This window comes from Zootoca vivipara, chromosome 6 (assembly GCF_963506605.1).
Source record: "Zootoca vivipara chromosome 6, rZooViv1.1, whole genome shotgun sequence".
NCBI lineage: Eukaryota > Metazoa > Chordata > Lepidosauria > Squamata > Lacertidae > Zootoca > Zootoca vivipara.
The window spans coordinates 61,823,128-61,884,075 of record NC_083281.1 but is presented as its reverse complement, the minus strand read 5'-3'; the positions used below and the strand labels follow the sequence as shown (position 1 = coordinate 61,884,075).

Sequence of the window (60,948 nt, the reverse complement as noted above, 5' to 3'; positions counted from 1 at the left end):
CTTCATGATGAGTACCGGCGCCTATTTTTCTAGGGGAAAAAAAAAAGCACTGGATATACATTATATTTCCCAAGCAGAAATACATTGGGGGGTTTGTTTGTTTGGTCTAAGAGCCAACAATGGCCTTCATAGCACCTGGATAACTTTCTCTGTAGCTTCACATGCTTCCTATGAATGTGTGGCTTTCACGTAGTTTCCTCCACATAGCCGGAATCTTCCTTTTCTTTCACAAAATGGTGGCACTTTCCTTCCAGCATCCTTTCTGACAAATATTGATATTTAAAACCCTATAATAAAACCTAGAACAAAAAAGTGCATGATAGCCTCCAACACTTCGTGTCCTGCAGAAAGAGTATGTTAGATCATCTGTCGTTGCCTGCACTTTTCAAAATGTTTGCTTAAGGATTGCCATAAACCACACACTATTGAACGGAGGATGCAATTTAAGTTGATTTAGACCAGGTCTTATCTGCCACCATATAATCATGATTCAGGGCATAGACTCATAGGGCACAAGGCAGAGAGAGAGAGAGAGAGAGAGAGAGAGAGAGAGAGAGAGAGAGAGAGAGAGAGAGAGAGAGAGAGAGAGAGAGAGAGAGAGAGAGAGAGAGAGCATGCAATAAAGACTAGGTCATTTCTACCTTCCAACCTTCTGATAGTAGTGGGGGAGGGAACAGTGGGAAAGTTAGGTAATGATTTGTCATCCTCAAGCCTGCCGTAGTTGTCAACCCTACCGTGCTGGAGATCCTCGCTGTGATTGACAGCAGGGTCGTGGGGGCCTCACTTGTCTCTGTTGACAGTAATAATGCGGATTTGTCAAAGCCTAATGGACATGGAGATGCCAGATTACGCCGAGTCCCTCGACTCCTCATACACCATGTTGGAGTTCGAAAACCTGAGGGTGCTGCCCACAAACTCATCAGGTGAGTGAGGAGATGCCTTCTGTTGCCTCTCCAATCGGCCTCTGCTTACCTTTGTTCAAATGTTGTCCTCTTTGGTGGACAAGAAGAAATGGGGTCGAAGGGTGGAGGGTGTCGCATTTGTGTGGGTGAACTCTTGGACTTCTGCATTGGGACGGGTCTTATGCTGCGGCCTTGAATTATATTGCCGATAAGGGACTTAGATTGAAAAGCATGTTATATTGTGATTGAGAAAATGGATTTCTAATCAATGGAAATTTCTTGGGAAAGGTGTATTCCACACCCCACACCTCTTATTATGACATCACAATGCTGCAAAATACTTAGTCAATAGCAAAGACTATTGTTTATTAAGCCTGGAAAAATCTACTTTCCGAATATTATGCCGATGATGTATTTATCAAGTAAATGACATTTTATACCACTGCCCACTTTGTTTGACAAGAAGTACCATTGATAAATGAGATGGTGGGGAGAGATTACGTATGAAATAGCTTGACCTCCTCCTCCTCCTTCCAAATCACTCTCATCTGAAGCTGATTTCTGGGGCACAGGGAGAGAGGTCATCAGAGTTTTGTTGGGCATGTTCATTGTGAATGTTCACTGAACTTCCATATATTTAGAATCTCATGTCATCTTGGTTCTGATTGTAGCTCTTGGAATTCTTGACCATTCAAACCCACTCTTTACACACGTTTCCCCCATCTACCAGCTGAGGAGAACATAACATTTTACATATCAGATGAAGTACAACATTTCATTTTCCAGAGGGGGAGCTGCATTTGTCTGCTGTAGCAAACGCAACAGAGAATGCTGTGCTACCTTAAAGATGAACACATTAATGACTGGATAAGCTTTTGCGGACTACAGTCAACCCCATCAGTCCATAAAACCTCACAACCATAATAAATGAGTTAGTCTTTAAGGGGAGACATGACATTTCAAGCATCCGATAAAATGAGCTCGAGTCTTGTGCTACAAGATTTCTATTAGTCTTTAAGGTGAAACACAGGTGTCTCCCTGTTCTTCTTAAACAATATGGTGACACCTTTCTGTGACTTTGACACAGAAGGCTTGTGGGTAGCCAGAAAGCTTGAGCTGATGTTTCCTTCAAATATGTTTTTCCCCCCCTTACAACCTGTGGCTCAAGTGTCACTGACTGGACAGGACATCATTCCTAGGAGTATTTCTTGTGGTTCCCCATGACCCCAAATTTCAGCCAGCCTCTGCTATGGACCGAGCCTTTAGTGTGGTAGACCCTGCCCTGTGGAACTCCTTGCCAGTAGAAGTTCAGCAAGTCCCTCCCTCCCTTCAGACATCTTTTGAAAACTGTTTAATTTAGAAAGGGCATTGCAACCTGATTTTTCTTTTAACTGATCAATATCTATTATTATTTATTGACATTTTATTAATGTTCTTAATGATGTGTTATGGATCTTTGGTTGGTATTTATCTCCATAGCTCCACCTTGCTATATATTTAGAAAAAGTTAGGATTCATAAATAAATTATATCTATACAATAGTGTAGAAACAACATGCTAGCTTTTCTGAAAGGTGAAGGCTGTTTCAAGTTGGCATTGTGGTATTTGCCTACTTGTTAATAAGTAAACCAACATAGTCAGGAACTTGCTGTTTTGAAATGAGCATGTTTGTCTTGGGTAAGCATCCTCATCAAAAATTTGTCCAAACAGCTTAAAAAAAGAAAACACCCCATTCCCTACAACCTAGCCAAAACGTTGAGACCGCGATATATCCCATTAGTAAAGTGATCCAAATAAAAGAGGTCTATCCAAGAGCTTTCACAAAGCTCTTACAATAGACAAACAGTCATCTTTTTAATGGTGTTTAGGGAAAATTAGGGGAAGTGTTTGCTCAAATTATGGAATTAGCAACTGGTTTAGAAGAAAGGAAAGGCTTTGTCTTCTTTTGTGTTCTCAGTCTCATTCTTATCCTGGGCTTTGGAGCTTTCACTAGTGCCCCCCCCCCAAACAAAAATGAAGTTTGGTAAAGTGATACTTCTCTGTTACAGTGGGGAAGGGGGAATATATTGATCCCTGAAAGGAAGTTTGTTGTTGTTTAGTCGTTTAATCGTGTCTGACTCTTCGTGACCCCATGGACCATAGCACGCCGGGCACTCCTGTCTTTCACTGCCTCCCGCAGTTTGGTCAGACTCATGTTCGTAGGTCCGAGAACACTGTCCAACCATCTCATCCTCTGTCATCCCCTTCTCCTTGTGCCCTCCATCTTTCCCAACATCAGGGTCTTTCCCAGGGAGTCTTCTCTTCTCATGAGGTAGCCTAAGCTTCAGGATCTGTCCTTCCAGTGAGCATTCAGGGCTGATTTCCTTCAGAATGGATAGGTTTGATCTTCTTGCAGTCCATGGGACTCTCAACAGTCTCCTCCAGCACCATAATTCAAAAGCATCAATTCTTCGGCGATCAGCCTTCTTGATGGAAGTTTACATTGAAACATGGAAACATGAAACATGGAAGTTTACATTGAAAGGAAGTTTACATTGAAACAAAATTAAGACTCTCAAAATGGTGGTGCATCATTGAAGGGGAGGAGATATTTTTGCTGGCACTGCTCCTGCTTATTCTCTAAAGGGTGGTTTGGCACAAAAACGCTGAGGCTGACTTTAAAGATGCAGAATAAAATTAAATCGAAATGTCTTTTAAAGCGTACAAAGATGGTGTTGACATGAGGTGGTGGTGGTAAGCTGCACTGCTTATCACCAGAGATATCACGAGCACTCTCTTGAGTAAGGTGTTCATGACATTGACGCAAGCACACCTAATAGGACTCTGCAAGTTTACTGGCTGGAAAACTGAGCTCCCCTCCCCGCCACCGATTGCAATTTATTGCAGCTTGAGCAACAGGGAAATGGGATATCCTTGAAGCAGAAACACTTTGCAGAAGGAAAACTTGGCGGATCTCATCTTGCATGATAAACAAGCAACATCTGTGCACTTGTTTCTTGAAAAGCTCATCGTTGGGTAGGGTTATAGATTTGCCCCATTGAATCATCTCGTTTTGTCAAAGTCAATGCAGTTTCCAATGCAGATTTCAGAGTTGAAAGAATGTAAGAATTGAAATCCAGTGATGAAACCTTGTGACTATCTTAATTTTGTAGTGATTTCCCGTAACCTTCAATAACCCCACTGGATTTCAGTGGCCTTTCTGTAGCCTTCCCTTGCCTTCCCAGTTGTTAAGATGATCTACTTCTGATGTGAAATTGGGGAAGAGCTCCATGGTAGAGCATCTGCCTTGCATGCAGATGGTCCCAGGTAACATCCCAGCATCTCCAGGCAGGCCTGGGGAAAGCTCCTGTCTGAAACCCTGGAAAGCCATCATCAGTCAGTGTAGCCCAGGGTTTCCCAAACATGGGTCTCCAGCTGTTTTGGACTACAATTCCTATCATCCCTGACCACTGGTCCTGCTAGCTAGGGATGGTGGGAATTGTAGTACAAAAGCAGCCAAGTTTAGGAATCCCTGGTGTAGACAATACTGAGCTAGATGGACCAATAGTCACTTGGTATAAGACAACTTCCTATGTTCCCATGTGAAGCCAGCATAAATTGACCTTACAAAGGACACCCATGTGGTTGCTTGGCGCCATTGCTACTCACTTCCAGGTGGACAACAAAGACAGTTTCATTTCAGTGGCATTTTTTTTTAAGACTGCCTTGGGAAGGGGATTTTATGCTGACCCTGTCTTTGTAATAATTTTAGTTTGTTTTATCTGGTATGATTGAAATTGTTCTTGCTTCATTTATTAGTACGCATGATTTGATTTTGATTTTTATTTTAAAGAAAATCCATCTTGAATACTTAGTGGGAAAGTGGGATATAAATTGTGGCAATAAAAGAAAGAAATATCTCTTTTTAGTAGATTTTGGAATTTTGAAGACTCACCAGAAGTGGATTGAACCAGAACAAGATGTATGGTTGTAATCTAGAATAATTTATGATCCTGTTTCTCATCCCTCCCCCCTCTCCCCTTTCCTTCCTTTTCAAACCAACTCTTACAAACTTGAGAAATATTCCCCACCATGCTACATCTGTTTATTTTTCTCTTAGGTACCATTTTAGCTGTCCTGGTCTTCTTAACCTACATTGTTTATGTTGGACTAACACCTGCCCCATGATACAATTCCTCATATTGTTGTTCCAATATTTGGCTGGTGTATCTCATTAATTGGAATTGCTTTGACAACTGGCTTGGAAAAGGAACTTCTCTTATGAAAATGTTTCATTGTTTGCCCTAATACTTTCCCCCATCCTAAAAGTTCAGCATGACCCTTTTCAAAAAATGTCACAGCTGCAATCTGGTCCATGGGTGGTGGCCAGGATGACCAAGTCAAACAAGGGAAGCTTATTATAGAGTAACATACAAGGCAATAGACTATATATCTGGATTCATGGAGAAGTGCACAGGGCATCGGGAGTAAAAATGGCTCTGCTCTTGAGGTGTGGCAGAACAGGCCTGATAACGTCAACCTATGCAACGTCTCAATGCCGTTTCAATGAGCCTCACCCCACTCGTTGGCAAGGAAATACCCATAATAAAATACATTGTTACATTGAGTAAGCTGCTATCACATTACCAAGTGCCACATGATGTTCGTTCTGCACTTGAAGGGAATCATAAGAACGTTAGAAGAGCTTTCTGGATCAGATCAAAACTCCATCTAGTGCAGCAATCTGTTCTCACAGTGGCCAACCAGATACTCTGTTGGGAAGCCTGTAAGCACTCTCTCCATCTGTGATTACCAGCAATGGGCAACAGCACCTACTCTTTGGAACGCCCTGCCCATTGATATTAGGCAGGTTGCCTTCACTGTATTGTTTAAAAACTTTTTTTTGTTTCACCAAGCTTGCAAAGGCATGCTATTTTAACATGCAATTTTTAGCAGGTAGTATGGCTGATTTTATTTGCATTTTGAGAATTGGTTCATGTCAGCTTGACTTTACTGCTTGCTTTTGCCAATATTTTAAATGGATACTTGTTATTGCTCTTTGTAAACCCCTTGAAGGTTTCCTGTCCAGTGAGCAGGATATACATTTTGTTCCATAAAATGTACAGAAGAAGAAAGCAGGGAGAAACTTGACACACAAGCTGCAATTCCACTGCTAGCTCTGTGGCATTAAAATAATAATTGAGATTCCGAGATGAAAACTAGGACTGATCCTTTGTTATATATAGAGAAGCTCTAGGCTGCTCTGAGCAGAAATCCACAGGGAAAACTATTTCCCATGTACACCTCTGGGCCACAATCAGCTTTGCCTGTTTAGTCCTGTTGCTTTTAAATAGTTAGGGGCCCTACAAAACCTATTTATTTACTACTTATTTGCCAAGGTGACTTCTTGTTGTTGCTGTTTGCATTTCTTCATTGCTTACTCCAAAAATGTCTGAAAGTGACTTAAAATTATAAAAGCATACCTGATACAGAATTTAAAAGACATCAGAGAGATGAAATAGCATCCATTGACTAAATCCTGCAACAACAAAAAGGGCAAAAATCTTACCCCACACTACTAAAAGAACACCACCAATGCAGCCTAAGGTACTGTCATTCCCACGTGACCCCAATTATCAGGCAATTAGTTGACTGAAGAGTAACATCTTTGCTTGCACTTAGAAGTTGAGAATGATGGCACCAGGCACTTCTCTCTACGCACACACATAATGAAAACACACAATAAAATAATTTCACCAGAACATTAAAATAAATTAAAGTGTACAATAAAACATGCCCATTAAAACAACACAACAATTTAGCTGATTAGGGAAATGTTTGTCTAAACAAGTGTGTCTTCAAGAGCCGGAGGAATGCCAATACTGATGGGGCATCTCGGATTTCAGCAGTGAGATCATTCTACTACGCTGGTTTCAACAATGAAAAAGCCTGCCTTCACGGTATCACAAGCTGATAGCCATCAGACCATGGTGACATTAACCAGGTTCCATTTATTGCCTGTAATGCCCTTACTGGCAAATAGAGTGAAATAAAGTATTTTGAGTAACATGACCCAGAGTTGTTTAGGACTTTATAAGTAAGAAGGAGTAACAAAGAAATAATTAAGTCTATCTTGTTGAGTGATAACCATAAATTTTACGTTTTCTGGTTTAAACACCAGCCCTTTGTTCTGCATGCACTGTATATATTGAAGATCAACAATGTGCTACGCACTTCCTCCACACATGATGCGGTTGTGAGGATACATTTTCTACCCCAAGACATTGCCATAAATTCCCAAACTGCACACAGTGCATCCATCACAGCCAGAATGTTTGTGGAACTTGGACCAAGTAGATTATTTTTCTGCCAGAGAATTCTCACCACAAATACATCTCAGAGCCACTCCCAGGAATTATTTTCATGCCCCAGAACAAGGCCATTTATTGTATTTAAATTAGGGTATGTTTAGAGGAGATCTAGAACCCAAGTTCTATTAAGAACATGGGCTTCAAGAATTATTTAAAGAATTATTTTTAGCCTGCAGAAGTTTATGGAGAGACATCATAGTAGTCTTCAAATCTCTGAGGACTGTCACACAGAAGATGGACAATACCTGGGCTACATCTGCACCATACATTTAAAGCACTATTTAAAGCACCCTTTAACAGTCGGCTGCAATTTTCAGATTTCTCTATCAAGAGTGATTGATTGTTAAACCACTCTGGAAACTACAGCTCTGCGAGGCGAAATAAGGGATCTCCTAACAATTCTCATCACATTTAACAAACGACAGCTCCCAGAATTCTTTGGGGGAAGCCACAACTTTTTAAAGTGGTATCATAGCGCTTTAAATCAGGCATCCCCAAACTTTGGCCCTCCAGATGTTTTGAACTACAATTTCCATCTTCCCCGACCACTGGTCCTGTTAAGCTAGGGATCATGGGAGTTGTAGGCCAAAACATCTGGAGGGCCGCAGTTTGGGGATGCCTGCTTTAAATGTAGGCTATGGTATGAATGTGGCCATATATTGCCTGCTTTCTTCCCACCCACCACCTGCTTTTAAAAAGCACTTCATCCCCCCTCCTTTTGACATCACCATAGCATCACTAAGCAAAGGCATTGAGGAGTATTTATGGCCAAATAAAATGCCATCACCATATATCCCAAGCTAACATTTACGTAGCTGAGTTAAACCAATGAGAGGTGGCAAGCATCAACAAAGGATTGCATTTTTTAAGGTTTCAGAAGGCAGAATTGGAGAGATGGCCCTGCGACACAAAATATTAATGCCAATGATGCTTACCTTGGTCAGGCACCTTTGTGGGACGGCACCAGGATCCAGTAAGCACTCTGGTGGCGAGGGGTTTTCCTGAGCCTGGGTGAACCCACTGGAGAGGAGAGTGCTGTTGTGTTCAGGTCTTGCTTGCAGCTTTCCTAGGGGCACCTGGTTGGCCACTGTGAGAACAGGATGCTGGACTAAATGCCTAATTGGCCTGGTCCAGCAGGACTCTTCTTATGCTATCTTTCCAAACACCTGAATGGCTAAACAAGGGAGGGACTTTTCAGTGCTCACACCTGAATTGTGGAATTAGCTTCCAGAGATACCCACCCAACTCCATCACAGTTGAGCTTTAGGCATCTGATTCAGAGAGCAGAGGAGTCAGTAGATGACCAGCCTCTTCATTGCTGGGTGGCTTGGCTGCTTTACTGATGCTGTAGTCCAGGCATCCCCAAACTTCGGCCCTCCAGATGTTTTGGACTTCAATTCCCATCTTCCCCGACCACTGGTCCTGTTAGCTAGGGATCATGGGAGTTGTAGGCCAAAACATCTGGAGGGCCGCAGTTTGGGGATGCCTGCTGTAGTCTCTTAAAATGGTATGTTGTCTTTTAATTCTGTTGGTTTTATGGCCACAAGCCACCTTGGTGAAGGTGAATATGAGAACGTCAGGTATAACTTATGGCTGTGCACAGCTCATCCATCAAGCCTGTGGTCTCAATTGGGGTGGGCAATCAGGCTACCTACCCCAATCCACCCCACCCCAGCCACCTACCCCTAATTAAGCATACAGCTGGGGGGGATGTTGCGACTCTCCCCTGACTGAGAATAGGGGGGTTGAACCTGGAGGGGGCGCTGTTTTGCAAGAGGCTTTCCTGCAGACAAGCTACTTGGGAAGGAATACCCGGCACTAGCTGTTGCACAGAGACACCAATCATGTGAGGTGCTGCTTCAGAGACGGTGTATCAGGCAGGGAGGAGAATCAGGTGGCATTGGGCTCCTATCTTCTCTTGGGAAGATGCAGCTGGTGGTCAGATAGGCCTTGGCCTCTTAGCGGAGGTTTCCTGTCCACCGTCTGCCTCTCATTCCTGCCTGATGCCAAGTTGGTTGCATGTTTTTTTAATGTGAAATGGCAGCTGCCTTGAATGAGAAAGCAGCATTGGTAAAATAAGGTGGTCTGGAAGGGCAGTTGCTGGAAGATCCCTGTGCAAGACAAGAAAATAGAAGTCCATTGGGATACTTCCATGTGTGCACAGTCTTGTTGCACCATCTTTTGCACGTAGCCTTGCACAACATTGCAGGATACTTGCTCACAGAAGATGCATTGCACATCAACACACAATGTTTTTCTGGTGGCTCTTGCACAACAGTTAAATTGAACAGCACCACTGCCAGAAACTTGTCCTTTATTGCATCTTTGGATCCAACTCTAAATAAATAATGCTTTCCCTCCCCCCAAAAGATTGTCAACTGATCCTGGGTCGGCTGCTTTATTTATCTGCTCTCTTGTGTGGTGCAGCTTGGTTTAGTAGCATGAACCACCTGAATCAATAGCTTTTTAATGCTCAAGAATCTGTTTTGTTTTGTTTTCTATTTCAATACCTATAAGGCAGCACCTCTTGCACTAGTACTGGTCTTGGCTTGTAGCATCATATTCCAGGACTGCATAGACCAGGCATAGGCAAACTCAGCCCTACAGATGTTTGGGGACTACAACTCCCATCATCCCTGACCACTGGTCCTGTTAGCTAGGGATTGTGGAAGCTGTAGTCCCAAAACATCTGGAGGGCTGAGTTTGCCTATGCCTGGCATAGACTGATTTTCAGGATCCTGATTGAACTAGCTTAGGAGTGGGCAGATCTTGCTTCCATGGCCAATTTCTGGTGGACCACCTAGTGTCAGCTGCTGGCTTTGCTAATTTAGACCAAATTCATATCATAGACATAAAGCACTGTGATAACACTTTAAATCAGGCATCCCCAAACTGCGGCCCTCCAGATGTTTTGGCCTACAACTCCCATGACCCCTAGCTAACAGGACCAGTGGTCAGGGATGATGGGAATTGTAGTCCAAAACATCTGGAGGGCCGAAGTTTGGGGATGCCTGCTTTAAATAGCCATGGCTTCCCCCAAGAATTCTGGGAGCTGTAGTTTGTGAAGGGTGCTGAGAAATGTTAGGAGACTCCTCTGTTCTCCTTACAAACCAATGATGCCCATAGTTCCTTCTGAAGAGTGATTGATTGTTATACCAATTTTTGAATTGTAGCTCAAGGTGGGTAAAATGTGAGTCTCCTAATAATTCTCAGCACCCTTAACAAATTCTACTCAAATAAGTAACAAATTCGACAGCTCCCAGATTTTTTGGGGGGAAACCATGACTGGTTAAAGTGGAATCATAGTGCTTTAAATGTATGCTGTTAATGTTGACTCATTTATTACACAGCAGCGGGCCATGTGGATTTTGATTTTAAAAATAAGGCAAGACCCAATACTCTATGGGTTGGGTTGGTTTTGTTCCTTTCCAGAGCTGGTCCAAGAGGAAAGATAGAGCTTACCTCCCCACCCATTCCATATATAAAAGCCAACCAGATTGGTGGTTGCACCAAACTTAGACATAGGTGGTGAGACACCACCCTCCACTCCACTAGAGGGCAGTAGATTAGTTTATAAGTTACTAGGCAGACCCAGCTGTATCTATTCTACTCCATACCTCTTACCTATGGTCACCTGTGGCAGCTGCCTCCCTCTGCCTCACAGTAGGACTGGACCTGTTCCTTCCACCCCCAGGACACCCACTTTATTGACCACTGGTGAACTCCCTTTTTTTGCAGATGCCATTGTTTCAGAGTCAGGGAGTGGCGGCCTGCTGGCAAATGGGATCAGCTCAATGTGTGCCATCTGTGGGGACCGTGCTACTGGGAAGCATTATGGAGCTTCCAGCTGTGATGGCTGCAAAGGGTTCTTCAGAAGGAGCGTCCGTAAGAATCACGTCTACTCGTGCAGGTAGCTCTGTTGTTTTGTAGGGTATCCTTGGACACTGACCAGCTTTTCCATAAGCTTTGAACATTATCACTGGCTTGAAGATGAATGCAAACTTGAAATTTTCTCTAGTTTGCACTGCCTGAAACAATGTGTGAACCATCCTTTGAAATTCACACATTTCCTAATTTTGCAGTGGAGTTCTCCATCCAAGGAGTTTGTACAAAAATGTGCATACTAGGGTAAAGTTTGCATATAAAGGCATGTTTCCATGAAAATAACACACAACAGTGCATTATATTTGGGGAAATTGCATGCAAAAACAAGCACATTTTAACCAAAACTGGATAGCTCAGTTGTTTAGAGTGTGGTGCTGGTAACAGCAAGGTTGCAGGTTTGATTCCCATAAGGGACTGGTGCATATTCCTGCATTGCAGGGGGTTGGACTAGATGATCCTTGGTGTCCCTACCAACTCTATGATTCTATGGTCAGGTTACGTTTGCACCAAATTTCTGATAAATTCTCATGAGGACTGTTTTAACTAAAATTCATAAATTGCTACAGTAGCTTGAAAAAATGAATTTAAGTGGGGGGGAATGAGAAATGGAGAAACAGACAGAATTGCCCATCTCTGTTGGCTGTCCATGAAGCTGCCCCAACACTTAGCTGAAGCTAAGCAAGTCTGGCCAGTGGCTGGATGGGTGGCCACCCAGAGACCACTTGTACTCCACCTTGGGTTCCATTATGGACAAACAGTGGGATATAAAATGTAAAATAAAATAAGAGTCTAAGACATTTCATTGCCTGAGGCAAAGAACAAGATAGCTCTCAACCCAACCACACTAACAGTTGACCCTTGCTTCAACCCCGGCAAAAGGACAGCGTACAAGGCAGCAGGATTTGGGATGGGCTGGTAACTCATTGTATCTGCTTTGCACCCCAAAACTCCCAGGTTTAATTCCCAGCATCTTCAGGCAGGGCTGGGAATGTCCACTCCCGTCTGAAACCCCAGAGAGCTGCTGCCACTCAGCGTAGACAATACTGAGCTAGATGGGCCAATGGTCCGACTTGGTATAAGCTTCCCCTCTTCCTCTGCTTAGCAGGGGAGTGTCCAGCCTTTAGCATTGCTCATTGCCACCTTCACCCTGGCACCTGCCGTCGAAGGCAGCTGGCTCACTCTGCCTAATGATAGGACTGGCCCTTCATACCACCAATGCTTGCCTCTTTCCCTTTCTAGATTTAGCAGGCAGTGCGTAATAGACAAGGACAAGAGGAACCAGTGCCGATACTGCCGCCTGAAGAAGTGTTTCCGGGCAGGAATGAAGAAGGAAGGTAAATGGTTTTAAACTATCCCCTGATCCAGACTCCCATATGCACTGCTGTGACGCTAGCCCTGCATTCAGTAGCCTGCTGCTAGCGTTGGGGGAGCTGATGAGTTGTGCCAAGTTCCACATCAGCAAATTCCTTTGCAGCACCGTCGATGAGGGTGCTGAATCACAATGGATGAATCCTGAATCATAAATAGGCAGAGCTGGATCATGTGGTTTGGAAGAGGGGGGGGAGGGTGGAATTTTTTTAGGACGTTGCCCAGGCAGTGCCATCCCACCCAAGACATTTTGCTTCCTGAAGCAGAGTTCAAATTTGTATTAGTAGTTTGATTTATTGCCTACTGTTCACTATGCAGTCTCAGGGCAGCTTTCAACCATTCAAAAATACATTAAAACCAGTTAAATACAAATTGCGATCATAAGAAGACGATGGGCCCTGAAAATATACCTTTCTAGTGTCAAAGGCCAGAGGTGCATCTTCAGTATTTGATGAAGACAGTATAGTGAAGGTGCCAGATGAAACACGGTGAAAAACAAGGATAGAAACCTCATCTAGCTTTAAATTTCCTAAGCTGCTTTGAGAGCTTTATGCAGGAAAAGGGGACTATTTTTAAAAAATAAAATAAGTAATTAGTCTATAAGCAGAGCACCAGATGTTGCAATCAGACCCTCATCGTTTACACAGGATCTGCATATCTAGCGAAAGTTTTGGGAAGTTACTGATTTGCTTCCTTTGCCATAAAAATGACCTCTACTGGGACATTTATCGATTTCCTGTGGGTTTTTTTTTATTTCCGCCCCTTGCCCTACCCTGATCCACCCCCTCTGCAGCAACCCAATCCGATTTCAGGGGAAATGAAGCCAATTGTTTGGTTGGTGTTGCACTAGGAAGTCAAACAGCAAACACAGTCCTGTTTGTTCAAGATTTTGGACATGGAAGGGACATTGAAGTTTCCCATCATTCGATTGCAGAATGCTCAGCAAAATTCAGATATAGCAAGGCTCCTGACAATAAATACCCAGTGATTTTCTACACCCTAAATCCTGGTCCAAAACACCAAGAAGGCATTGAGTTGGCAAAGGCCGAGTCAAAACTTGCTCTGTGATCATGCTGCATTTACAGTGATGCAGTTTCAGTAAGCCTTTGTATCTTTCTAGCCTTTCAGATAGGCTACTGGCCTCAGCTTAGGGATGGAGGAGGAGAAACTCAATTCAGTTTGCATTTATGGGGAAACCTTCCTAATTCACACTTTCCGTAATAATAGTACATGGTCTGAAATGCAGCCACCCTTCAAAATTCACACGTCTTTGAACTTTGCAATCTACTTCTCTAGTCAAGTAACAAATAGAAAAATGCACATACAGAGGCAAAGTGTTCACAGAAATGCATATACGGCATAAATGAAAACTGCATATAAAAATGCATTATGTAAGGGGAAATCGCTTTGTGTGTATATTAGGGAAAGCTGCATACAAAGGTGTGTGCATTAGGAGGAATTCACACTAAAATGCTGCTGAATTTTCACAAGGAAAATGTGGAGAACTGAACCTAAGGTTGGGAAACAGAAAAACTGAAATTCACAGGTTTGCCCATCCCTGTCTCAGTCTTAATGTTTCTTTTCATCAGAAATGCATTGCAATGCACTCACCGCCTAATAATGACTTACTTTTACAGTAGGTAAAATATTAACTGGATAGGTTTCTTTCAAGGAGCCTCCTGCGATAATGCCAAAAGCATCTTGAGAACGTCATGCTTTAGGCTGGGGGGTTGCTATCTGCCCTGAAGGGAAAATAGAAAAATATACACCATAAACCACACAAAAGATAAACTAGGAGCCACTTTGCTCTCCAAAGGGTGTGATTATGATAGGAGCATTAATACAACTCACTTCAACTGGATCCTGTATTCATTTGTGCTTGAAACAGTATGTGACACACCTGCTTTTTTATCTCTTGCGTGGATGACCTTTTGGCCTCACTTTGTCATAAAATAATTCTTCTTTCTGTTCTCATGGTATATATGCCTAGCTTATGCATCCATATACCTAAGTGGGTCCCACAAAAGCTTTCAACACAAAAATGTGTTTCAGTGTATCCGAAGAAGTGTGCATGCACACAAAAGCTCACACCAATGACAAACTTAGATGGTCTCTAAGGTGCTACTGGAAGGATTTTTTTTTATAATTTTTTCTTTCAAAAATGTGTCTGTTAGCCTTTAGGGTACTGCGGGAACACGCTGAGTCAGACCACTGGCTCATCCAGCTCAGTATTGTTGACACTTAATTTGTATCCTGGGCTTAGTGTAAATGAAAACAGATGCAACTTAAACCACACAATGAATATCAACAGCAGCACTGAAAACAAACCACACAGAGAGACAAAAATACAGCACCCACCCTCAGAAGACACTGCCGCAACAGCCAGTTGGTGGCCAAGGACTGTTAGATTAAAAAAAAATACATCTTTGCCTGCCGGCAAAAGGAAAGAAGAGAGGGGGCCATTCTAGCTTCCCATGGGAGGGAGGTCTACAATCTGGGAGCAGCCAGCAAGAAGGCCCTGTCTTGTGCGCTTACCAAATGTGCCTGTCATGGTGGCATAGAAAAGCCTCCCCAGAATATCTCAAAGCCCAGGCAGGCTCACATAGGGAGAGGTGGTCCTTCAGAAAGGAATATGAATTAAAAGGGTGTGAACATTTGCAAAGGATTCTAATCACGTCCCCACCAGAACACTTGCCTATGGGTTCTCCCTACCTGGCCTGACCAGTTCCCAAGATTCTTAGCATCTGCATTTGGTGCAAGTCCAGTAAGAAATGTAAACTTCAGAAATTCCAGTGCAAGTCAGCCCTCTTGCTTATTGACAGTCGGTTGTGTGGCCATTGGAAGTGATGCCTGCCTGACACAGTTGCTTCGTCTCTCTTGCAAAGCTGTACAGAATGAGCGTGACAGGATCAGCATCCGCCGGAGCAGTTACGAAGACAACGGAGCCTTGTCAATCACCATTCTGACCCAAGCAGAGGCGATGGCGCATCAGGTAGGAGGGGAACCTCCCCCCCCCACATTTCTTCTTACATCTTGTGGGCATTGGGAGTCTACTCCCCCTGACGTCCTTAACCATACTGAAGCCTGGCAATAGGGTATAATCTTCCACTGCACCTAAGGCAGCACAATGTGAGTCGGGTCACATCTAAAGGTGAACCTACCTAGTTCGTACTTTCCAAAACAATCTGCAAACTGAAACACAGCCATCTTATGAAATTTGTGTATTTCCATATTTTGCAGTGCAATTTGTCAAGCCAAGTAACGGGTTCAAAAATGCATACACTAGGGTGAAATGTGCAATAAAATGTGCATATAAGCAAAAAAGAAAAAAGAAAAGAAAAAGTGCATTGTGTTAAGGAGAATTGCATATATGCTCTGAAATGAATTTTTGTGAGAACTAGTTGTTGGGGAAATGTGGATGACTGAACTTAAGGCAGTCAAAATGAGAAACCAAAATGGACAAATTCATCCGCCCCCAAGCAACAGGCTAGTTTAGGAGGCCAAAGCAGGCCAGATACATGGCTATGAACTCATTAGCCTCCCTGAATGCCCACATTTCCTGAAATCCCCAACATCCTCAGCTGGGCCTTTCCCATTAGCTCAAATAGATGGGGAAGCTTCTGACTGTATGTTTGGAATCTGTTTATCATTTTTTGGCTGTAACATCCAGATCATTTTTTTCTATCCTTTTCTTTATTCCCTTTCCTTGTCCAACCACTCCCTACCACATGGAGCATCTTATCCAACAATGAACTCTGGAGAACTCTTAAGCTTGCCACATTTTGGCTACTTTTTGTTTTGTCCTAAAATAAAGGTATCAGCCAACTGTGTACTATGGAGTTAGTTTCTCTCTCTGTCTCTCTCTCTGAAGAAATTCTAAAGTGCCCCAAACAGGAATCAATAAATAAAATGCAAACCTCTTGCACAGAAGGACTACAGATTTCCAGAACTTGGAGGGTGAGTTTGGGCACAAGGCAAATTCATAATGTCAACATACACTGTTGATAGAATAGTTGTGATCTATTGCCACCTTCTGGACAAAAGGGTAACTTTCCATTTGGGCACAATAGACTCATCTATATGGAGGCGTGTTATATGGAGGCGTGGGAAAATGGGGAAGAAGGAGATGTAGGATTACCTAGTTAAAGGATGCCTGATTTTTTCTCTTATAGTATTCAGCTCTCCGTCCTGTGCACAGTGCTGATATTGCCATGAAGAAGATTGCGACAATCAATGATGTGTGTGAGTCGATGAAGCAGCAGCTCCTGGTCCTCGTTGAGTGGGCAAAATACATCCCAGCATTCTGTGAGCTTCCCTTGGATGATCAGGTGAAAAAAGCAACTTTTAGGGAGGAAGGAGGCATGTGTGGCTTCTGCAACCTGGATTCTTTGAATGTTATGCTTTCCTTCTGCAGACATGCGATGTGCAAAGGAGAAACCTCCTAACTCAAAAATCTGTACAGTTGTTTGTTTCACAACAGTTATGGATTGATTCAGTGATTTGGGAGAGAGAGAATAGAAAACCTGGGTGTAAAAGGTTAGCATTTTTCAAGCCAACACATCTACTGGATGGCAATTGTGACACAGAGCCTCAGATATCAATGAACTGGATGGGTAGGATTTCATGGAATGTTAGGGAACATTGCACTTGCTCAAAGAACAGGCATTTTCTGCTTCTGAGAGGGAAATGGAAGTTGTCAGTTTGGCTGAAATGAAAGCATTGCACAGACCCTAGAGACAGGAGTGGCTTTTGGGGGTTGGTCTAGGAAGAAGTCTTCAGTCCAAGAGAGAAGTAACCCCCATAAGCAAGCTATCCAAAAACAGGGTAGAATGGACTGAGAAAAAGGTACCTGAAGGGAAGGTGTTGATGGAAGAGAAGGGAACTTGGGTAATTGGACAGATGAGGCAACAAACTGGGGCAACAGGAGGCTCTGAAAAGACCTCACAGCACTTAAAGGAGGTGGGGAAGAACATAAGAAGAGCCTGCTTGATCAGGCCAATGGCACATCATGGATCAGGCCAATGGCACTGATGGTTGTAGGTAGGCAACACTGTAGGAACCTAGGGAGGCAATGAGCGTGAAGAAGCTGTAGGGAGGTTACTGGGGAACAGATTTCACATGTTGAGGCCAGCTTGGATGTAACAATCCTAGCTGCTACCCCAGTTTAGTAGGCTGGGGGGAAAGTATCAGGTCACTTCTACATTACCAAAACATATATTTTAACTTGGGTATGTTTTAAAGTATGGTTGTGAATTTTTCTCAGTTTTATTGTTTTATTTTTTGTAAATTGCTTTGAGGGCTCTTTTTTTAACAATTAAGTGGTGTATAAATTTTTATGAAACACACACACACACAGAGGGGGGGGGAAATGCACCATTTGTAAAGGAGACAAAAGGAGAGGACATGTTTGCATACAATTTGCAAATGCTCATTTCCTACCTATAGAGGCGCATTGAAAGATAATGGCTCTAATTCACACAGACCTGTGACCAGTGTGGAGAAGGCTGCGACCAGATGAGCCATTTGCCTAGTGCTCACTGTCAAGTCTCACCTGCTCTCCCTTCTTAGGGTCCTTTATTTTTAAACCAGGCTTAGGCCAGACAGCCCTTCAAACAGAGGCCACCTTCAAATAGGGACCGACCTCTGTAGAGTTGGACACATGGCCACCCTAGCCAGCCCTTCACACTCTTCTTTTGTGGCTTTGTGGCTTCAACCCTAGTTGATTTAAAACAAGAGTTCTCCCATATACTCCAATGGGCAACTCTCTGGTTTTATGTGCATTTAATTAACAATGATCTTAAACCTATGGTTTGTACTTGGTTTAAGGTCTTAGGATTTCCCCCCTAGTCCCAGTAAAGGGAAGAACGTATAGAGGCTGTAGGTAGGTAGAAAGGAAATTTATGGCAGCACCAGACATAAGGATGTGGGCTGATTTAGTTCATGTTTTGATCACTTCACCAGAACTAGGATCTGATCAAGATCCATTGTCGACCTGCATCAGTAAAGCAGACTACAGTTCAGTCAGTATGAAATTGTTCTTCCTTTTCTCTCTTTCTCTCTTGGGATTCACAGGTTGCCTTGCTAAGAGCCCATGCTGGTGAGCACTTACTGCTGGGAGCTGCAAAGCGTTCTATACCGTACACGGATTTTCTATTACTAGGTAAAATACCCATGCACTAGAACACACCTCATTGTCTAGTTTCCACAGAGTAACCAGATCTCTGTACTCTCTCTCTGTTTTCAAAACCACAGTGGTTCATTGTTATATTTTTGGTGTTCTAGAATAAGACAACTGGAAAGATTACCCCCAAAGACCATATTTGAACTGCTGACCTTCTGATCAGCAAAGCCCAAGAGGCTCAGTGGTTTAGACCACTGTGCCACCCACATCCCTCTAGTAAGTTAACAGTAATCTATAAACACCCCACCCTAAAATGTATCACCCTAACACAAGAAGATCCCTGCTGGATCCTGTTTCCCACAGAAGATAAGCCAGGTGTTTCTTTAAAGCTCACATGAAGCAGGGCAAGAGGTTCACTCTACCCACTGCACCTGGTGCTATTCAGAGGTAGACTGTAGCTGAACATGGATGTTCAATGATCAATAGCTGCTGATAGACCCATCCTTCACGATTTCATCTAGCCCCCTTATAACTCTACATAAGTTAGTCGCTCTTGTCACATCCTTTGGTGGCAAATCCAACAAATTATTTATTTATTTAGAACAATAAAGCATGCATGCATATATATATATAATTGATGGAATTTATGCAGTATGTGAAGAATTATTTTCTTCTGTCTCAATTTCACTGAGCCTTTATTATGAGAGAGGGGGGAATATCTCTTTGGTTCCCTCTCTCCACACTCTCCACATTAGACAGCTTTATAAACAGCCACCATATAATATCCCTTTTACACTGCAAATCTATACATGTCTACTCAGAAGCAAGCCCCAGGGAGTTCCATAGGACATACTCCCAGGAAAGTGGGCATAGGATTATTGCCTTAAAGTGTGATCTTATGCATCCATTGTCTACTCAGAAGTAAGCCCCCCTGAGTTCAATGAGGCTTCCTGCCAGGTAAGAGTACACAGGATTGCAACCTAAAAAGCCCAGAACACTCTAGCTTGGAGATGGGACCCTCAGATGCTAAACTCCAACTCCAAACTCCAAATGTTGGTTGGGGCTGATGGGAGGTGGAGTCTAAGGACATCTGAAGGTCTACAGCTTCCACATCACTCTTACATCCTTTCCCCAACAGAGAAGGGGGTCCACCCTTTTCATCCTTTACCACCAGGTTTTCAGACAAGGCAACCAGAGAACTGTGCCTTAACTTTGGTGAAGAGTCCCATTTTTAGAGTCCCAGAAGCTTGTTCATTCTTACTTGCGGGGCCAATTTGTTAAAAACAATAATTTTGAAACAGCACATCAATATTTGCCCTAAACGTTGGAGAAGACCTAGAGAGCTCAGTGGTAGAACATCTGCCTTCCATGTAGAAGGCCCCGGGTTCAATCTCTGGCATCTCCACATAGGGCTGGGAGAGAACTCCCTGTCTGAAATACTGGAGAGTCAGTGAAGCCCATACTGAGCAAGATGGCCAAGGATCTGACTCAGCGTATAGCAGCATCTTATGTTCCTCTTTGCATCAAGGTAAGATGCTTTTTCTCCGCCCCCCCTCCCTCTTTTCAGGAAACGACTTCATCATCCCAATGCACTGTCCAGAGCTTGAAATTGCCCGTGTAGCTACCAGAATTCTGGATGAGCTGGTGAAGCCCTTGCGAGAAATTCAGATTGATGAGAATGAATACGCTTGCCTGAAAGCCATTGTGTTCTTTGACCCAGGTGAGGTCCTCTCATGTGCTACTGTCCGTTAATCCTCAGAGGATGGTTCAGATTTCAGCAGAGAGGCTTCACTGCTTATCTCTGTCCATCCACTATGCTTCAGGTTCCTTCCTGGACCAATGGTAGCCCCTTCACCCTTTCTTCAGAACCCTCCCACAAACATCACTTTTCTTCAAGGCCTTTTGCTGAACCCCTTAATCCTCTAGGTATGCTGGAGGAATTTAGTTTTGGTGAATCTGAAAAGTGAACTGACCTGATCTACAGCTTCGGGGTTAATGTGTGGATCGGAATGCAATTTTCTTTTGGATTTTGCACTTCTCTGGATTTTACAACATGGTTCTTGACTTGTGCGATTTAGCATTTGTATTGTAGGAGAAAAGAGTGTTTAGAAGTGCATAGGTTGAAATAAAATATATTTTTGAAACAGCTATTTTTCAATAATGTATGTACTGTATTTAAATGCAAATCTTCATGCAGATTTCTTAGAAAACAGCAACAACATATGCAATAAGAGGATAATTTATTTATTTTAAAAAGGTATAGCCTGAGTTTCACCATCTCAGTCCCCAACAGTCTTACAAAATAGAAACATTTGAAACATATACAACATTTGGAACATAGATTAAATGCCAGACATTTAAACACCAGTGCAGCAGAGTCCTCCTGGCATAAAACAGTTTCAACCAGGTGTCTGAAATTTAGCAGGAGTGGTACAGGTTAATGTGGAAATGGGTTGCAACAAGCTATGAGCATATGTGAAATTAACATGGGGCACCTTTATCCCATAACCAAACCTAAGTCCATCCAATGGTATTTGCCCTTACCCATCCCTTGCTCCTCTTGTCTCTCCTTCACCCTCTTCAGTTGTCTTCACCACATGTCCATTTCCTGGGGCGAGGAATTCCACAAACTGGGCTTCACTAGGGAGAATGTTCTTTCATGCACTGTTGCGAACCACATCTCAGATGGTAGCAGGGCACACTGAGAAATCTCCTTAGGTGATCTCAGAGGGTATGGTGCGTATCCTAGTTGCAAACCCTTTAAGGCAGGGACAGGGAAACTGCTGCCCTCCAGATGTCGGGCTCCAACCCCCATCAGTCCCAGCCAGCATGGCCAATGGTCAGGGCTGATTGGGGGTGGAGTCCAACATATGGAATACCACAAATTCCCCTGAGTCAAATTGCTGCATGCAAGCCAAACTAACCTTAGTTAGTTTCTCTCTCTCTCTCTCTCCCAGATTGCAAAGGCCTGAGTGAGCCCGGGAAGGTGAAAAACATGCGTTTTCAGGTACAGGTGAATTTGGAGGATTACATTAACGACCGGCAGTATGACTCGCGAGGCCGATTCAGTGACATTCTCCTCCTGCTGCCTCCTCTCCAAAGCATCACTTGGCAGATGATTGAGCAGGTTCAGTTCGTCAAGCTCTTTGGAGTGGCAAGGATCGACAGCTTGCTTCAGGAAATGCTTCTGGGAGGTAACAAACAACATTTGGAATGGTGCTGTGTCTTTCTCACTTGTGTGTCTTAAAACAGAGCTGAGGACCCTCAGGCCTGGGGGCAAGAATGTGGCCCTCCAGACCTTTCTATATGGTCCTCAGAACTCTCCCTAGGTCACACTCTTCACTAGCTTTGTGTCATGCCAGAAATGTGTTTGCCTTGCTCCAATGTGTCATTGAACTCTGGTAATGCCCCTTGTTTCCACGGATAGCGAACGTACAGGTGTGTGAGACACTAGCCTATTAGGCAAAGGTAAACTTGCTGCACCCACTTTTGCCTCTAGCCCCGCCCACTGCTGGTATATGGCCCTTGCAGAGTTGCCCAGAAGGAAATGCAGCCCTTGGACTGGAAAGCTTACCCCGCCTGTACCTTTAAACCAAACTAGGGGCATAGCTTCCAAGTACCCCGTTTTCCCCGGGAACCCCCCGTATTTTCTTACCGTTTCCCACAGGTGTCCCGAATGGCAAAATACCCTGTATTCCCCCGGATTACAGAGCTCCTGTTGGCGGCCATGTTCTTCTGGTGCCGCGCCAGCACCGGAAGTCTCTTCTACGCACTTCTGGACATGCGTAGAAGCGACTTCCGATGCCGTTGTGCCCATTTCCAAAATGTCCGCAGCGCCAGAAGTCGCTTCTACGCACCAGACATGCTGATCCCGGATTTTTCAATCTGGAACTTGGCACCTATGACTAGGGGGAATGACACACTTTGGGTGAAAGCCAGGAGACAAATCCATCCATCCATTTGGGTGTTTGCATACAAAGAGAATGGCATAATTAGAAAAAAGCTTTCTGAAAGCTCAGAGTGGGTCACATCAATAAAAGCAAAAGGATTGCATTAGGCTTTCCCATTAAAGGCAGAACGAACTTCAAAACAAAGAAAATGACGCCTGTGTTTTGTACAGTATTTGGTCAATAATGACTGGCAGAATGAGACAGCTTTTCTCTCTGTTCATGCAGGGACAACTATGGATGCACCACAGTACCAGTCAGGACCTTCCAGCCTTAACATGGAACCTCTTCCGGGACACATTGTGCTCCCCAGCAGCATCGGATCAGTAATTCACACCATTTCAGCCTGTAGGTGTCCAATTTCCTATCTGTTTCACTTAGTTAAAACCTTTGCTTATTAAGATCTTTCCTCTGAAATATTAAATTCTGAATGTGCACATATTGGAACATTTCAGAAAGGCATGCACTTTCTTCCATGGAGCGAGGATAAGAAGAGGAAAATCTGGGAGCGATGCTTCAATTTCACTGTGAAAATTTAAGCTGCAATATGCAATTTCCTGAAAAGGAAATTGCATACTCCAAGTGCATATGTCTTCACAGCAATGGGAGAAATTGTACGGGGGAGTAATGTAATTCAATGATAGCAAAGATGCTTTGCACCCAGAAGTACTCCGGTTTGATCCTGCCAGGATCCTGTCCAACCCAGAGACCTCTTTGGAGGAAAAGGTTCAGGGGATGATTACATACATAACATTTGCAGACTTAAAAAAAAAGCTAGTGAATGCTACTCATATAAACTTGTATGATTCCAATTCCTGATCTCCAATGAACATGCAAATTGCAGCAATATCCACTCCTGTTCCCATTTCTGATGGAATTCCCCAACATTTATAGTCCTGACCCACTGGCTGAAGACTAATGCCAGGCTATTGCAAATAACACCTTTTTGTGTTTTTTCCCCTCCACAGCATCTCCTGAAACATCCCTTCCTTCTCCTTCGACCAGTACAGGAAGTGAAGATTACAAGCTAGGTCCTGCCCCCAGGCCTGAAGTAGTACCTGCGACTGTTTTGCCTCAGGTGGTGATACCCAAACAGGAGATTCTATAAAGAACCACGCTGAAGAAATCAATAATTTAACCTTTCAAGTCTTAAGTCCAACCATCACTGTTCCCACAGTAGCAGCTAGCACTGCCAACCTCGCGGGGCCCTTTTCAGACACTGAAACAAAATGGCACCTTTCAACAAAGACAGGAGAGAGCTCACCTGTCGGCAGTTTCCCCTTCCTATGGGCTCATGTCATTTCCTCAGTTAGAATTGTAAGGTGTTTGGGGCAGGTGCTTCCTAATGAAGCTGCAGGGGTTCTTTGTTAATGGAGATTAAGTAGAAGATAGGCGCATGTATTCTAAGTTCTCTTGGTGACGGGTCTTCATGCTTGTGCGTGTTCAAGCTTTCCAAGCTCTGCCTACATACCAACAATGTCTGGAAAGCTCAAGCAGCAGACAGACTCAGAGAGACACGTTCAAAAATGAGAAGCAAAGAGCAGGAAGCACATTGTGAACCCTGGACCTGTCTACTGCTCTCTTCTCCTCTGGGAAGCTCAACAGTGCTTCAACACAGAGATACTCCTTCATGGGGCTTGGCAATATTACATCTTATGAGGCCTGAATAATGTGCTGCATACTAGGGCAAGCAAGCATAAAAGCATCACCAGACCTTGTTTCCAAAGTCCCATACCCTCCCACATTTCTCCAATGAAAATAGGGATGTCCTATTCCATAATAATACTAATTTTACTATTTATACCCTGCACATCTTGACTGGGTTGCCCCAGCCACACTTGGTGGCTTCCAATGAACAACAACATTCAGCATTAAGAAGCGTCACTATACAGGGCTGTCTTCACGTGCCTCAGGGGGTCGGATAACTCCATACTCTCCAACATTTCTCTGATGAAAATAGGAATGTCCTAAGGAAAAGCAGGACATTCCGGGATCAGGTCGGGAACTGGGACAGTTCTGTAAATCTGGGACTATCCCTGGAAAATAGGGACACTTGGAGGGTGTGGGATTCCAGTTGGCTCCCACTGCAGAACATCCAGTATCTCAATCTTGCAGCACTCACTAAAGAGAGGCCCACTGACATTATTATTTGTGTAATTAATAGATGTTAAGTGCTGTTTGCACTCTCCTCAGTTGGTATCTCAATGGAGGTTGGTCCATTTGGGCAAATGGGGCACTGCCCCACCAGCCTCTAGCTGCTGTCTGGCAGTCCCCAGCTGCCTGCCTTCTTGCTCCAGCATGTGGTGACACTGGCTGTCAGCTTCCAACTTCTTAAGTCCCAGTGTTGGCCCTGTAGAACTCAGTGGGGAGGAGGATGGGGACAAAACTAGAATTAGCTGGCTCCACCTGTCCTTGGCTCTGTTTGTCTATGTGGGTCTCCCTGGCTATGTGGGTCTCTCTGGCTTCTACCTTACCAGTTCCAACGGGCACCAGTCTCCACTGAGGAGCATGCTGCTCATCAAAAATTGGCAGTTTATTTTCTGTTAACACTCCCAGCTGTTGTGTGGTTCTTTTGGAACAGAATAAAGGATACATAATCCAAAGTGGAGAAGATTGGTTCTGCTCATATCACAGCCTCTGCCAAAATTGATTCCTACATTCCCATTGCTATTTCTTTTGATCCCATAGGTTTCTGTTTATGAATGTCTGATCAGCATACTATTAGGACTTCCTAACGTTTCCAAGATTTGTTATGCCATTTTTAAAAGCTGTCAACATTTGAAAATAGGAACATGCTGTGCTTAAATAAAAAGTCACGAAGTGATACAAAAGTATGCTTCAGTCTTTCCATTGCTTCTTGGGGACAGAAGCCTCTTCATATGTGTCAAGCTATGAAGTGCTCCTAAGAATATTTATCACATGAAAGCCACAAACCACTGTATTGACTTGGATGGATGCATTGCGACTGCTGCCCTCATGAAGCGGGAACCACAACTCATAGCAATGATTAAAAGCCAGGGTCACCAACGCTTTGGACCCAGCGGTTACATTTGGGATTTTGAAAAAGTGCTGTGGCACGAGTCACAAAATGGCTGCCATGGAGACATGACAGAACCTAACACAAAATGGCTGCTGTGAGGTATGTGGCAGAACACAAAATGGTACCGCCGTGCCTCTCCATCAATGGTAAACAAAGGCACCTACACTCAGCACTGCCAAACTTGCCCACGGAGAAAGAAGCTCTTGGCATCTCTCCTATGTTCAGAAGGGTGTCCTGGTACACAATGAACTGTGGACATGCTTAGGAGGACATGTTCAATATAACAGAGGCTGAGCCAGTGCAAATAGGAAGAGAGTGGAAAGAGCACTCATGGGATGTGGATTTTTGAGGGGAGACCTTTTTGATGGAGACCTTTTGGAAACAACAGAGAAGGTACTTGCAGACACACATGTGGGCACCACCTCTGATTTAAAGCCACCTTCTGAAGATTTTGAGTTGAGAAATATCCTTTACTACATGGAGTGTGTGGGGGTATCAGCAAATACATTCACCATCAACACCATACCACATTTTCCCATGTACCGTGTTTCTCCGAAAATAAGACACTGTCTTATTTTTCCTCAAACAACAACACACTGGCTTATTTTCAGGGGGTGTCTTATTTTTCTTTCTCCTCCTGCCGCGGCCGGCATTGCTGCTGCGCCTATCATTATGTCTTATTTTCGGGGTATGGCTTATATTCCTTGAATGCTTTAAAATCCTGCTATGGCTTATTTTATGACTACGTCTTAAAATAGGGGAAACAGGGTATAAGACACCCCCATGTATAAGATGACCCATATTTTTTAACCCAAAATTTAAAAATTAAGTTGTTTAGCTTTTGGGGTGGGGGAGGTCACTTCCACTAATCGTTCACCCACCTACCCGCCACTGCTGATCCCACACTATGCCGCCACCAACGGCCCACCGCCCACTTGCCGCAGCCGCCAATCGCCTGCCCATCTCGCCACAGCTGCCAATCACCTGCCCAATTGCCGCAGCCACAGCCAATCGCCTGCAGGCCTTGCTGCAGCCACCAATCACCCGCCCAATCGCTGCTGCCAATCTCCTGCTTGCTGCTGCCATTAATTGCACATCCCCCCTCTGCATTCACTATCACAAGACACCCAATTTTTGCCTTCTTTAAAAAAGCAAAAGGCATTGTCTTATACACGGAAAAATACAGTATATTCTATTCTAGCCCCAGCAGGGGAAGCTAGTTTACATGCTATGAAAGTCAGTGGGCAGCACGCAGGGATGTAACAAACGTTTCATTCAAAATGATACCAGTCTATGACTTATGCTAGGACAATGCAACAATGTCATGGGTAGGAGTGGTTGCTATGAATACATGCAGATCCTGTTGATTGCTCCTTCTTGTAAAACTGTGTTTGACATCAGGTATAGCAGAGGCATATTTAACTACACCTCTGTTGAACCAAGATGAAGCTTCCAGGGTGGCCACATGTCATCTTTTACAAAACACTGTTATCTGTTTGAAGGAGTCCTCTGTTGCAGAGCTATCTGGTCCAAGTCCAGTCTACAAATAACCAACACTTAAGACTGAAGAACAAGAGGTTTCCTGGAAACTTAAGGCAGCAAACTGAGTGAGCACACAGGAAACCTAGCTTTCCTCACTATGTAGAGATGTACTATATTTCTACAAACAGGAGATGGGTCGGAGCTCAGAGGTAGAGTATTTACTTTGCACCCAGAAGGTCCCAGGTTCAATCTCTGGCATCTCCATGTAGGGCTGGGAGAGACCCACAACTGAAAAACTGGAAAGAGCTTCTTCCGGCCAGTCTGTGAGCAAGATGGACCAATGCTCTTAGTATAAGGTACCTTCCTATACTGTAGTCCTAATATGACCAGATACCAGGCTTAACCAAAACACGTTAACAGTTGTTTCCTCTTTGAACAGCTGAAAAATAAAATGTCCTTGAAGGTAAGGAAGTTCTTAAAAGACAAATGCACAGGGAACAAATGACTTTTGGTCATCTGTCCCCCCTAATGCCTCCTGTGTTTGGTTTCAGAGTTCCTGAAAGTCTTAAGTAGGTATTCTTCCCAAATTCAAAAAGGATACCCAGACTTCTATGCACGCAAAACAAGAGCTCTGCTGTCAATATATAAAAATGAAATTAAATATCCAACACAAAGCCCTCAATTAGTTACTTTATTTTACATTAAAAAAATTACAACAGAACAAGGATTCAAAAAGCCAAGAAACTCATTTTCATACACACACACACACACACACTTGCTAAGTCACACACAGGTTCAGCTGCTTTAAAAGGGATTTGCTGAGTTCCAGCAGTATACAGTCCATCAAAGTGTATGTATGAAGGCTTGTGTTAAAGTAGATATAACCAATTCTCAAACTAGGTGAAGGTACAAAATGGAAATGGGCAAGATCTTCCTGGGCTTGCTGCATTTTTACCCCTTGCTCTGGTGATCCGAATCTAATGGTATTTATCTGCTTGCAAGTTCTGCTTCCCTAGTAACACGTGCAGACTTGACAGAACTGTGAATATGTACATAAGAACAAACTGCAGGCTTTTGTTAATGGGCCGAGAATGGACTGCAAAGATCCCTTGAGGCATTGTCTGAGCATTTTTTGATTCTTACAGGTCACTTAGTTCACCTGTAAGAATGTGTGTGCCTGGCTTCGCTACAAGTCACCACCTGCTTGCGGTGAACGCATTTTTCTGCATGGCAGGTAGTACACAGATCACCATGGTTCCAGTTTATGCCTTGCATGGTGGGAGAGCAAATAGGACCCCTTCATCACCATATAAATACTGTGATTTTGTAAGCAGCCTCTCCTGACGGGGGCCCAATTCCCCTCCTCCAAGGGATAATTGTTTACATGGATGTATGTACAGTGTGCTTGCCCCACAGCTTACACTATGTGTGTGTGAAGAGGGGGAGCCTGTAACAAATTTATCACCTATATTAGGAGGGTCAGTGAACTGGTATGCAGGCCCTTCCGCTGTATCTCTTGTTTCTCCCCCTGTACTTCCATTCCTCCAGATTACACAGTTTTCATTTAATGCCAAGGACCAAAATGGTCATGCAGGAAGCCCCCTTCATGGGGACACATGCTTGGGCATCATTGCCATCCTGCTATAAAACACAATTCTGGTCATTATAGTTAAGACGCTGCACAGAGACATAGAGAAATATGCGAGTGAACCTCCAGGAATTAAAGATCCTACTGCAGGCATCCCCAAACTGCGGCCCTCCAGATGTTTCGGCCTACAACTCCCATGATCCCTAGCTAAGAGGACCAGTGGTCAGGGATGATGGGAATTGTAGTCCAAAACATCTGGAGGGCCGAAGTTTGGGGATGCCTGTCCTACTGGAAGCCTCACACTAAACTTATAGCCTACAAGTCATTCAGAAGAGGGAATTCTGCATGAGACAGAATTTTGCTTGCTGTTTGTTTGCTTTTGTAATAACATAAGACGCAATCAACTCAATAAGCCACTTCTCTTCAGCTGTGGGAAGTGCTGGGGTGATATCAGCAAAGCCCCAGCTCCCCAGGCACATGCATAATCTGTCATCTGTGGGGTGTGCCAGCCCCCAGATTCTTGAGCATGCTGGTACTGCGAAACCAATGGCTAAGTGAAAGCTCAGCCTCGATATGTTTAAAGGCAGGTTTCAATTTAGAAAGGCTCCCCCCGCCCTCAAAAAACATTTCTCCTTTCTATACATGCATGCTCAAGGTGTGAAGTCTCCTGTTTAAATGGCATTAAAAGAAAGGGGGGGGGAGGATCAGCTTCTGCTACTGAGCACACATCACCCCCTTCAGACAATGTTTCATTACTTGCAGATGTAGCAGCACATTCAGACCATGTAGTGGTTTCACTCTACAAGGGATGGTAAAAGCTGGTTTGATACCACTGATTTCTCTAGTTCAGAAGTGGTTTTGTTTGGAATATGGTAGGGTGTGCTGTATTTCCTTTTGCTGCCAAGGATTAAAAATAAATAAATCATTACATGGAATCCTCACAGTCAAGTACTGCACTTGCTTCTGAAGAAATCTGCCCATCTCCTTTGCCGTTAACGGTAAGCAAGTGCAGCTATGAGTCACACGGTTGGCATGGCTGCAAGGAGACTATCTGAACAATTGGCAACATTCCCAAACACATTCAAGATTCATCATGAGCCCCATATTTGTGTAGGAGTGCTGAGGAGTACTCAGTGCTCTCATAAGAGTAGTGCCAATAGCTTCAACATGACAATGCCACTACAACAATCCCTTTGCGGAATCAGGAGGCGCCTCTCCCACTGCAATGAGCATGAAAACTGGTGTGTTATGTGGCAGCAGTGCATGCAACAATGGCGCATCAGTGAACTCAGCAATTAAGGCCATCTGGAACCAGCAAGTCTGACTTCCACAGAGCATGTTTAGAATCTGGCTGCAGGCCAGCATGTTTAAAGACATGCTTGTTCTTCAGATCTATTGCAGCTTACATATTCCCACCCCCTATGTGCATATTTTGGAATATCAAGTTCACTAGGTCTTACCCATAGTTTTTGAGAGGCCTGGCTTGCATTCTGACGAATTTATATAATGAAATGCAAGAAGCAATTGAAGCTGTTGGTTAAATTAAGAGACTTCCAATCTGCAATTTTTCATGCCACCAGAAGTTTATACCCATGGTTCCACCCGCCCCCCTTTTCAGAAGGACAAAAAGTAATCCTTCAATACACCTAATGATGAGTTCCCTTAGAAATTATAATGAACAGGAAATTGGTGTAAATACCTCAGGGTAGAACAAAACCCTGTGATATGATTTCTGTACACTTACCACTTAAAATTGAATCCCCAAAAAAGAATACATTTCTGAGCCTATGGAGATTTTGGACACTGATCGGCCTTGTATGTTTTGGCTACAAGGTAATGGATTACAGACCTGTTCAGATACCCACATGCAGAAGTACAGCTGAGGGGGTCTTTGGGGACAAACAGAAAAGTTACATAATGGAGCTGAGCATTGCCTAAAAACTATCAGGTCAAAAATGGTTTCTTTTGGCTCGTGGTTTCCAGCATTTGTACTTGTATAATAACATGATTGACAACTGTGCCTTGCCACAAAGTCATATAAAAACAGCAGAGGTCAACTCCTTTAAAAAAAAAAAGGACACATATCAAATAAAAGGGGTTTGACAAAAATAAATGCATAATTAGTCCTCTAAAATAATAAGTTACAGTAGTAAAGACAATATTTTGGCTTCATAGTGTGACTGTCCACCTTTCTTGGTTGTTTCTGATTGTTTTGTCATCTTGCTTGAAAGCCATGTGTGGTAGTATCCAGTTTACACTTCTGAGAGTTAATGAGATGTCTGTGACTATAAATGTATAAAATTCTGCTTGCTACAAGCAAAATGTTTCATGTGTGTCAAATCTTCATTGGTCACAGGTTACTTGTGGGCAGCTTTTTCCTTTTTTCCTGGTGCCCAATAAATACAATATACTACTTTTTGTGAGTTCCAGCATGATTAGACAGACTCAAACAGAAAACTCAGGACCTCCTTTCTTAGCTCTTAGCATAAGCCGCCTGATTCGAAATCCAGCAAACGGATTTATCCATAGCAGAGAAGGCTGGCCCCCAAAGACAGATTTCATTCCTTCCCAGCGCAACCTCCGTTCCCATGTAGGCTTCTCACTCTTCAGTCTTTCAATCTCCTGCAAGTAAATATGATAAAAATTGGTGTTAAGAAATTTGGAAAGCACGCCAAACTCTAGCCAAGATTGAACATCTATCTCAACAGAGGATAAGGAAATGTGTGGAACAAGGGCATAAGAGAAGCAGGTTCAAATCCCTATCCAGTCCTGAAACCAGACCCCAAGAAAAACTCTCAGTTCTTACCGTTTCATCGTTGCATATCGAGTGGATCTGGGTGCCGAACATTACTGCGGTAAACGTCAGAAACAGAAAACCCTCAAGGCACAAGAAGATCAACAGGATCACAGTCACAGGTGGTGAAAAGTCACTGCATTCTGAAAGAGAGCGGATGAACTTCAATGAAAAAACAAACTGCAAAAAGCACGCCAACAAGAGTTAACTTCAAAAGGATTAGCAAATCTGAGAATGTAACAGGAAGTTAGCAGCAATCTACAACACAAAGCCCAGGCTGAGGGATCACAATCAGCAGCCAGACTGTTGGCCTGCACAAGGGGCCAGCGACATGCAGAATGGGAGTTTGTTCCTGTATGGAGCTGCCAATGTACACAAATGGTACAGTGCTCAAATGGAAAGTGCCTTCCAGGTGCTTCAGGCTCAGGAGCCACCAGAATTTGTATAGACCTAAATATCCACTGGAGGAAGTGAGCGATTTTACTTTCTTGGGTTCCATGATCACTGCAGATGGTGACAGCAGTCACAAAATTAAAAGACGCCTGCTTCTTGGGAGAAAAGCAATGACAAACCTAGACAGCATCTCAAAAAGCAGAGACATCACCTTGCCGACAAAGGTCTGTATAGTTAAAGCTATGGTTTTCTCAGTAGTGATGTATGGAAGTGGGAGCTGGACCATAAAGAAGGCTGATTGCCGAAGGATTGATGCTTTTGAATTATGGTGCTGGAGGAGACTCTTGAGACTCTCTTGGACTGCAAGAAGATCAAACCTATCCATTCTTAAGGAAATCAGCCCTGAGTGCTCGCTGGAAGGACAGATCCTGAAGCTGAGGCTCCAATACTTTGGCCACCTCGTGAGAAGAGAAGATACCCTGGAAAAGACCCTGATGTTGGGAAGGATTAAGGGCACAAGAAGGGAATGACAGAGGATGAGATGGTTGGACAGTGTTCGCGAAGCTACCAACATGAGTTTGACCAAACTGCGGGAGGCAGTGGAAGACAGGAGTGCCTGGCGTACTATGGTCCATGGGGTCATGAAGAGTTGGACACGACTAAACGACAATCAAATACCCAGTTGTAGTTATATGGCAAAGCATAAAACATGATATATGCAGGTCTCGCTCATCACTGATTCATCATGACCTGCGCCCACATGCACAATTTGAAAAGGCAATTATTTTAAAAGCAAAGTTGCCAGATGACTGCCTTCTCCCCTATAGATCTGTCTGACCCCTTCTGAGGTCCTTCTCAAGGTACCCCCATCTTCAGAGGTAAGGAGGATGGTTACCAGGGAATAACTTTTCAGTGGTGGCCTCTATACAGCCGTACCTTGGTTAACAAATGCCTTGCGACTCAAACGTTTTGGCTCCCGAATGCCGCAAACCCGGGAGTGTTCTGGTTTGTGAACATTCTTTGGAACTTGACTGTCTAACACGGCTTCTGATTGGCTGCAGGAGCTTCCTGCAGCCAACTGGAAGCTGTGCCTTGGTTTCTGAACATTTTGGAAGTCGAACAGACTTCCAGAACGGATTCCATTTGACTTCTGAGGTTCCACTGTACAATCCCCAAATAAATCTGGAAGGCATTTTTAAAAATAATACTTAGGTGGTGAGTGAAAGCTTTTTTTTATTAACCAAAGTGTTTGAATGACTGTTCTGCTGTTCTTACTGTTTTAGTGGTTCTTGAGGTTTATCTGCTAAAAAAAAAATCTGTTGCTGATTTCTTTCTTTTTTAGATAATGCTATTAACTTTTCAACTGTTTGATTTTTACATGGTAGTTTCTTTTATGGCACTTGGATTCTCTGGTAGAAAAGTGACTTAGATATACCGAAAATAAATAAGTAAAACGCCATATTACAAAAGCAACTGAAGTGCGTGCTTACCAATCCACTGTCCTCTGACGCAGGAGAAGAACTGAAACCCACACAGGATGAGAGCATGAGCTGAAATTAGAGCTATGTACATCTGGAAGTGAGAAAAAGATTTGGAAATCAGCTGTGAAAACCATGCAACCATCAGGCAGGCAGTCAATATTTAAATTCTTTTACACCTTTTAAGAAGACCATGCTACACTGTGTTGTGCTTTCAAAATTCTCTTTCTTTTTTTGAGGCAAGTGGGCAGGGAAGCTTTGCTGTATTAACTCAAGGTTCCATCTAGCGCAGGGATAGCAAACCTCTCCCACCGTGCCTCCGCCAGATGTTGTAGGACTGCAACCCCCATGATCTCAAACCAATGGCCATGAAGGCTGGGGATCTCCTGCTTGGCAGGGGGGTTGGACTAGATGGTCCTTGTGGCCTCTTCCAACTCTGTGATTCTATGGATCTACACACTGACTATCTGTGATCTAGCCCATCAATGTTTTCCAACAACAACTAGTCAGACGAATCCAGGAAACTCACAAGAAAGCCATGAAGTCAACAGCTCTCTTCTGCGGTTTTTGCATCTGTCCCACCAACTGATACCGTATTCAGAGGCATGCTCTGCCTCTGAGTGTAGAGGTTCCAACTTGAAAATTCAATCCCCACATTAGGATAGCCAGGGACAGTTTTATATTGGCAACAAACAAACAAACAAACAAACAAACAAACAAACAGGTAAACAACTAAATAAATAACCCTACTCACAGTAAACAGCACAAAAAACCTCTGGTTTCTTTCCCCCACACAGTTATTGACCCAGGGGCAGTGATGATCCATCTTCCGAATGCATCGCTTGCAAATGCTAGTGGAAGGAAGGAGGGGGAAACACTGAAAGTTATGCTGTGGTATGTGTTATGGATATTTTGCCCTTGGTGACAGCAAAGAGGCCATCTCTCTGGAAACCTAAGACGCTGGCACGCATGGTACAGGAGGCCAAATGGAGGATGATTTCAAACTGCAGCTCATTCAATGCAGCCGCTCAACATTAACAGATGCTGTAGGACATTCAAACATTGTGCGACTGCTTTCTGCATGTCAAGGTGAATAAACGTGATTAAAATACACACAAACACCCCCTGAGGGGGCACACCTTGCTCCCTCCCCAATAAAAACAGTTAAATGAAAACTGAACATACTTAGAAGTCGTGGAATATTGAGTATTAGCTGGAAAAGGAAAAAAGGAAAATTGAGGTGGGATAATGGAGGAGGGTACGACTGGATGGATGGCTCTCTGAGCAGCACTCACGTTTGAAGGTGAATATATACATTTTGTTTCTTGCCCCACCAACAATACTAATGCTACTAATTATAATAATCTTCAATACATAACAAACAGCATTCATTGCACAGTTCCACATTTCATTCTACACTGGAGTGCTGGCACCTTCCCTTACCTTGAAATGAAGGCTCTCAAGCACCACATTTTCCAGGAAACACAACTAAAAGCTGGCAATTTTTAGTGCAGATGAGCTCTGCCAGATCTTCCAGGAATGGCCAGATTCAAGTGCTTTGCTATCACAAAGCCACAGCAAGCTTTTAAGCATTCAACTTAATGCTTAGAAGAGCGAGGCACAAAGAGATGGTGGGACAAAGTGGGGAAGCAGCTGCAGGCAACTTGTGGAGAACAACAACCCTCCATGCTCCTGCTTAGCTTGTTCAAACAAAAGGGAATCTGAAAGGAATCTTGAAAGAAATGACCTTGTCTGTCACTTTTGCACAAGCTATAGTGAATTGCAGGCAACTTAAAAGTCACACAGCAATGCTCTGTTCTGAGAAAGCTGCAAATAGAACATACATGAAAGCAAAGAATACTTTTAGGGAAATGTGCTGAACGAGAGGTATATCTGAGGTCTGAGAAGCCACGCAGGAGCCAAACTATACATTACACTGAGACTGCCATTGTTTATGTGATGTTTTTTTAAAAAAACAAAACAAACCACAGCTTCAATCCATATTGGAAGTATTCTGCAGAGACTGTAAGGCTAACTCATTTCCCCAAGTGCTGAAGTCACAGGGAAAATTGCCATACTATTTTCCCCGGGAGGGAAAGTGGTGGTGGAGGATGATTTTCATTGGGGCTGTGGAAAGGAGGAAAGGGGTTAACTTCCTTCCACCTGCATAACTGCAATATGCAAAGACGATTTTAACGTCACTTATAGTTTGGGCCTTGGATTCCAGGCTGAGAACAGTACAGAAGCAGCAATGGGACATACCTGCAATGGTGGGCACGTTCTGGTTTAATGCTGCAGCACTTTGGACACTTGTAGATCACTTCGCCTGGTTTCAACTGCAAACTCTCCATGTACTCTTTCGTGGCATTTCCTTTCGGAACAGCCCCCTAAGGCATTACAGATGGAAAGGAAGACAAGGCCCAGTTACTGGCATATATCTGAAGAGTGCCAGTGGCGTTTTCAAGAGTGATCTAAAAGGTAACCTGAAGGCACAGCTGACAATAGGAATGAGTATGAACACAGCTACACACAACTTTAATGTTACTTCTATAGAGGTTGAAGTCCACAAGTTTCATGCAAAAGGTATGCTCCAAGGAGGGATTCTGACAGAAAGAAACAGGGCACCACCACGTTTTTGAGGGAGTTATCAGCAAAAAGGAAGAAAAGGCAGAGTAATTTATAGGACCTGGAAACATTTGGGCAGATGAGTGTGGTAGAACAGGAAGGTTGCAAGCAGAGGTGTAGCAGGACAGGAGGGCAGAGTAACAAGATGGGACAAGGATCTGGGAGGTCTTTGGTGGTAAGCACTAACTGCCCTCAATACGGAGCCTATATACATAGAAATAACATTTTAGAAAGTTAGAGAGAGACAGCTGTATTTCTGTATTTCCTCAGACACTGGGCCTTCTCAGTAAGCTACCAAACTGAGCAGTATCATGTTCAGACAAAAACCTACTTGTATTTTAATTTACAATCCTAGTTTAGGAAGACAAAAAAGGATCCTATGCCTCCATTTCTTTAGCAAGTGATATATAGGCATGTAAGATTTAATCTTGGGAATATACCAAGGAAAAGCACACTATGTCCATGAGAAAGGTCTGTAGGAAGGAAGATGTATTATGGGTTTTATGGTAACAAGACCATAATGTGGCAGACACTGGAGCAATTTCTTTGATTTCTGGCTACAATTTCCCACTTGACTATTCATGATGGTTTAAGCTTTGGCAACTGAATGTTCACTGTGAGCCAAGTCAGAGGAGTGCACATGTATTGCACAACTGGACTGTTTTCTTATTTTCCAGCACAAAGTTCAGTGGTGGTGGTGGTGGTGGTGTGTGTGTGTGTGTGTGTGTGTAAATTACCTTTCTCCATTCTAAAGGCAGCTTTCCATGAAAGAGAGAGAAAGGCAGCAACACAAAACTGATAGCAGTTACTGAATCAAAGGTCGTAACACTAATGGACAATTTAAAGAAACAAGCAGGCACTAGGGCATAGCTGCCAAGTCTCCCGTATTCCCTGGGAAACCCCCGTTTTTTAAAGCCATTTCCCGCTGGCAGCCTGGATTTAAAAACCCCCGTAAATCCCCCGCATTCTTACCGGCCCGGGGAGGCTCCTTCTGCACATGTCTGGAGCTCTGGAAAAGCACAGAAGTGATTTCTGGCGCTGCGGCCATTTTGGAAATGGGCAGAGCATGCGTCGAAGCGGCTTTCGGTGCTGCTCTGCCCAGTTCCAAAATGGCCGCAGCGCGACTTCCGGTGTTGCACTGCGTCGATCCCGGATTTTTCAATCTGGGAGTTGGCACCTATGCACTAGTGCCTGGAGGGAGTGCTGCCCGAAGTTTCAGTGTGGTAGCTAGGGAGAACTGCAGTGTGTGAGGCTATAGGGATGGGGAATTCTTACATGATAACAAAGCAGATGCAGCAGTCTAGAGCAGGCACCCCCAAACTTCGGCCCTCCAGATGTTTTGGACTACAATTCCCATCTTCCCTGACCACTGGGATTTGCCAAGCAGACGGCTCAGTGACCGGGTGGCTCGTGGGCCGGAAAAACGGCCTCTATGGGCTAGATCCGGCCCATGGGCCAGAGGTTGCCGACCTCTGGGTTAAACTCTGCCTGCCATGACTCCACCTCCCAAAAAGCCCTCCTGTGTACCAACTGAATTGAGAACAAAAAGCTTCCACTGGTGTCAATGGAAGCTTTTATTTCTAGTTATTGTGCAGAGCTTATTTTCAGGGTGGAAAGAAGTGCAAAGAGGAAGAGAGGGTGTGTGTGCGTGTGTGTGGGTGGGTGGGTGTAAGATAAATGAAAAAAAGAGGGGAAATTGTGTAATGGAAAGTTGAGGTGGCTGTGGTGTTTGTCACTGTAACTGACTTGTACAGGTTTGATATTAAAGAAATATACAGTAAAATGTTATTTAGGGAGATATTTGTAAGTTGTAAGGTAAGATGAGTGCAAGGGGGTGCAAGTGAGAATGCGACAGAATGGTGTGGTGTGTCCTGATTGGCTGAGGGTGGAGTATGATAGTGTGTGTGCGCGTGTGTACAGAAAAATACAGTTGCGTTCTGGAGAAGGGTGGTTGGTGTGGGTGCCGAGGAGCAGGGGGCAGAGTGGGCGGGATAGGATTTGTATTAGGAACAGAGTTATAGGCACATGCTATGAAATTTCTAATGGTATTGTTGAAAGCAAATCATAGCTGTTAAAATCTGCTTTTAATAAAATAAATATTTGGCCAAGCCATCAAGGCTGTGACAAAGTTGGTCAGAGAGATTATTGTCTATATCAGGCATTCCCAAACTTCGGCCCTCCAGATGTTTTGGACTACAATTCCCATCATCCCTGACCACTGGTCCTCTTAGCTAGGGATCATGGGAGTTGTAGGCCAAAACATCTGGAGGGCCGCAGTTTGGGGATGCCTGTCTATATGGCAGTAGCAGAATACCAGTGGTTAGAAGATTGCTTAAGGTATTGGAATTCCAGAGCTGGAAGCCTGATAAAGCAAATGGGAGCCCAGCGGGGTTGAGAGAACCTTCACCAAAAGGGATTGATGATTTGAATTAAAGTATATTCTTGTTCCTAAACCTGAATACGACGATGGGTGTGGCCCTGCCTGATTTTGGCTTTAGCAGTATGTGGTCCTCAATAGATTATCCCTAAAGGAGCATAGTCCTTTGCATAAAAAGATTTCCCAACCCTGTGGTAGGCAATCCACAAGTGCATGCCAATAGGATAAATTACTAGGAAAGGCTTCACACACAGTAAGAAGTGTTGACTGTTCAAGCACGATGTGTATATTGCTAGTTGTGTCTCCTGTTTGGGGCATTTTTATTTGAGTGTAGGTTCTGTTTCTTCCCAAACACGTTTGTGGTGCTATGCAAGCGCCAAAAGTTCTGCCCAGAAAAGGTTCCCTGTGTATCACTGTTCCATGCGTACAAAATGGTTAAACCCAACTGTGAGGAACACTTCTACTCACGGGATCAGTCAGCATTGTTCTCAGGTGCGAGGACAAGGCGAGCACCGCCAAGCAGTTGAAGAGGACCCCATTGATGAGGGAGTACCAAAAGTCTTTGGAAGGCAGCAGCATGACAAATGTCACTACAAAATCCGCATAGATAACGAGAAGCCAAGTCATCACAGCACAGACCATCCCACAGCCGTCACGGATGAACCAGACCCGGTCGGCCATGTCAGACTCCGACGATGATGAATCATAGCTGTCATTTTCGGCAAGCAGCGGGTGATGCTCGACGTCGCGGAACCTGTGCCCAGATGACTGCATGATTTTCTGGACTGGCCCTGCAGAAAAATAACAAGAGGGCAGCCATGAACCAAGGAGTTTTGACAGCAGGTGTCAGGTTCTATTACCATGGGACAGAAGCAGGTCTGATGGTAGAGGTTACCTCGCCATAACAATTTTGTTCAAGGAACAGTACTTTAGCGCGAGAAAGTGTAAGGCTTCTGCCAGTTACCTGAATATTTTGCATCTCCCATTTCTCTCTAGCAGACAGATTTGTTGTGGTTGTAAGAACATGCACAACCCAGTAAGATACATCTCACACCACTTCAAGGGCCATTTGTAGCCTATATTTTTACAAAGTCTGAATTCTTATGTCAACTGCAGGAAAGCATTTTGTTAAAAAAATTAACTGAAGTTTTTGTTTTTGTCCCTCCTTCAGTGCGCTCTGTATGTATTCTCATCTATTCTAATCCCAAATCTGTGGCATTTTCTGCATTTCACAGCACACCATTTTTTTCTCTTTCTGCACTCCATCCATTATTCCTCTTTTCCATCACTCATGAGTAGGGTGAGGGAATTAAGCCAAAAGCAGAAAAGCAAGTGGAAGCAGAGATTGCTGCAGTTAAAGGTTCATCTGTGGTCAGGAGCATAAATTAATCAAGCAAAGACACCACTGTTGTTTTCTTTGAGTCTGCAAATGACTTTTTAAACCATTGCTTTGAAATTTGCTTTAGACTGAAATGAATGTAAGTTACATACCTTAAGTAAATAGTTATTTAACTTATGTTAAACAGCAGACAGAACACAAATAACACCGTATTTGGTGGAAACTAAACTGCAGTGGAATAGAAACAGTGCCGATTGTGATGAATGGAAATTGCTGCCTTTTTACATCTCTATCTACGGATTTCTCAGCACCCCCACTTCATAGGTACTTGTTTTTTTTCTTTTCCTCACCCCCCAAATCACTTTGCACTCCATGTCACCCCTTTTTTCTCTGTGCATCCTTGCCCCTCATTATTATCCCCCCCCCCGCTTCCAGGCTCTAATTTTTGCTCATTTTGTTGTTGTTGTGCACTCCCTTCCCCACAATCACCTTACTTCTACAACCACTGTCTGAAATTGGTGGCAACAGCAAACGAAATGTTTAATACCCCAACCATTAACCCCACTAAGGAGTTTTCAGCTGCAATCATCGGCTCACTTACTAGGGAGTAAGCCTCAATGAATAATATGGGATTTCCTTCAGAGTAAGCATGTTTATGATTATGTTACTACATTCAAATGGAGCATGCAGCAAATTAGCTAAAAATACTGGTGCCAACTCCACTGGGTGCCTCAGCATAGAGCCAGAGGAGCAATGCAGATATTGTGCTGTAGACATTCTCCCTTCCTCATCTCTGCCTTTAACAGGAAGGAGGCGCAGGCTTAGTCATTTTCAAAGAGATGGGAGATGACTGTAAGGTGTAGGCATTTGGAATTCCCCAAATAGGAAAGGAGGAGTACAACTGGCTCATGTGCCTAAAATTACATGAATGCTCCTCACAACATTCACATAACACAAGAAAAGGAAGCCTATAAAAGATAGGTTTTTAATTCACTGAGGGAGAACATTTATACGTTTGTACAGAGTTAAAAATAGCTTTTATTACATCCAGGACAGATTCCTCAACTTACAACAGTTAATTCTAAGTCTCATTTAAAAGTACCGTATGAAGAAACGGCCTTAACAGCTCTAGCTAATTAATGTTTAGTCTGAAACAGGATCCACTGAATTTAATTGGGGTGAAAAGACTTGAGGCTCATATTAACATTTCCCTAAGAACTAGCATCATTTTTTTGATCCCTGGGGCCAAAAAAAGGATTATGCCCTCTGCCACCACAAGTTATAAGTAATTTAGGCAGAACTGTTAGCATATGATGAGAGCACGCTACAATTGGTACAGCAAGGTGGCAAAGAGATTAAATGAGTCAGGAAACTCTATGTGATTTTCATTCCACCATAGATTAGATGGCCTAAGGCAAGCCACTCTTGCTCTTAATCTCTGCAATTTGAGGCTTATCAGACTTGGGTACCTTTCAGGGTTGTCGTGAAGCAGGGATGGAAACTTTGCAGCTCTCTATATGCTGCTGCACTACTAATTCCCATCAGCCTCATCCAGCATGCCTAATGACCAGGGGTTCTGGACATTTGGAAATCACGTAAATGATTATGTTCACATCACAAATTAAAAATATACACTTCTGTGTAGATGGAATAGTAGGGAGAGCAAACAATTGATTCCATGTGGTGCTGGCAAGCAGAGACAGTTGCTAAAGCAGAGACAATAGCTAAAGCACACACAGAGTAAAAAATATGTATGTCTCAATTTAAACAATGACTCAGCGAAAAAAGAAAAGAAAAGAAACAGGGCAGAGGCTACTAAATGCACTGCAGCAGCAAGATCTCTGGAAGGGGTTGTGCTTTGCACTTTCAGCTAGCAATTTAATCTTGGGAACAGATGCTCTTTCTGCTGCCCACACATTCTGTTCATTCAAAAGTGGTTAAGTGGTGAAATAGTTCCAGCCTTATGAAATAAGACTGCTTTCCACAAGAACACCTTATTTTTACACACTGGCTTTTATACTCATTCCTTGGATAGAATAATCTAAATCAAGTCAATTTAAAATCAGTTAAAAATAGTAAAGTTATTTAAATCACTGTCTTTAAATCAAGTTTCCCCATTTTAAAATTGATATATTTTATGAACAAGTGTTATATTCAATGATTCCTGTTTTGAAGCAAATTGGTTGCAACTAAGCTGAGTTGTTCTACAACCTACAAATGTAGGAAGCTGCCTTATACAGACCACAGTCCTACACAGAGTCAAACAAGTGGTCCGTCTAGCACAGTACTGTTTACACAAAGCTAGCTGAGGTGGAATCCTCCAGATGTTTTGGACTCTCAACTTCCATAGAGCAAAACATCATCAGGCCTGGCTCGTGCTGAAGGGAGTTGCAGTCCACAACACAGACAAGAGATAAATTTATCTTTGGCCTTCTGCACACTTATGCATGAATATTAAGTGAGACTGCCTTCCTGTAGAATATGCACATTTATGGGAAAGTAACGCCTACTGAACCAAGTGGGACTTATTAATAAACAGGTATATATGATCAGATATTCAAAACATTACAGAAATAAAGGCAGGTCTTAAGTGGGAGAACCATGAGATGGAAAATTAATGTCTATGCTGTTTGGTTACTGGGAATCATAACTATTCATAATTTGGAAACAGAACACCTTGCAGAGTTCAGATTGTTGGAGGACATAAAGCGTAAAAAAATCACCCATATGAACTGGTGAGATAAAGGATGCCATCTCCTGGCTTCCAGTCTAATGACTGAAACTTCCTCCAAGAACACAACTTTGAGCTCATTTGTCTTACTTTCTTCAAATCCTTCCTTGAAAAGCCACATTTTCTTTGCTGCAACCCTATAGTTCTCATAACATTATCAAATCTAACATTATGCTGCTGAAATATTATTCCACTGCATACACAAGCTTTAATTAGTGCCCCTGGGCAGGTACCCCAGTGTTGGATAAGCACCTGGGAGACCAGGATTCAAATCCCTTCTATATATAAAGGTGTGATATAAATGCAGCCATAGATAGATAGATCGATCTATCTATCTATGGCTACATTTATATCACACCTTTATATATAGAAGAGATAGATAGATAGATAGATAGATAGATAGATAGATAGATAGATAGATAGATAGTCTCTAGCCCAGGCTTCCTCAACCTTGGCCCTCCAGATGTTTTTGGCCTACAACTCCCATGATCCCTAGACAGCAGGACCAGTGGTCAGGGATGATGGGAATTGTAGTCTCAAAACATCTGGAGGACCAAGGTTGAGGAAGCCTGCTCTAGTCCTTCTAGAAAGAAATGGGGCAAAATGTGCCACTATCTTCTAAGTGATTTCAGTGAAATGAGAGTCTTCGTACTTAAGTGTTCCCTCCTATTTAGTAAAGCACCATGATGATGGATGGCATGTTGTAAATAAGAATAATTTTGATATATGCTCACAATAATGTCAAGTGCATGCGTTAACATTGTTCCTTCTAAACTGGGCATATTTTTGAGAGAGAAACAGTATAATTTACTTAAAAAATAAAATCAAAGGTTATATCCAGTGTTAGACCCATTAATATTACTTTACTTGGATACAACTCAGTATCTTTAAATACTAAATAACATACTGATTTTTTAGCTACCCTATTGGTTTCATTTTGCAATAATGCTCTCTCCCAGCAGATGGAGGGTTTTTGTTTTGCTGGTGGGACTAGGTGTTCATTGAACTACACTTGTGGAACTATAATGAGCTTCATTTATTTGCACATTGCCTCAACGCACCAGGAACAGAAAGGAGGCCCCAGAGAGCCTCCAACTATCTATATAGAAAATCAAAGTATTATGACCAGATTGCAGCATAACCCCAAAAGTGCCAGAAATAGCATGAAACCCTAGAAGCGCTTTCATCACTGAAATCCCTATTGATTCACTGCTATTAAGGACCATGTTGGAGAGCAACCTGAAAGCACTGCATTGATTTGTGATATCTGAGCAGATGCCTCACAGCTTTCCAGCTTATGCTAGGTCCCCTTCCCTATAGTAAGACAGCTTCAATGCAGTTTAAAGTGCATGCTTATTTATTTGTGTGTCATTACTGATGTTCTTCCAAACATTAAACTTGCACTATCCAATTTGATCATAATAAGAAATTTTGAAGTTTCTGAACCAAATAAGGGAGACCCCACCCCACCCCCCTTGTCAAAGGGTATTCACAAACAATGGGAGTTGTAGTCCAGGAACACTTGGAGGGGAAGCAAGATTTGAAGTAGAGACTTCAGCCTCAGTCACATTACAGCACATCACCTCTATGCAACATCTTGCTTTAAGTCACTAAACCCTGCTGAGCAAATAAGCAAGTTGAACTGCGGAGGGGGAGGGAAACTGCAATAGGATGAAATTTGGGGTAGCTGCATAAATTGATCAACTTACTGCGATCAGGAAGCAAGTACAAAAAGGCCTATTAAGGTAATGTCCGAGGAACAGCATGAACTTTGAATGGAAGCATGCTAAAAATTTATCTGCCTTGAAGACGAAGACCTAATGAAAACATACAAGTGAGCTGCCATTTGTGTGTGGCAGGTTGCTATGCCAACCCAGTGGTGCCACCAGTTCATAGGAATATAGGAAGGTTATACTGAGTCAGACCATTGGTCCGCCTTGCTTAGTCTTGTCCAGGCATCCCAAAACTTCGGCCCTCCAGATGTTTTGGACTACAATTCCCATCTTCCCTGACCACTGGTCCTGTTAGCTAGGGATCATGGGAGTTGTAGGCCAAAACATCTGGAGGGCTGCAGTTTGGGGATGCCTGGTCTTGTCTATGCTGACAGGGAGTTTTTCCCAGCCCCACCTGGAGACTGAACCTGGGACCTTCTGCATGCAAAGTTGGCGATTTACCACTCAGTTATGGCCCTCCCCTCATTTTTTTTGGTCTGGCATACACAGCATTTGAAATAGCACAGACAAATGGCACTTCTGCTTGCTGAGTTGCTTGAAGAGTGGAGGAGCCTCCCTGCTTTGGCATTTTAAGGTGAGCTGTTGTGGCTTGTTCCAAGGCATCATACTTATGTCTATTGCTCTATTTTTACAAATCTGAAGAAAGCTTATTCTGGGCTACAGGCTCACCATTAGGGACTTAAAGGCATCTAACCGTTTGTATTTCTATTTGCAACCCACCTTGAGCCTCTGGGGACAGGCTGGGCAATAAATCCAGAATCAACACATACCTGACAAGGAGTGTGAGTGTTAGTTTGACATCTTGCTGTTCCTTTGGGCTTCTAAGATGCATGTAGTCATAGTTGATGTAACCTGCACAGACATAATAAAGCCATTCATTAGTTACAAGCGCAGCAGCAAGGTTATAACAAAGCATGAGGTGTCTTCTGTGATGGAATTACAGCACATCTGTAGAAGGCAAAAAACCTGCATTAACGTGGAGGAAAACTTCCATTCTGACCTCTGATTCACTTATCAAGTTAAAAGGCTGCTTTTCTCCTCTGTCCTTGGATAAACACTGAATCTCTAGAAACACTGAATCTCTAGGGAAAAAGTGGGGGGAGGGGAGAGGGGCTTTTCATTTTTCTGAAGAGAGGATAATGTTAATGATAGCCATTATCCACCATCAGCTGTTCAGGAAATCTCAGACTCAAACCATTTGCCCTGCCCAGCTGCTCCATGTTGCTGTCCAGCTGTCTTCTCCTTTCACTTCCATGTTCTTCCAGCAAGGGATTTCACAACTGGGAAACACCCAATATGTGCTGTAGAAGACTATCTATCTAAGAACTTCTACCTGAAGCACAACACGGTCGCTAAATTACTGACTTTGGATTGTAACTTGTGGTTTCATTCTGGGCACAATTTAAAAATGCTGGTATTGACTTTTAAGGTCAGTAAAGACTTGGAACCTGGATACCTAAGATGCCATCTTCTCTTACATGAATCAGTCCAGCCATGATAAACTTCATTGGAAGTCCTTCTCCAAATATCTGGGCATTGTCTCTTCCTCCATGGCTGAACACCCTCCCTAGGGATGCTTACCAGACACCAACATAATGAAGCTTTAGGTGCCAGTTAATAATGATGTTATCTACCATTTGTTTTTCTTTTACTGAATTATGATTTAATTTTACTACTTCTGAGTGGATTTTTGTGTGTCTCTGTGTTTATATTTTGCTGTCTATTTTGCTGTGTGTTTATATTTTGCTGTCTAAATAGCCCCTTTACTATTTATACAGGCAATGCTTTAGGGAAGGTCTTAATTATGTTTATTTTTATATTAACCATAACTGGGAACTTGCCTTGGAAATTTTAGCAAACTGAAAGGTGGGATATCATTCCCTCCATTTATGAAGTTCAGAGGTAGGTGACAGAACTTGCATAGCCAAAACAGCACACATTCACAAGAGAGATATCAGCAAGTTTGCGGAACCATCAGAATTTGTTGAAGTTAAAAACAATAATAAAAAAGGCAGGATCCCAAAACAAACCACTGAGCACTGGCCACACTCAGTGGTCACAGAATGCTGACTAATGATTTGGGGAGGGAGAGAACAGAAAAGCAGGTAGGTGGGGAATAGAATATTGTAGATTACCTGGGACAGTAAACCACTGTACAGTGGTACCTTGGTACTCAAGCGCCTTGGTACTCAAACAACTTGGAACCCAAACACTGCAAACCCAGAAATAAGTGTTCTGGTTTGCGAACTTCTTGGAAGCCGAACATGCTGTTTTGAGTGTCACGCTTCCGATTTGAGTGTTATATTCCATTTTGAGTGTTACGCTGTCTGTTTTTGCTATTTATTTTACATTTCTGTTTTTGCGGCTTTTTTGTTTTGTTTTTGTGGCTGTGTGGAACCCAGTTCAGCTACTGATTGATTGATTGATTGACTGATTGTGTGACTGCGGTACATTGTTTATTGCTTTCATTTTATGGATCAATTGTCTCGTTAGATAGTAAAATTCATGTTAAATTGCTAAATAGTCTTGAACAGATTTTGCATTACTTTCTATGGGAAAGTGTGCCTTGGTTTTGGAACGCTTTGGTTTTGGAATGGCCTTTGGGAACGGATAAAGTTTGAGCACCAAGGTACCACTGTATGGACATTGCAGCATCATATATAGAGGTACCTTCACCTATTATCTCAACTATTAACACATCCCCAGACCATAGCTGCCAAGTTTTCCCTTTTCTCGCGAGGAAGCCTATTCAGCATAAGGGAAAATCCCTTTAAAAAAGGGATAACTTGGCAGCTATGCCCCAGACACAGTGCTTGAGGTTTCATGACCGTAAATTCAATTGGGAAAAATTCTGTCTCTGCAGTCAGATTAGCTCCCCCTTACCCCAAAAAGATTTCTGTTGGCAGAAAAGAAAAATCTACAGGGCCCTAAACGTGGGCACCAGTGACAATATTAGTGAGAATATCCGCATTGACAATGTAAGCAAAGCTGTCACACACAGTTAAGGCATGGTTTCAAAAACGAAAAATGAAAATATCACAGCAAACTGGCTCTGCTAACTACAGAGTCAGCATCTCCTCTCTCAGAAGGCAGGCTGGCCAGTCTTTCATTATACAGGTCTGTAGCCCAGGGGAAGCCCTTCTGCAGGAAAGCAGCAGCTGCAGGAGACTCAATCTACCTATAAGTGCTCAATTAACCCCCTCTTGATTATTTTGTCCAAGTATTCCATGCTCAAGGTCACAGTTGCTCTACTCCGGCTAATGGTAGATTTTCTGCAATTGGATACGCAAAATGATCTTGAAGTAAGATATTTTCCCTGGAAGCTTCCTTTGTACATTGCCAGCTGTATGTTTGGAAAGTCAGGGAATTATTTTCAACTATGCTAGGCTACCTTTCACTTTTTGTATCTCCCAAGTCTCTGACCTTCACAGTTTGTATATGCTTGTGTCTTGCACCCTCTCCTTCCACCCCCTGCGTGATCCATAATCAGTCCTTTAAGATGACTTTAGTTACTCACAAGTAAGTAAGATGAACTGTTCTAGCTGAAAGGGTGAAGGGGCTTGGGAATTCTGCGGGCCCCGCAGGCGCTGCCCGACCCACACGGTGATGCATGATGTCATCCCATCATGGAAAGCGGGCAGAGCAGACCCTGTTCAAACTTGAGGGCCTGTCACAAGTCCATAGCCCCCTTCAGGAGCAAGTCTCAACCATACTGTGTGAAATCATGATGTCACAGAGCCCAGCCATCTCCACTCTGCTTGTGAGGGCAGGGAAAGAGGGCAGACACACATATTCAGCAACAGGCTGGCTGAGAGCAGTCACAATTTGAGAGTTGGACACAAACACACCTAGAAGGGCCTGAGGTTTACGAATGGAAAGATAGGAAGTAATGGTAAAGGGACCCCTGACCATTAGGTCCAGTCGTGACCCGACTCTGCGGTTGTGGCGCTCATCTCGCAGTATTGGCTGAGGGAGCCGGTGTACAGCTTCCAGGTCATGTGGGGCAAGATAGGAACAGACACACAAATCTGAAACTAGTCCTTCTTCCTACATATGCTGAGATTTAGTGAACCCTGGCTTTGGTTAGGATTACACAAGCAAGCCCACAGACACTACCCCCCCTTTACAGTTTTACACACACACACAAAACCCAATCCAGGTTTTGAAAGGCAGTCTCCTGGAGCTTTCTCAATGCTTATGACGTTAATACAAAGCAGTGTGATGTATGTTCCATTAAACTGTATACACATCCAACCACTTTCATTTGAAGAGCTTTCCAAGCACATACAAAAATCTACCTATTCTTTTGCATGCCAGTTACTGGATTGCTTAATCCAGTAGAGAAGGACCAAAGCTTTCAGTAACAAAGTGCCCACTTTGCATGCAGATACAGTCATTGCCTTCTCCAGTCCAAGTGCTTCAGGCCCAAGTACCGTACTTGAAATAACCTCTGCCCAAAACCCTGAAGGGTCAGTCCAATCAGAATAGAAACAATTCAGCTAGATGCACCAATGGTCTAACTCAGTTCCACATGGAGCTGCTTCACATGATTTGTCAGGAGTACCGTTACCAACACCTTTATTAAAACATTAGAGAGAGCTTGGAAGTACGGAGGTACACAGCTAAAGTATTTGACATCAAAGTCCAAGGAACAGCACTTATCACAACTACTTACTAAACTACTGACTCCTATTTCTGGTTAATGAACTTTACTGACAAAGGTTCCCTTCCCCACCTTAACACATAACTTCCTGCTAGGTGGACCAATAGTGTAAGGCAGCTTATGATCCTAAAAGCTGCACAGATATACAGCAGGGACTACAAATTCTTGTAGTACAATAGGGACCCTCTCTCTACTCTGGTGACTGTGACTGGCTTTAACCTGTTTAAATATTGTATTTTTATAATGCTATAACTTGCCCTGGGATCGCATGGTGAAGGGCAGGTAAGAAATCAAAATAACAACAAAACAAGTTGTGGTTGCCTACTCCAAAATGATTATCAAAGCTTCATGTTCTTATTTGTTTTACAATTTGCTTAAATCATCTGAAATGTGAGGACCTTAAAGAGAGAGGTTGTATTGAGCAGTGATGGTGGTGGGGAGCCAATTGAGGAGTTAGGTGGAGTACATGCAGTTTCCTGACAGTATGTCCTACCAAGTTCAATCCCTTGTCACAGAAAAGAAAAAAAAGGAGTGAGAGGAACCATAGACTGCTGAGAGGGAAATATCATCTCTCTACCAGATATTCTTGAAAGCCAATACTAGTCACAGCAGAAAATGCTGTTGTAGATGGACCATCAGTCTGACTCAATATAAAGAAACATAATGAGCAGTGTCTCTTAAAACCAAGCATAATGAATTAAATCAATGACAATGTTCCTTGATTTCTTTGGTACAAAGACAGCAGCCAACAAAAGCATCAGCACCTGGCTCTCAATGTGAGTTTTTCTGTACAGTACAAGGTGAATGAAATTATTTTAGCAGACATATCAGAACAGAAAGCCAATTATCCCAGACATTGGGTTGGTTAAAAACATTTTCTCTCAAACTTGGTCTTACAATCATGGAGGGACACAAAGCCATGGCTGGAAAAAAAGGAGAAAACCTATTCTCATTTACAGGACTAGGTCACTGGCAGTCCTGAAAAATGAATGCTAATGGTTAAGGATTTCACCTTTATGCCAGGAGGAAAAATGTAAGCCTCTGTATTAAACTGCTGAGACAAGAACAAAGATAACAGCATGATGGGAAAATCCTGATCAACAGGGAAACCAGGACCAATTTCTCATAGAGATAGCAAGCCAGTGTCTAGACTACACCACATCAGCCTGTAAGTGGTGACTTGAAAGCAAACCATCAAATCATGTGCTCTTAAAAAAAAAAAGCAATTATGTCAGGGAAACAGCAGGGTTCCTGATTTCCTGGTCTTCTATGTGGATGGATTTTTAAATACATATATACATATACATATACATATACATATAGGAACATTCATTCAAGTGCATCCCCCCTGAGGCAACGCAGTTCAGGCAAACATATGTTCGGACTACCTCAGTGAGCCCTAGACGAAGCATGGTACAGCTTTTGCTGTGGGATGGAACAGTTATTCAAGGGCTGCAATCTCGTACACATTAATTGGGAATACAGTACCTCCAAGTACAGGATAGGGCTACAAAGATGGGATAGGGTTGAAAAGTGGGAGAAACACAAAGTAACAAAGTATTGAAGAGTAGAAGGCAATAACAGCTGATTTTATCCATGGCAGTTTGTAGGGGTGGGGGTGAAATACAAGCTATCAGTTGTCAGATGGCGATGAAAAGTGTGGTCAAGTAGAGGTAATTTTCAAATGCACAAATAAGACTGGGAGGGGTTTACAATTAGCCAGCTGGAAGAGAGAAAAGGTGTTAGCGCTGTTGGTTTAGGACTGGAGAGACCCAGGTTCAAATTCCCATTCAGGCATACAGGTGCTAGTCATGACCTCAGCCTAATCTACCTCAAGGGTTAGTGAGGATAAGAATGGTAAAGAGAACCAAGCGAACCTTGGCAGAAAGGTGTGATTTAGGTAAATAAGCATAAATATTCAAGCAAACTAATTAAGTACAGCAGAACCTCGGGTTACGTACCACCCTCCTTACGAATGCTTCAGGTAACGAGCTCCGCTAACCCAGAAGTAGGTGCTCCTGGTAGCGAACTTTACCCTGGGATGTGAGCGGAAGTCGCACGCGGGCAGCGGGAGGCCCCATCAGCGAAAGGACGCCTCAGGTTAAGAACCGTTTCGGGTTAAGAAGGGACCTCTGGAACGAATTAAGTTCGTAACCGGAGGTACCACTGTACTTGGTACTTTAGTTTTTAAACTAAAGTATTTTAAACATCAATTTTATTATATCTATTGCATTTCTATCACAACTTTTTCTCCAATGATCTCAAGGTGGCGTATATGGTTCTCCACCTCCTCATTTAATCCCCACAACAACTCTGTGAGGTGACCCAAGGTCACTCAATGAGCTTCATGGCTGATTTCCTAGGTCCTAGTCTAAGACTAACGCACTACACAACACTGACTCCACTGTTTCTGAAAGGAGCTTATCACAAACCACCTCTCACCAATTTCCCCAAGATGGTGACTACTAGATGTTGTTGAACTCCAGCACTGTCAGCCCCAATCAGTGTGGTCAATGGTTAGGGATGGGAGCTAAAAGCCCAACATCCCAGCTTGGGGAGGGCTGCTCCAGCTTAAATGTGCTATATGGCAGCACAGTTGTGGGCCTTCTCAGTGGCGGCACCACATTAATAAACTTCTTTTCTGAAATACTGGTAGTGTGAACTCTTGATTGGTATTTTTGGCACCAAGCAATGTCTGCCCTGGAGTTTGTTGGGAATGAGCACTGGCACTGGGTGTTGTGGTGTTTCTCTGTCCATGCCGGCTGCAAGTTTAAATTGCTATTTCTTTGATATAGTTTCAGTTTTGATTGCATTCCCCTCCATGGAGTCGCTTTAGCGATGGCAGCACAGGCCAAATAAATAAATATTCCAAATAAATACTGTAAACCAAATCTACATCACAGAGCCATGAGAGAAGCGTGGTTGGGGGGAGGTACAGTTTGTGGGGCAGAGGAACATGGGTGGGGGGGAGAGAACTGGTGACATGCTTGGTAGGCGTGGTCTAAAGAGGAAGGAGGGGTTGAAAAGGGCGTGGCTTGGGATAACAGAGGCGTGGTTTAGAGTGGGGACATCCGAATAGGCGTGGCTTAGAACAAGGGCGTGGCTTGCTTATCTCTCTTTCTCCCTGCCCCTCCCTCACAGACTCACCGTCGCTTCGGTCCCTTCAGGGCTTTGCCGACGACAACCCAGGATGATGAGGGCGGCGGCGGCGGCGGCGGCAGCAGCAGCAGCCTCGCATTCCAAGGCCCGGCCCATCCCGGGGAGAGAGGAGCCCTTCTGCTCGCGGCCCGCCGAAGGGAGGTTGGCAGGCCGTGTGTGTCCGCCGTTACCGCTGTTGTGAGGGGAACGGGGCGAGCGCGAGCTTGGGAAGCCAGCCCGGCGCACTGCGCATGCGCCTCGTCGCGCGGCTTAGGCCCAGCCCCTGAGGGGTGGGGAGGGAAGATTGCTGTGCGCATGCGTAGAGCGATGGGTTCCAAAGGGCACAAGAGAAAGAAGCAGAAAAAAATTAGGGCACTGCAGCGACTCTAGAAGTCTTGTAAGCAAGCCTCTTTTCCTGTTCTCCCATTAATCGAAAATGCCGGGGAGGAAGGAGAAGTAGCAGCGCGGGAGCTGCGGAGCATACAGGACATCTCGTTTTGTTTTGTTTTGCTCTCAATCGGGATTACGTCGCTGCCCCGCACATGGCAGCTGTCGAATGGAAACTCGAAGTGAGGGGTGATGGGCAGCGCTCCTGGAAAGGCCCGGATTCCTCGTTGCGCTTGCGCAGTGCATAAAACGTGCCTGCTCTGCTGTTTTTTCATGCTTTCTCCTGGGAAGTTTTTAACCTGTGACCTTTGTCGTGATTGTAATTAATTGCTGCGATCGGCCTTCATTAGAATCTGGGGGCTCAGCCTCACTTCCAAAGCCTGCTTCTCTAGGCTAGGCTTCATCTCTGGAGAAATCATCTCCAAATCCAAGAAGGATAGGATTGCAACTTTATTTAATTACAATTACCGGTAAATAAAATAATTTCTTTTAATACAGTTTAATGTGCATTCATTCATTCACACACACACACACACGTGCCATTTATGACTCCCCGTAAAATAATCTCGAAGTGATTTCACATTAAAGCATTAATAAAATTTGCACAATAAAAGCAATCAGAAACATTAAAACCATTTAAAATCACTTTCATATGTATTTTTAAAGGTTCATATGTAATATAGATACAGACTGGAATAAATTCCCTGCTTTTGTTGCCATTTTTCTTCTGAAAATGAATCTAAAAAGAGCTGCAAAATCAAAACAAGCACTAAACCAATTAAGCAATACTAGATAAAACAGAATGAAATGACACAATCTATTCCCAGAGCATCCTACAATAATTTTCTTGCAAATACCTTGGTATTCAAGTGACTCAGATTTTAAAAGAGGCAAAGTAGACGTAGGGTTGGATCTGAGCATATATACAACAAACCTGTAAAAGTCCCAAGATAGCCTCACTCAATTTAGTGGCAGCCCGGGGCAATGTACACACAACAACCTTGTGAGGTAGGATGAGGCTGTGGTAAGTACCTGCCTCAAGGTCAGCCTGTGGACATCATGGCTGAGGGGGGATTTAAACCTGGGTTTCCATGCGGTTGTTCTGACACCTTAACAACCATAACACCCACACTGGCTCTCTACTCAGCTGGCTGTCAAGAAATAAAGAATAGCCAAGGAATGAGAAAACATATCAAGAAAGGGCCTTGGCGTTTCATTTAAATGCAAAAAAGAAAGAAGCCTGACATCCATTTTCCAAACTCCTCACTGCAGTATCTCATCCCTGTGCAGGTTTACTTGGCAATAAGTCCCACTGTATTCAAAAGGCTTTATTCCCAGGTAAATAACCATAGGACTGCAGGCTGAAATAATTCCCTGGTTCTATTTTCCCCATAATCCATTGATCTTTATTTGGCCACCAGGTGGTGCATTTAATTCAAAGGCCCATGCTGGAAAGGTGTTACAGTATTTCAGTTATTCCAGTGTGTTATTTCAGCCCTCTGGGAGCTGATTCAGACTGGTCCAAGGTCACCTAGTGAATTTCATGGCAGAGTGAGGATTTGAACTCTGGTCTCCCAGTTCCTAGTCTGACACTATCACCATGCTGCACTGGATCTCTGTTGGAACAGGGCTTAAAATGGAAGGTGGATGCAGCCACCAGGCAATAGCTCCTCAGTGGCAGCATAAAGAGGAATTATTGTGGGATGGTATTCGGACAGTCATATTTCCAGGATGGATAACATATTCATTGCTTTCCTTCTAACAACATTTGTAAAACTTGGCCATTTGTGTCTGATAGAGCACAGCTGCATGGCTCAGCTGGGATCCAGATGTTCCTGAATATCTTTACATCTGCTGCTCTCAGATTGGTCTTCCTTTGCCTGGCAAGAGAATATAAATGAAAACAATCTTCTCATCCTGCTTCTCACTCTCACACTCTTTCACCCATTCCCTCCCAAAGTGGTGATTTTAAAATATAAATATATGGGCAGGATTCATTGAGGAAATTAAAGAGCATGAAAATAAAGAAATCTCTGACTCCTTCCAGATGGGTGTCTCCTACAGCTACCCAATAATTGCTCTTTTGTTGTAAGCTGTGAGTAGATTTGCAAGTGACTTTCCACACTGTTGGGAGGTGGGTGGGTTGTTTTTTAGTTTTTAATTATGGTTCTTCTGATCCTGCAGCACATATGAGGCTTGTTGCCCATTTTTAGAGCAAGAAAATGTGTTGAAACTGTAGAAAAGCCCAGGTTGTGCTTGCAGTGGCACAGGATGCTTTGAAAACAGACTTCCAGCCCAGCAGCATTCCCTTGTATGCCTATGTGACTACACTGCAGCAGCTGTGGTGCAACCAGGCTTGAATTAGTGATACCAGACTGACCATGAACTCATTGGGATTGGTGGCTTCTTTGGGACAATTTCCAAAGATCATTGCAACCTTACTTACATAGGAAGCTGCTTTAGACTGAGTCAGACCATTTGCAGGTTATGGTGGAGCCCAGGGAGACTCAACCGTCTACAACCTTTCAAGCATTCAAAATGTTTTCAATGTATTTTTCCAACAAGATTCACAACAGCCCTGGTAGCAAGTACTGACCCATGTTGCCAATGATGGATTGAGAGTGAGAGAGATTGTGTGTGTGTTTATTGAGGCCACCAAAATATTCAAAACAGGATCTATTTCTGGCCTTGCCCTCTACATTGGAGGTGGCCACCCAATAATTGCTCTCTGTTGCTGCAGCTTTTATTCACAGTGCTTGGTGGGTAGAAGGGCATCACCCTTTGGCCAGTAGCCAAGTGGTCTTCCACCTGCTTGAGACATGAGGCAGGTGGCTCCAGAACCCAGAGCCTCACTACCATCTCTTTTTCTTAGTTTTTGCCAGTAGTGTAGTGATTGAGTATCTTGAATGTCAAGCAAGTAAGGGAAAGCAGATCATAAGATTTAAAGAGCTGGGCATGCAGCACAAACTCTTAGCTATGGGGTCATTTATTTAGGGCAGCAACGTAGAGAACTGGAGGCTGGTCGATGCCTAAGGGTAGGAAATCTGCTGCAGAACAATTTCAACATTCACAGTCTCTCTTGCTCAATAGCAAAGCATTGTTTACACTAGCAATGGGGAACGTGGTTTTCCAGATGTTGCCAGACTCCAACTCCCATCATCCCTGACCATTAGGCACATTTGTTGGGGATGATGAGAGTTGGAGTCTAACAAAGTCTTAGAGGCCACCCTAATTTATGGAGTTACGACAGAGTTATTCAAATGTGGGTGTCCAGGTGTCTCATTATCCAGATTAGCCAATGGTCGGCAATTATGGAAGTTGTTAGTCCAACAGCTTCTGGACACCCAAGGTGGAAGAAGGCTGGTTTAGAATAGAGGTGCTTTGGGACCCTCATGCAGCCTTTGAGTGGCTGAGAATAATAAATAATAAATAATAATAAATACTTTATTGTCACTGCATACCACACCGTAATGCAGTATGAGAGGACACTTTCTATCGTGGTCCGATAATTGGCTGCCTTTTAATAATCAAGATTCTATTCTGGGAAAAGCCAGTTCTGTAATCCAAATAATTTGTACAAAGCCTATTAGCTTTCAGACACAATTGTTTGTGGGTTCCATTTTCATTTATAGAATTATAGAAACATAGCATTGCAGAGTTTGGGAGGGGCCCTGAGGATCATCTAGTCCAGGGGTCAGCAACCTTCTTCAGCCGTGGGCCGATCCAGCCGTGGACCTTGTGGGGGGCCAGACTATTTTTTTGGGGGGGAATGAACGAATTCCTATGCCCCACAAATAACCCAGAGATGCATTTTAAATAAAAGCACACATTCTACTCATGTAAAAACATGCTGATTCCTGGACCGTCCGCGAGTCAGATTCAGAAGGTGATTGGGCCGCATCCGGCCCCCGGGCCTTAGGTTGCCTACCCCTGATCTAGTCCAACTCCCTGCAATGTCAGCACACGACCCCCACCCAATTTGAAAACATACTTACAGTATTTGAAGGAAGCTCATTCTTAAATAATAGGCTATCCTTTTTGGAAGATTCAGAGTGACCTCTAGTGGCTGAAAACAACATAAATACTATTCCCCTCAAAAAACACAATTGAAGGTGTACAAACGACCAAAACTAAGAGAGAGTGGGATGTCTTGATGCTCTGAAAGAGTCGATGCAGCGCCATTTCTTTTCCCCACTCTTCCTGATGAAATCTAGTGCAGCCTTTCCGCCAACATACATGTTTGGACTGAAACTCCCATCATTCCTGACCATTGGCGTTGCTAGCTGGGATTAATGGCAGTTGGGCAGTGCCAAAATCTCGAGGTTGGCAGATTGGGAAAAGCTGGTTTTGTGTAACATATGATATAATTGTGCTGGTTCTTTCCCCACCCCTCCCACCATGCAATGCTGCAGATCGGAGCACCAGAAGATAGGCTTGCTCCTTCTCCTATGTGACAGAGCTTCAGGTACAGTGGTACCTTGGGTTACAAACTTAATTCATTCTGGAGGTCCGTTCTTAACCTGATACCGTTCTTAACCTGAGGTACCACTTTAGCTAATGGGGCCTCCCGCTGCCGCCGCACGATTTCTGTTCTCATCCTGAGGTAAAGTTCTTAACCCGAGGTACTACTTCCAAGTTAGCGGAGTCTGTAACCCAAAGTGTTTGTAACCCAAGGTACCACTGTATTTGAAGATGGCTATCATATCATCTCTCAGTCTTTTCTTTTCCAAGCTAAACATACTCAGCTCCCTCAACTGTTCCTCATAAGTCTTGCTTTCCAGACCCTTAATCATCTTGGTCACCTTCCCCTGTGCACACTTCAGCTCATAGTGAATGATAGTGCCCTGAACTGGACACAGTACTCCAGGTGGGATCTGCCCAAGGTAGAGTACTGTTACTTCCCTTGATCTGGACACTATACTTCTGTTGATGCAGCCTGGAATTGCATTAGCTTCTTTTGCTGCTGCATCACACTGTTGATTCGTGTTAAGCTTGAGGTCTACTAAGATCCCTAGATCATTTCCTAACTTACGACGGATGTATAAAAAAAGTTGTGTCAGTAATGAGTTCTTTAACTTCATTTTCCTCCAACCAACATGCTACCCATCCCTTCCACTTGGTTTACTTTATTTTCTTTTAAATAGGTAGAAGCTAACCATTGCAAAGGATAAGGAGTGCTTTGCCACCAGCTGTTAACACTAAAAAGAGGTGTTTTGATGCTCCAAATTTGGGAAATAAATTCTCTTTTGTTCCCTCCATTTATTTATTTTATTTACAGTGTCATTTCAAACATATTTTCAAGGGGGAAAGCAGCCTGCACAAATCCAGTGCATCTGAAGTTCATTCTAATACAGCCGTAAAGTTTCACGATGTACATTAAATCATGAGGAGCAGGAAGAGCTAAACCGGCAGCAAAGCTCTGAAACTGTCAGGCTCCCTTACCGGAGCTGTTTCCCCAAGGGAGCCATTTATGTAACAAACGTTTAAAATCTAGTTGTAAATGATGGCAGGACAAGGAAAGTGCTTTGCTCAGTTTACAAGGGGATTTTTCTTTCATTTTTCTTCTTCTTTTTTTTAAAGTACACTTTGTTGACAAATGCTCTTTCCCCTATGCTTAAGGGAGAGATTAAATTTTCTTGGTTTTTAGGTAGGGCCTCTCAAAGACAGTTCTGCCGTAATAATGGAAGATGGAATTATTTTGGCAAATTCAGTGAATGCCATCTGCCCTGAGTTGCAACCATGGCAAGAGGGTCCCCTGATGACTTAGGAAAGGGCTGCTGTAGAGCATCTGCATTGCATGCAGAATGTCCCAGGTTCAATCCCAGGCTATTCTAAGGCTGGGTAGACTAACGATGTGGGCACTAAGGGGAACAGCCAGGTATTTTGATATCCCTCTGATTTGCTCTTCGGCAAGTCTAACGTGCCAGTTTCTCATCCTGCCAAAAGATGGTGCTGTTTCCTAGAGCTGGGAGAAGTACCTAGCCTAGGAGGAACATAGGAGGAACATAGCCTTGTACCGATGAATGGTTCATCTAGCTCAGCATTGTCTACACTGACAGGCAGCAGCTCTACAGCAGTTTTTCCACAGCTTCCCTGGAGATACTGAGCTATGGCCCTTCCTGGTAAAGTGGTGGGACATGACACCTAATGCCTTTAACATTCAAGGGCATTGTTGATTTGCCCTTGCCTTGGACATCATTAAAGAAGAAGATTGCTACGCACATTTCTTAGAAAATCCATGTTCCTTGCTCTGTGCCATTCTGATAGGGATGCACCCAACTTTCAACTTAAACCTGCACAAAGCCCCGCGCTCATTTCTTTCTTTCAGGCCTTGTTATCAGCCCTGCGATTTGCTAGCCTTGTGCCAGCCAGCAGGGGAGCAGTCTGAATATGAAGCTGAATGTGGTGCCTCAGTGGATGTCAGGCAGATTGGCCAGTTACCCCTGCTGGGTTATAATGAAAGGAATAATGCAAAGCTGAAGCCAGGAGATGTGTGTCCATCTCAGAGGGACCATTCCCCACTGCTCCTTTATTGGCTTTGGGCTCCGTTCAAGGACTTGGGCTTTCATCTTTGCCATCTCATCCACCGCCTCATCCCATATTCTGCTGAGAATCATATATGATTGCAGGAGCAGCATAGCTGTATATCCAGGGGCCGCTGGTAACATGTTTTCAATGGACTTTTGCCTTTGAAATGGTCTGTCCCTTTCTTGAAGAGATAATGTTGGAGTTTGCTGAGTCTTGGGCTCAGCTCAAAGGCTGTCCCTTGCTGTGAGGAGATGAGAACATAAATCATATATTTATTTGAATTTGGGGTGGGGTAACGTTTCGAATTGGAATTTCTGGTCCCGGGCCTTAAAGAAACTGCGTTTGTTTGGATAATTGCGATAAACTTGAGACTCGGGTATATGCTCTCCTAACCACGATCCCTTCTGTGCTTCGAAGCTGTAAAAATAAAAAGGAAAGGGGAGGGGGGGGAACCCAATCACTCTTGTGTTTTGTTTAGTTCCTCCAGGCGAGGAATTCATGAACACGGATCCACAGGTAGAGCCGAAAGAGCCAAGCTATGACCAGAGTAGAACCATCTCTTGTTATTTTCATGGAAATGTTTCTTTGCAAATGCATTTCGGTTCCAAGGGGGTTCGGATGGTATTTTCATTGGATCGGCGACACTGACAAGGCAGAGGAGCAGCCTTCCAAGTTGTCTGCTTCAGCCTTCAAACATTCTGTTATGGTGGGCACTGGAAGAACGGAAGAGCACAAATCCCTCTGGGTCAGGTCAAAAGCCCATCTAGTCCATCATTCTGTTTCTGGCAGTGGCCCTTCCAAGATGCTTCTGTGATGCTCATAACTGGACCAAGGAGGCAGCCATCTCTCCCCAGCTTGCATCCAGGTGTGCCCAGCCCCATGGAAAACTCCAAAATCCACAGCTGAGCAATACGTATTGACTGCAATAGAACAAGGGGTAGACAAATCTGTTGATTCTGGTTTCTCTCAGTTTCTCACTTTTCCAGTCTTAAATTTAGGTCTCCTTATTTTCAAATCAGTTTGACTTTTTTTTTTTAAAAAAAAGTCCTCATGAAAATTTATCAGCAATGGAATGCACATTTCTCCTAATACAAACTTTTTTTTTTGTATGCAATTCTGCCTAATTCAGGTCCACAAACCACACAGAGTAGACCCATTGAAATGAATGGACCAAAGTTATCCATTAACTTGAATGGGCCTACTCTGAGTAGAACTAGCATTGGATCCCACCCTATCTCTCTACAATGAGATCTTATTTGATTCCTTGGTTCTGAGCTCTTGGCTTCTGATTGTTGACTTGGCAGGGGGTTGGACTGGATGACCCTTGTGGTCTCTTCCAACTCTATGATTCTATGACTTCCTCTCGACTGTTGCCTGGAGTTCAGCTCTGAGATGCACAGCACAATCCTATGCCTGTTTGCTCAGAAATCAGTCTTGTCGCATTCACTGAGGCTTCCTCAGAGGCAAATGTGCACAGGGTTGCCAGCCTGATATTCATTTTGTCCCATGTGTTTCTCCATTAGCCTTCTGAGGAGCTCAGGCTGGTGGTGTGTGTGGCTTTTTAAATCCCATTTTCTCCTTCAATCTTGTGAAGCAGGTTAGGCTAGGAGAGAAAGGAAGTGCTTGCTTTTTGCATGTGAAACTCATCAGGAATTTGCATACAGGCTTCTGTAGTCCAGAGCTGCCTAAGCGATCCTGCCTATATCCCCAACCCTTTGGGCGAGGGACCTTATTCAGCCTGAGGCCCACTTTCTGTTCTGGGCAACCTCCCAGGGGCTGCATGCCAGTGGTGGGCAGGGCTAGAGGCAAAAAAGAAGAGCGCAATGAATGCAGATTTCATCTTTGTATAGATAAAATCTATGTGCATGGTTTCTATGTGCACCCACACACCCATCCTCCATCCAGGCAAGCAAGAGGCACCATCAGAGTTGAAGGGAACATTCCAGCCAGGCAAAAACACTTCAGGTGTGACTCAGAGCCAGTGAGGAGGGTGGCTTGTGGAGAGTACCAAAGGCCATACAGAGAGATCTGGAGGGTGGCATTCATCCCATAGGCCTGAGGTTTTACGACATACAGGTG

At 43.6% G+C, this 60,948-nt stretch overlaps 2 protein-coding genes across 2 annotated transcripts; one reads left to right on the top strand and one right to left on the bottom strand.

The window, feature by feature from the left end:
• The first annotated feature begins 599 nt into the window (after positions 1–599).
• Positions 600–27,702, top strand: LOC118086927 (hepatocyte nuclear factor 4-beta-like). Its single transcript, XM_035119026.2, has 10 exons — positions 600–923; positions 10,991–11,162; positions 12,377–12,471; positions 15,391–15,497; positions 16,678–16,833; positions 18,578–18,665; positions 20,194–20,346; positions 21,584–21,820; positions 22,802–22,921; positions 23,542–27,702. The coding sequence occupies exons 1-10, from the start codon at positions 806–808 to the stop codon at positions 23,679–23,681; spliced, it is 1,386 nt and encodes a 461-aa protein (XP_034974917.1). The 5' UTR covers positions 600–805; the 3' UTR covers positions 23,682–27,702.
• Positions 27,703–27,772: 70 nt separating this feature from the next.
• On the bottom strand, positions 27,773–52,209 carry ZDHHC7 (zinc finger DHHC-type palmitoyltransferase 7). Its single transcript, XM_035119657.2, has 8 exons — positions 51,964–52,209; positions 44,924–45,005; positions 38,819–39,141; positions 35,611–35,735; positions 34,103–34,199; positions 33,361–33,442; positions 31,490–31,620; positions 27,773–31,305 (listed from the first exon to the last, which is right to left on the bottom strand). Exons 3-8 carry the CDS (start codon positions 39,122–39,124, stop codon positions 31,129–31,131), a joined length of 918 nt encoding a protein of 305 aa, XP_034975548.1. The 5' UTR covers positions 39,125–39,141; positions 44,924–45,005; positions 51,964–52,209; the 3' UTR covers positions 27,773–31,128.
• Between the last annotated feature and the right edge of the window lie 8,739 nt (positions 52,210–60,948).

Coding starts and splice junctions, on each gene's coding strand:
- LOC118086927 (XM_035119026.2), top strand. CDS start 806: ATGCGGATTTGTCAAAGCCTAATGGACATGGAGATGCCAGATTACGCC. Junction 924..10,990: donor GCTGCCCACAAACTCATCAG/GTGAGTGAGGAG, acceptor CTTTTTTTGCAG/ATGCCATTGTTTCAGAGTCA. Junction 20,347..21,583: donor CATTGTGTTCTTTGACCCAG/GTGAGGTCCTCT, acceptor TCTCTCTCCCAG/ATTGCAAAGGCCTGAGTGAG.
- ZDHHC7 (XM_035119657.2), bottom strand. CDS start 39,124: ATGCAGTCATCTGGGCACAGGTTCCGCGACGTCGAGCATCACCCGCTG. Junction 31,621..33,360: donor CGTCAGAGGACAGTGGATTG/GTAAGCACGCAC, acceptor GCTCTCTTTCAG/AATGCAGTGACTTTTCACCA. Junction 31,306..31,489: donor CGATATGCAACGATGAAACG/GTAAGAACTGAG, acceptor ATTTACTTGCAG/GAGATTGAAAGACTGAAGAG.